Source organism: Ambystoma mexicanum, chromosome 3p, assembly GCF_040938575.1.
Source record: "Ambystoma mexicanum isolate Mex_15411 chromosome 3p, UKY_AmexF1_1, whole genome shotgun sequence".
Classification (NCBI taxonomy): Eukaryota; Metazoa; Chordata; class Amphibia; order Caudata; family Ambystomatidae; genus Ambystoma; species Ambystoma mexicanum.
Window position 1 is genome coordinate 1,093,949,786 of NC_090925.1, and position 72,089 is coordinate 1,094,021,874.

A 72,089-nucleotide genomic window follows, 5' to 3' on the forward strand; every position below is an offset into this window, starting at 1 on the left:
TGTGCGTGTATTTCGGGGGTGTGCGGGAAGTTTCACATGCGAGAGGCCCTGTGTGAGTGGGGTACTTGTATTACTGGGGTTCGCGGGAAGTTTTACACGCGAAAGGACCCTGTGCGAGTGGGGTAGGTGTATTACTGGGGTTCGCGGGAAGTTTCACATGCGATTGGCCCTGTGCGAGTGGGGTACGTGTATTACTGGGGTTCGCGGGAAGTTTCACTGCCTCTTCAGAGCAGTAACCCAGATGACATAGGGAGTCCAAGAAGCAGTTGTGATCTACTAAATCAAAAGCTGCAGACAAATCTAGGAAAATGAGCATTCCAGCTTTTCCCTCATCCATAGTTTTAAACATTTGGCACTGAAGATCTACAAGAGCTGTCTCTGTACTGTATCAAGGTATAAAGCCCAATTGCCTATCATGGAGAATGTCATTAAGTTCCACATAGGCATGACGTTGGGAGGTGGCAAATTCATCAACAGTCTTGAGAAGGCATTTAAAATTAGTAATAGGTCTAAGATTATTATCTTGGGGGATTTAGGCTTGGCTTTTTGAGGAGTGGGGTAACTGTGACTGCCTTGATTCAGGAATCAAACAATCTTTAAAGGAGGCATTTACAAATCTGGTCAAGAAAGAGGCAAATAGATCTTTTGTTTCAGGATTAGAGAATGTTTTCTGGACATGAAGTAGGAAACATGGAGGATACCTTTTTTTGCATATCTAATATAGATATTGGAGAAAGTGAAAAAGCAGATTGTTTGTGAGCCTGAAGATCTACGATCTGCTGGTCATTGGGTAACAGTGGTCAGGGTGTTTTTAATTGTATTTCTTGCTTTGCTGATTTTAGACACAAAAGCGGTCTGGGCTGTTAAGCAGTCTTGGCTTACAGGCAAAAAGGCAGTTTGAAGTGCCTTTGGTTTTTCTAATGATTTTAGGATCTCAAAAGGCCTTTCAATGCCGTTAGAAGATTGGCGGATCATGGTGTCGAAAACATACATTTTTGTAGATTTTGTCAACCTATTTCCAGGCAATTCTAATTTCCTCTGATTGATGTTTTAGCCATTGCAATTCAAGTTTACACTTTTATCTTTTTAGGACACTGTGCTGTTGGGTAAACCATTGTTGGTGTCCACTATTGCCCCTTACTAGTTTAGATCTAAAGGGGGGAGTTTTGTCTCGCATTCTCATGAAATTGCTGGAGAAGGACGTCACTATGCATTCAGTTGAGTCTGAACTTAGTGTGCTAGTCATAACTGAGTCTAAACAGGCATGAAGATCTTGAGAAAGCACCCTTTTGAAGTTGCACCTGATGACTGTTTTAGTGTGGTTGTTGGGTTTTGGAGGAGGATCTAAATGTTGGATGTGGAAGTCTATAATATAATGATACAACCACATGCATTGACTGGTCTGGTTAATATTGACTTTGAGAGTTCTAGCAACTACCCAATCCAGGATGTTATTATTCCCAGTAGTAGATTTGTTGTTCTGAACTTTGTAGTGAATATTACTTAAAGCATATTGCAAATGAATAGCTTCTTTATTGTGTGTGTTTCCCAGCCAGTGGTGTAGATTCCCCAAAAAGAGTGTGTTGCAATGTTTGGGCCATAGAAATTATTTCTTCATTAAAACCAAGCATTAGAACAAAATGTATGCAGCTATGGTTTGTCAGGGTCATTTTGACATGTAGGACCTCACAGTCTTGACAAGAATTAGGAGAGGTGAAAAATCCTAATTCAGTTTTAGCAATAATTGCCACCCCACCACCAAAAACTTGGGCTCGGTCTTTGCAGAAAACCGAGAACCCTGTTGCAACTGGTTGATCAATCATAGGACCACTGGTGTCCAGAATCCAAGTCTCAGTGAGACATAGTATATCTAAATTGCTGTCAATAATTAGGTCATGGATATCTTGCACATGGTTGTTGAGGGAACTTGTATTAAGAGGGGCCATTTTTAGGTTCCATCCCACCCCCTGGATGGAAGGATCTTTTTCGTCCAAAAACTTTCCCTGGTTTGGGAGGGTGGGGAGGTGTGTTTCCCCTTTAGATGTACTAAGAAGGGTAGGCCCCTGCATAAGGGGGCGTGTGGTCCACTGATCGAGGTCAACATCCATTGTTATTTTAACAAGCTCTATAAGAACCTCAGATTCTTTAATGGGAAGCTGCATATCTAAACTAGGCACCACAAGAGCCTGTGTTGTGGGCAGCTTAATTTGGTCACTAGTTCCGGCTGGCATCTCCTCTGCTATTGCCCCAAAGGAACCATGCAATTCAAGGATTTTAGGACACAAGTCACAAGCAAGATGACATCTGGGAGAAGGTGGAGGATGGTCATGCAGTGGCCGAGCATCACAATGTTCATTTGATATTTGTTGCTGTAAACAGATAATCAAATGTCCTTCCTGCCTTAAGAACTGGCAAGATAATGCATGCTCTGTTTTTTGTGCATACCCTTCATTTTATGGTTATATGATTTATTAGTAACTAGTGGAAAGGTCCGGATACACAGGATAATGTGCGTAAAGGAAAATATTTTCAGAGTGTAAATATATTTAACGTCATTTATGTTAATAGAAAAAGAAAAAAAGAATTGTAAATTATATTTCTCCTTTTACGTGGAGGAGTAGTAAACTCAAAATAAATCTCACAGTATCTTTTGAAAGTTCAACATAGTATGTACAACCAATTGTTGTATCCGCTCATTATTGTCTTGGATTTCATTTATGGCTTTTTTGGACTCAAATATGTAATGTTGAGGGATGTCCGAGTAATACAATTCACATGCATCATGATTCGAAGCAGACATGAGATAATAAAATAAAGTAAATTGAAGTCAAATAAAGTTTAAAATGTAGATAAAGAATAGTAATAATACAATAATGCATTCCAAGAAACATTACGATGAATAATTACATATTACATAAGTACTTTGAAAAATATAACCATGCACATTATTTTGTTAGAGAAATAGTACTTAATCAAATGAATTTCTGTTTATATGTGTTTTTTTAAATGTATATATTTTCCTAGTGTATGCAACTTGAAGTATGCTGTTAGAGTGTTATCCCTGTCTTGGGCTTATTCCACAATAATTGTATGTTATCACAGTTGAAATACACATTAGTTTGCTTAGAAGATGAACTTGAAGTCTTATTGTTCTGTGAGTAAGGCAATCTCTCCCTCTAGCGTGGACAACAGGTGAGGCTGGCAGGACGGGTTCAGACAAACATACATCTGGCCTTTTTTTATATAGTATGATTGTGAACCTATGCTAGAAATTGGGCCTCATTACGACCCAGGCGGTAAGGGGTTAACAGCGCCATAAAAGGTTGTGGCGCCGTTAACCCCTTACCGCCTAATTATGAGGTCCCTTTGCGGGTCCCGACCTTAACGGCTGGTCTTGACCAGCCGTTAAGGATTGGACCCGCAAAGGTACCTTGGAGGTATTTACGGTACCCCAATTTGCAGTACCGTAATTACCGCCTTCCCCATTCCCATTGAGCCCTATGGGGGCAAACATGGGAATGGGGAGGGGCCATGGTGAATGGGGAATTACCGCCCTGCCAACCTTGGAATGGGGCGGTAATTCTGCCATCCACCATGGCCCAATTGTTAAAATACCGGCATCAACCATGGCGCTAATAGCGCCATGGTTAACGCCTGGGTCCTAATGACCCCCATTGTCACCCAGGCCCAGGGGCTACGCTGACATTTCAACCACCAGCACTTACCAAGGCAAACATTCACATACCCAATTTTAGGTGCTCCAGAAGTGAGCACTGCATAACGTGAATACCACACTAGCCACCTGCTGGAAGTCAACTTTGCAAAAGTTAGAAAGTCTATGGTAGCAGCACATATCTATCATGGATTACAGAAACACTCACTGCAGAGCTGTAGATGGGACATTGTTGGCACAGTGTCATTGGAAATGTCTGTCTGCTACGTGCTTGAACCTTTCAAGTAGTCTAGCAAGTGCATTAGCAATCACAATGCATTCCTCAGTGAGTAAGGTGCTTCCTCTAGTGTACTGATCTCAAAACGGCTAAATCCATGAATGGGGAACACTGTCTTCCTACTTCATGGGCACTACCATTCAATCTACAAAAGGAAGGTGTATAATAAGTGTCTCCATTTCGGAGGGGGAAGGGAAGGAGACCTACACAAACTGGGATTTACTCCCAAAATGTCTTTGTTTACTTATAAAGGTACACATTGTATTAGTCATAAAACACATAATCATAAAATAGTCTCTTAACATTTAAAATAATATAAAACGCACAAGTTAATACACATATGCAAACAATAATTTTACAGTACAACAATGAATCCATGTGCAGACTTCACATTGGAATCCTTTCTGTAAAGTGTACTATTTGTGTTATTACTTTTTACACTTTTAAAGCCCTACTTGTACAAGTTTCTGTCCTACTCATGCACACATATGCCAGACATTCATCAGGGACAAGATTCACTTGTGTCTGTTATATATAGAACACGCTGATGTGTTCAGTGTTTCTTTCTAGTCTCTCTGTCACCCTGTTGGATAAAGATACTTTTAGTATAAAGTACTGATCTTATGATTAGATCTATGTAGTCCCCAAACCCTAGGGGCAAAGATATATTATTAAATAAATACCTTGAGGGAAACTTGGGCATGGGTACCAGTGCCTCCAGAAACCTTAAATTGTTGCTGTGGCTGGCTACCTTAATATAGGAATGTCAGTCTGCTTCCTCTTTTTACCCAGAAATAATAAATAGAACCTTCATTCAAACAAAGGTTCTAAATTGGCCTTGAAAAAGAATTATACACTCCCATCGTCCTCAGAGTCTTACCTGGGGTGGCTTTTTCATCAATTTGACTGTGCACTCCTGTAACAGGATAAAGAGTCCCAGTCTCTGTTTGTTTAAAGACGCAATCCACAGAAACCTGAGACATAATGTACCACCATCAGGCCCCCAGTTCAATAAATGAATGATTAGTTCTCTCTAGATGAATTTCTATCAACAACATGCTGTCAAAAGTAACATGCTATCACAAAAGGTATCACAAGGGACTCTGCGTATCACTTACTTCATGGTAGCTGGATACTTTGGGGGTCATTCTGAGGTTGGTGCTAAGGGAACAACGATGCCGGTAAAGGAATAACGGCGTCGATTACCGCTATGGGCTAATCTGACCAGCCCGACCGCTATTAGCGGCATCGTAAAGTACAGTGCAGTTAATAGCGGTCTCGGCACGGGCACGCGACCCACCATGCCGGCAATAGCTGCATGCCGTAAACTGGAGGAGATCACAAGGTAAGCGGACATGCAGATAACGGCTTCATGAAGGCGTTAAAAGTGGATAACGGCATGCCGTAAATACCGGCATCGCAGACCTACCGTGAAAAGCCATGTGTAGTGATCCCAACTGCCACATGTGCACACAATCAGCACAGGTGGAGGCAATGGAGTCTGGCCCACTACAAAAGGAGCACACCCACACACCACACCCCTTACCAGACCAATATCAATCCAATAGCAGCGTCAACACATCAGCAGGAGGACATGCATGCATTGCAACACCAGCAACAACACCAACAACAACAGCAGGCACCACAGAGGAGATGCAGCAGGAGAAGGAGGGTGAGACAGGCCCTGCATGCCCCACCAGTGCAGCCAGCGTAACCACGCTTGCACCCCCCAATCCCAAACATCAGAGCCAGTCCCTCCAACCCAACCCCACAGCACAACCACACCCTGTTCCGTCTGGACCGGGACACAATCAACACCATTGTGGACATGATACACGACTGTCAGCCAGATTGAAATACGCACCGCCATCCCCCCTCTAATGAAGGTAGTGTCGGTGCTCCACTACCTCTCAACAGCCACCTACCGGCACACAGTGAGGCACATGCATGGCATATCCCCACCCTCATTCACTTGCATCCTGAAGTAACAGAATGCATATATCTACCATGGACTCCCCAGGAGATACTAGAAACAAAAGGTGCCCTACATGGTATGGAGGTGGTTTACCGCAATCACAAACCATACCACTACAAACAGGTGCAGATGGAAGGTGACACAAGCAAGATCTTCACACATTGTTGTGCCCAATATCCTGGATCAACCACAGGAATGCTGCATGTCCCCATGGGAATAATAAGCGCAGAATTCCAAATAATGCAGAGCCTACTGGCAACGCTCACCATCAGATTATCCTACACAACCCAACAAATCACTAAATTCACACAAACACATCACTATGCGCACACAATGAATGACCTACAATATGGCAGAGCACACCGTCCATCATCTTGAAGATGCATCCCACACCATAATTCCATGGCACAGGACACATTGAGGGCCTAAAAATGGCTTGTATACAACCAGGGATATGTGCATGTGACCAGCGATAATCTGCCGGCAAGTGTGACTAGTACAGCTGTCCATCATCAAACGCATGACATTTACCTTTAATTGTCTCTCATGCAGGTGATAGTGGCTATCCCTTGAAGCCGTGGCTCCTCACTCCTGTCCGTAAGCCAGATAACAGGCATGAGGAGGACCACAATCGTTCCCATACCCGTACCCGTGTGGACATCAAGCAGACCTTTGGCCTGTTGAAGGCACGATTTTGCTGCCTCAGCCGGTCGGGTGGGGCACTCCTCTACAGGCATGAGAAGGTGGCCAAGATCATCATGGCATGTGTCAAGCTGCACAATATGTGCAACTGCCGGAACATGCCCCTGCCCCCTGACATTGAACTGCAACCACCTGGTAATGATGAAGGGGAAAAAGAAGATGTGGCTCGACATCATCACGGTGGCGATGCACAGGAGTGGCATACTGTGCGCAAGTCAGTGATTGCACAATAATAGTGACACACATGGAAACAGAGGGTGACATGATGGTTGGACAGAGGGCACTGGGTATCGGGTTACATCTACACTATGCACTGTAACTGAATGAATAACACGTGTGCAATGATGAATGTCGACTCAGGTCTTGTTTTTCACACAACCGGTGTATTAAATGTAACAATGTAAATGTAAGTGAAAAAACCCTCCACCACCCTCACCACCCTCCCCCTCCCCCTTTGCATGCGGGCAGCTCCCTTCTTCAAGGCCGTAGGCATAGTGGTCTTGGAGGTGGATGTCCCAGGGGTCCTGTGTGGTGAGGATGGCAATGGATTGTGTTTTTAAAGATGGCCGCCGTGCTCTTTCCCATTCCTGTGCGATGACACTACTTTCGGTTCCGTTTATTAGCGGTGACCGTAAATAGCGGTGACCGCTAATTACAGTCACCGCTATTTACGGTCACCGCTAATGACGCATTGAACAATGTCGGTAGTGTTATCTGCGCCTTGCTTGATGCCGCTAAGGGCATTTAGGGAGCCTTTTAGGGCATGGCGCTAAATACCTTACAGGCATGGCGTAAAGCTTGTGCCCGCGATGTCGTAATAGTTCTCTATTAGCGGACTGGTGACAACACGGACACGCTATTTGCACCATGGCGATAAGGGACGTTACTTACCTCTAAACTTGGAATGACCCCCTATGTATCCTCAGTATGGATAAAAAAGGTAATTATTGCTCTTTTAAATAACTCTGCTGGATCAGCTATGCCTGTATTAATGCTTGTAACCCGAATTGGTACAAGAAAGGGGGACATCTTAATCCCCATGGCCTTACCTCAGTATCTCTGAATGCCAGCATTCATCTGTGTCCTCATTTAGAAGAATTGCAGGGCTTGCTGCATTCAAAATGGCTGTTAGTTACATATCACACATCATTGCGACATGACACACAACACAATGACATCATCACGTGCCCGTCTGATACCGCGAGAGTGCTGGCGTTGGCCTTTCAGGGCTTCCCTGTGTCTTAATGCAATACATATTTGCAATATGGGAGAAAGGGTATGGGGATCTTATTGGATCTGCATTTCACTATAATGCAAGTCCACTTTTATGTGAGCTCTGGGTTCACTATACTACTGTAATCACTGCACTCTAGATAAACAAATTGCCACTTAATTTTTCCTACATATTTTATCCTATTTTATCCTACAAAACAATGGATGTGACCTTGAATCTTTTCCCATTTTTAGTTGGTTTTAGAGTTCCACCTGCCCTTACATAGTGGGTGTAACATTGCATAAGTAATTGAATTTAAAATTCAATGTACTGATTTGTAGTCATAATCCAATACAGTTATTTAAACCTTCGACATTAGAGTTAGCCACAAAACCCCTCATCATCTTCCTTACGACTATAATTTTTTTAGTATTGCATGTACAGTCACAATTCAGAACCCATTACAATGATTAACTCTAGACATTTTAGGTGCATCCCAAAGCCCTTTCTCATTGTGCATAAACCACAGTTATGGAACCAGGATGATCTGCAATGGAGATGTTATTAGGCATTATTCCATTCCACATTTTCATTGTGACCCTGATTATGACTCTTAATTAGGAAAATCAATTTTTGTTCTAACTTCAATAATTTCTTGTTGATTTGATCTTGTGAAATCCCCTTGATATGCTTAAGGATCACCCAATCGAAATCATTATGGGTATGTCCTTTATCAATGAAATGTTTTACCAGGGGCACTTGTTCCACCCAGTTCTTAATGCAGCTTGTGTGCCCAATCATCCTGGTTTTACATTTCCTGTTGTTTTTTTTTTTAATATTCATACAGGGACAGGGGACAGTGGCACCTAATATGATAATATACGTTACGTTGTCAGTATTACAATTGGTGTGTTCAGTGATAGCCCATGCTCTTTCTAAACCTAAATAAACAGTCATGTTTTATTTTTTTTGTAAGTGGACACATAACACATTTACCACATGGTTAACAATTACCTGTCACACGTGGCACAGTGCCTTATAGGGCTTCTCTTTTTCTACATAGAATGTTATTTCTCCTCACTAAGTTCCGAATGGTGTTACTTTTCTTGAAAGCCAATAATGGTTTTCCAAAATCTTTTTTCATTACTTTGTTCCAATTTCTGTTAATAATGCCTTTGATTTTGTAAGAAAAGTTGCTAAATGTATTAAAAAATACCAAGGGGCTTTCATTCTTGTCTATCCTCGCTTTGTCATTTTTGTTCCAATAATGCCTCTCTGTTATTGTTAAAGCCCCTTTTAGCCACTCTTTCCCAAAGGGTAAGGGCACCCTGACTAACCAGTTTGTCCAGTAATAGGTTAGCTACATTCTCATATGATTTGTTGGTAGTATTATTATGTTTAAGGTGTAAAAATTGCCCACAACAAAGGTTGTCTTCGACATGTTGGGCATGGTTACTCCCATAGTGTAGCAGTGCATTTTTGTCAGTACTTTTGGTATAAGGCTTGACGAAAAGGATTCCCTCTTGTTTGTACATCCTAATATCAAGGCAGTTGACTTGACTATTATTTACATGAACAGTAAACTTGAGGTATCTGTTCTGTTCATTAAGCCACTTGACAAACCTGTTGGCTTCTCCTTAATGCCTTTCCATATTACAAACACATCACCGATGTACCTGAGCCAACAAGATACATTCTCTTGGAAAGGATTGAGGGAGGAATAGACAATCGTTTCCTCGAACATATTTACCTATAAGTTGGCTAAATTCTGGGCAATCACGGCTCCCATGCCTGCACCCTTTACTTGCTTGTAGAATTGTCCCATATATTGGAAGACATTATTAGTCAGGGCAACCTCAGAACTTCAGTGCACCATCTAATGAATGAATTTGGCACGGGGTGATCTTTGCAACTCTTGAGTAGAGTATCTTATACCAGTTCAAGGGTAGCCTGTTGGGGTATGTTAGTGCATAAGGTCTTTATGTCAAGGCACATCATTAAGTTCTTACGTGGATCAAATCAGCAGCCCTCAATTTTATTGATGACATCTTTAGTATCCTTGATGTAGCTTTTCATTCTCTATATAAAGGGTCTGAGATAGTAGTCAGTGTATTTTGTGAGAGGTTCTAAGACCGAGTTGATTCCCGATACGTAGGTCTTCCAGGTGGATTCTCTAGGCAATTGTGGATCTTGGGAAGGATATACAAAACTGGAGCTCTTCCCTTCTCTTTGAACAGATATGCTTCTTCCTGTTTGCTAATAAAGCAGCATTTCCACTGCTCGTTCCACTTTGGTTTTAATAATGACAAATACACTTTCATTCGGATCACTATATATTTTCTGGTAGTTATTGGTATCCGATAAGAGTTTTAAATATTCTTCCACATAATCTTCCCTGTTCATGAACACTATAGCACCACCTTTATCCACTTGACGGATAATAATATCTTGATTGGCACCCAATGCTTTGAGAGTACTCTGTTCTTCTTTACTCAAATTAGAGTGCTTAGGGATGCCCTTGGACTCGAGAGTACACATTTCTTCCATAGCCTTTCTTTCAAACACCATGGATTCGGGTGAATGGGAATATTGAAGGATTTTGCAAACCACTGTAGTTCTCTGATTCTCCAAATGTCTGGTTCTTAAAGAACTCTCTCAGATGTACTTTTCTCATGAATTGATGGAACTCTATCCTAAATTCAAATGGATTGCGATATTTAGATATGACAAAATGAAGGCCCTTATTAAGAATGTTATTTTCTTTCTCAGTGAGGGGTATTCTAGACAGATTGACTACCAACCCCTCTAGCTTCGGTCTGCATCCATTCTGGGGCCCACTCTCACTGGTTGTTTCCTCTGTCTGTATAAGGTTGACGTTGTCCATTCCTGGTGGGATTGTTACCTCTCGACCCTCTTCCGCCTTTCGAACAATTGTCTCCCTCATTTCTAAAACTGCTGCTGCTTGGTCTATTATACTCATTATACTCATCATTGTCTTCAGACGCTCTTCCCTTGGTCGAACTGTAAGAACTGTACTCCCCGATTCTGTTTCTGTCCAGGCCTCACATTGCCAAACTTGAAATCTTTTCCAATATAAATAAAGGCCTTCTCATGTGTGAATTTTTTCACATATTTCTTCATTCTTTTTACTCTTTCTGCAATAGTTTCAGCTTTGAAATCTTGCATGTCTTTTAGATGTTTATCCAGACCGCATTTAAATGCTTCTATGTCAAATTCATTTTTAATTTTATTCCTCTAGTGTCTTAAGATCAATCTCTATCTTCTTTGCTGTCTCTTGTGCTGTCTCAATAATGAGAATCAGCCAGTCCCGGCCACATTTGCTTGAAATTTAGCTCCATTTCAATTTAAACTCACTGTTATCAAGGAATAACCTTGGTTCATTCAGTATGAATAAACCCTGTGGTAATGCTTGATTTTTTACATATTCTAACATGATGATAGCATGTAACTCGGTACGTATCAAACATTTCCTCATTTGTATTAGCTTATCCCACTGGTCATCTTTTCCTTGTATGTCCAAATCCTCATTGAGCCACACAATGGGGGCAGAGTCAATCAACTTTTGTACATACTCATCGTTGTATGCTAAGCATTTGTCAGAATGGGAGGCCATGGTTGTCCCTATCGAGAAGACAGGGATCCAACACTTGTATTAAATATGATTAAAGAGGGTGAATAATTGGCAAAAGCCACCAAGACTAAACCAGGCTCCAAAACACACTGATCTCAAAACGGCTAAATCCACGGATGGGGAACACTGTCTTCCTACTTCATGGGTACTACCATTCAATCTACAAAAGCAAGGTGTATTTTAAGTGTCTCTACTTTGGAGCGGCAAGGAGATCTACACAAACTAGAATTTATTCCCAAAATGTCTGTATTTACTTATAAAAGTACACATTTTTTTTGTCATAAAACACATAATCATAAAATAGTCTCACAAGATTTAAAATAATGTAAAACACACAAGTTAATAGAGATATGTAAACAATATGTTCACAGTACAACAATTAATCCATGTGCAGGCTTCAACCTGGATTCCTTTTTCTAAAGTGTACTATTTGTGTTATTACTCTTTACACCTTTAAACCGCTACGTGTACACATGCCTGTCCTACTCATGCACATAGATGCCAGACGTTCATCAGGGGCAAGATTCACGTGTGTCTGTTGTATATAGAGCCCACCGATATGTTCAGTGTTTCTTTCTAGTCTCTCTGTCACCCTGTTGGATCAAGACACTTTTAGTGTAAAGAACTGATCTTATGATTAGATCTATGTAGTGCCCGATCCATAGGAGCTAAGATATATTATTAAATAAATACCTTGAGGGCAATTTGGGCATGGGTACCAGTGCCTCTGGGCAACCTTAAATTGTTGCTGTGGCTGGCTTCCTTAATATAGGAATGTCAGTCTGCTTCCTCTTTTTACCTAGAAATAATAAATAGAACCTTCATTGAAACATAAGTTCTAAATTATGCTTGAAAAATAATAAAACACTCCCATTGTGCTTAGAGTCTTACCCAGGGTGGCTTTTTTCATCAATTTGACTGTGCACTCCTGTAACGGGGTGAAGAATTACAGTCTCTGTTTGTATAAAGTTGGAATCTACAGAAACTGGAGACATAATGGAGAAATAATGGAGAAACGCTCTATCAGATAAAATTTCCTCCCTTCAACGCAAAATGGAACAAAAAAAAGGCCTCGCCCAAAACCAGCACATCCCACCGCGAGCAGCAAAAACTGATAAATTCTCCTTTGCGCCACTAGCCATCCAAGATACTATTAACATCATAAACAGCCTAAAACCATCTAGATGCATAGGGGATATCTTCCCGGCTCCCATCATAAAAGAATGCGCGACAGAACTTGCTCCATTCATTACTCGACTTATCAACAGCTCCTTCGCTACAAATACTGTTCCTAGCGACCTAAAAACAGCTTGGGTCTTACCCCTCCTCAAAAAACCAACACTCGACTATAACATTCCCACCAACTACCACCCCATCCCCACTGTACCATTTTTACTAAAAATACTTGAACGTGCGGCTTAACTGCAGATACAAAAACACTTAGAAGAGAATAAACTACTAGGATTAAGGCAATCTGGATTCAGGCCTGGTCATGGCACAGAGACTGCTTTACTAGACTTGAAGACTCAAACAGGATTTACCAAGCCATCCAGGACTGGATGGCCATCAACGAACTGTGCCTAAATGACGATAAGACCGAGTTAATCATCATCGGCAATACAACTCAGTTTAACAATCTTCCTCAAGCTTACAAATCATTCAATATTGACGGTAACACCATTAAAGTGGCCAATGAAATAAAAACTCTGGGAGTATACATTGATTCATCTCTTACACTAAATAGACAGGTCAACGCTGTTGTGGATTCAGCAGCATACACCACCAAACTGATAAGAGCTAGCAGACCATTCATTTCCAATGATAACCTCATCACTCTGGCCAGAGCACTGATACTCTCGAGAATAGATTATTGTAACTCTCTATTTGCAGAAGCTAGCCTAAGAAACATCCAAAAATTACAGATTGTACAAAACAACGCCATTAGAGCTGCATTAAACATCCCTAAACCAAATCACATCTCTACCATGAGGAGGAACATCCATTGGTTACCAGTTCAGGACAGAATACATTTTAAAATACGAACACTTACCCATAAGTGTATCTCCAAAAAAGCACCTCTATAGCTCAGCAACCTCATTCGCAAAGCGTACTCTAACAGACCCACATGCTCCCAGTATTCAAACCTCTTAACCATCCCCAAATTCAGAAAACAGAAAGTAGGTGGAGCAAGCTTCCCTAACATAGCCCCTAAACTTTGGAATTCCCTCCCGACCTACCTCAGAAATGATACATCATTCTGGCTTTTCAGTAAAAGTCTACAAACATTCCTGTTTAACAAGGACCCTATTTTATTGGCAACCCTTCTCCCCGATGACAACCCGCAGTCGCGGAAAAGAATTTCAACAACCGAACTTTACATGTACTGACAGAGGCAGAAAGAACAGTCCTGGGGAAGGGTCTCTCTTTCGTACCCACTGCCAGATACGACCCGTTTCAAACAAGAATCGAGATAACACAATTGATCAGAAAAATAAGACTTAAACAATTTTTCCAAGATACGGTAGAAAAAGATAAGGGGAAGTTGACGGACCTCCGCCCAGCCACACAATTCTTCCCACCAACCGAAAGCAACACACCTGAGTGCAACACCTTTGAACAGGCACTATTAAAGAAATTGGAAGAAATGGAAAAAGAACACAGATTTGTACACAACTACAGTAAAATGGAAGCAGAGCCCATGAAAACACTGGCAAACAATGATAAGATAACAATCAAGCCAGCAGATAAGGGAGGAGCCATGGTCCTGATGGACCACCATGACTATCAGCAGATGGTCAACACCTTGGTCCAGGATCAGAAAAGCTGTAGAGCACTACCGGGCAACCCGACTCCCTCTCTGAGAAGACTCATTGCACCAATTGTGGAAGAAGCACAAAATGAGGAATACATCAATGACAAAGAAGCCGCCTTCCTCACATCGGCACACCCAAGGCTACCAGCCTTGTATGCACTACCCAAGGTCCATAAGGGGGTAACACCTATACCAGGTAGACCCATAGTGTCAGGTATCAACTCCATTCTGGAACCCCTCTCGCAATATGTGGATATATTCCTACGCGACAGAATTCCAAAGATGACATCCCATGTGAAGGATTCAACGGCCATATTGAACTTACTTACCACTCTAACCTTTGACCAAACCAACCAATGGCTGGTCACGATGGATACCGAGGCCCTTTACACCCATATCCCCCAGGTGGAAACAGTAGAAATGGTAAGAAGAATCCTGACCAATGATCCAAGTATAACACCAGGATATGCAGGCTTCATAACAGAACTTGCAGAAATAGCCTAACCAGAAACGTGTTCATTCTTGAGAACACATTCTTCCAGCAGATCTCCGAAACAGCAATGGGCACGACCTTTGCTCCCAGTCTAGCAAACCTTTATGTTGAACATTTTGAGAACGAGTTTATATATGCCAACACAAACCCCTTCAAGGACAAGATAAAGGTGTGGAAAAGATATATCGACGAGGTCCTGATGATATATCAGGGGACAAAAGAAGAGCTTACAGCATTCCACCAATGGTTGAATAACTGCAACGTCCACCTAAAATTCACCATTGATGCAAATAGGACAGAGACACATTTCCTAGATCTCCAGATCACCAGCCAAGAAGATGAACTACTGGCCCGTGTCTACAAAAAAGACACCGATAGAAATTCACTATTGCAATACAACAGCTGTCATCCAAAAGCCCTGGGGGATAACCTCCCCTTTGGTCAATTCCTTTGGTACCACAGGACATGCACGAGACTAGAAGACTTCAAAGAGAAATGTGGGGCACTCAAAAACAGCTGGGCTACCCAAAAAGAATCATCAATGACACATGCAAATGGGCAAGGAGTATACCAAGGGAAATTACGCTCCAGCAACATGCAAAAGAACAAAAAAGAGAAGAAATAACGGCTGCGTTGAGCTACTCCCCCATGTTCAATGCCATTAAAAGAGAAATCAAAAAACTTTGGCCAATTCTGAACACAGGTTCCAGCACCCTGGCCCAACCATCAAAAGACGTAGAAACTTACGAGATGGCCTGGTACACACCCGAAAGGAACAAAATGATAATGAGATGGAGAACACAATCTGGGGAGTAAATAAATCCATGGGGCATACACCATGTGGGGGATGCTCTGTGTGTGCACAAACCTCTAGGAGCAGAACCATCGAGATTGGATGGCACACACCCTGGCAACAAAGAAAACTAACCAATTGCAAGTCCAAAGGGGTGGTCTACCTCATCACATGCCCATGCACCCTCAGATATGTGGGCATGACAACAAGGGAGGTGAACAAGAGACTCATAGAGCATAAATCATGCATTTGAACCAAAAAACTAACGGCCCCCCCTCGTCAGCCACTTTGTCCAAAAGGGACATACACAGGATGACTTCACCTGGACAATCCTGGAGAATCTAATACCTCCTAGAAGAGGGGGGGACTTGGACAAATGCTCCTTAAACGAGAACAACTCTGGATTTTTAGACTGTACACTGTAAAGAATGGGCTAAATGAGGAAATGCAATGGAATAACCTGGCCCTAATGAAATGAACTGCAAGAGATGACAACAGACACCATATGAAGATGTACCACTTTAAAATCTGAATAGTGTGGATGTGCTTGAATAGTGTGGATACCGCAAACGTATTGAACCTTCTCCCCCATGCCTAACGTGCATTCCTATTACGCCCATCAGTCTGAAATTGGCGCACCCACAACATTGACATCAGCACAGCACCAATCATGAGGGGAGAATGATCATACAAGTGCATTTGAGTATGTGCTAAAGGTTGCAATATGACATTTTACCATTACGTCAATAGGTTTCAAATACTTTTGATGAGTGAATCTAAGATGTTTAAAAAAATCGGGTATTCACCCAATCATAAGTAGCGAGACGCACCATACAGTAACTCTGGATCTCCTGGAGCAACATGGTGCGGCACCCTTGCACGATTGTGTGCTATTAGTAAGCAACAACAATGTGCGTTTCAAAAAACCAACACCACCTAGGCGGTACACTAAGCAGTAAGTCCTAGTCACCATCACAACTGTGGCTCTCATTGAACCACACAGGCAACAGGAGACTCTAAAATGGCCGCCCTGAAAAAACCTACATCCAACAAAAACAACTGACTATTTAAAAGCATCCGTGTTGCCGGGCAACCGTTCCTGGACACACATAGCGAGAGCCATGGCGTCCCATGGTCAGACACGAGCGAAGACCGCCCGAGATACCCGGTGAGTGACAAGCTGCACTGTGAGTCAATTACGAGCCCTCCCTAGACACTCTAATTCCGTCCACGATCGCGAGCAACGGCAAGCCACCACCGGCTGACATGCTCGCAATCGATCGGCTGATACGCTCGCGATCGACAGCCAGTATGGCTCTGGGCGTCGGTGACTGTAACCCAGCACAGACTGCCCATGACCATGGCTGCTGCACCAGAGCTGCAGCACGAGCACAATGGAACGAGGCACTGACTTCTCCTACCCGCTCCATTGGGACATGCACATGATGCTAAAAAACTATTGTTAGAACTACAATTAAACGCATTATATGGATCTCAAGCAGCCAATGAAAGTTTTCTATAACGCCTTTTTCGATAGCTGTGCCACACAGCCGGCACGTATCTTGGGGTGTACACATACAATTATGGTGTGCTACAACAAGATACATATGAAACCACACCCCCTGGCCACACCAACATCTCCCGGCAACCACAGATGCCATATCACGAGCACCCCCAATGGAATACAATAGGATGCACTGTAATTGATGGCTGTTCAGCCACAACTGAGGGCTTGTCCTGACACAATCTAACACTGTGTCTTCTAGGATCGCCCAGATGCACCGTCCCAGCCGCACCCAACAGATTCCTGGCTGACAGCATCTGACCAACAGATCTGCAACAAGGTAAAACCACCTGGGTTTCTTAATGAGTCTCCATCTGCCAAAACTGACAAGACTGTCCAGATTTTATAATGTCTATCAAATTAAATTACAATAAAATCATAGAAAAAAAATACCTTTTTTATGCAAAATGACTAACGAGACCTCATGATCACAAAACCTACTTTGGTTTTCTTTCCTTAGGTAGGTGGGAGGACGGCTCCCCAGATCTATCCCTGATCTCATTGAGACAGGCACAAATCAAGGTCCTGAAGAAGAGGATGAATAACTAATCATAGAAACCGGTCGACCCCTTTTTAACCAAGGATATTCCAAGAAATCAACCAGGGATACCCCCCCGAACAAGATTATAGAACATATAGATGTGGAAGAAGCTCTTCCCCCATAAAAACCATTGTGTTATGGACTCCCATACCAGAATCGAATTGGAGTGGTAATATACATTGGATAATATACCACGAATAATATACTGGATAAAAAATCCAAGGAAGCCAGACCCAAACTATCAAAAAGAACACCTGAAGGGAGAAAATAACAACAGAAAGGTTTCTACTTAATCTTTTTTTAACTATCAGTAAGTGACTCATGACTTGGGGACCACACACTTCTCACGAAGGTTAATAAAAGAAAAAAAGGTCCCATGACCTATGAAAACAATTCCTCTCTGAAATGTGGCTCCAAGCTCCTCTGAAACGCAAAGTGCCAATTCTACCCCCCAACGGGCAGAAGATCCCACACCCCATGCCTAAGAACAGATGCCCACATATGATATGAGGGCTCCATTGTAAGAGATGTTCTCTGAGGTTAAACATTAAATGGCAACTGAACAAGAATCAGCCTCCACGCTGAAAAAGTGGATTCCACGAAGTGTTCATGTGTGTTAAAAGATTTCAAATTAACACTTCAGGCTAAACTATGAAGTAAAAATGAATTGGCTCCCTGAGTGTTTTCTGGTATAACAATGACCTTATGCAGTAACTGCTACTTCTTAAGATTGTCCTACGAATACTAACTGCATGATCTACATCCGCCAACTGCACAAATGATACTTTCTTGCATGCATTTATACTGTATTTCTTCTGCATTATATGTAACCTGTAACCATTAATCGGACTAAGTACCTGTAACCATATTCTAAGCTTTTCTGTAACAGCACCCAGCTGCCTCCGGGCTTGGAGCGCTTTATAAATGCATACAATAAATAAATAAATAAATAAATAAATAAATAAAAAAGGGACCATGTACATCAATTACTTGAGGCTAGATGCATACTTTGTAACCTCAGTATGGATAGAAAAGGGAATTCTTGCTTTTTTTCAGAAATGTGTTGGACCAGATATGCCTGTATTAATGCTTGTCACCAAAATTGGCAAAAGAAAAGGGGGACATCTTAACCCACATGTCCTTACCTCAGTTTCTCTGAATGCCAACCTTCATCAGTGTCCTCGTTTCGAAAAATTGCGGGACTCGCAGCATTCAAAATGGCCGCTATTAACATATCACACGTTGCCGTGATGATGTCACGCGTCTGTACCTCCCTCTAGTGTACCTGCTTGGACTGAACCTGACCAACATCGCAACGGTGGCAGGTGAGGATGATGCTGCACAGCTGGTGAGAGAAGTGTGTCCAAAATTGCCTGGTGATCAGTGATAGCTGGATAAAACATACCATTCAGTAACCGCTGGTTTTCTTTATGGATCCATTTTAAAAGGGAAAAGTGGAAAGTTTTCATGTGCAAGTATCATCCATAGGAGGACTAAGAGCAAAGATTACATGAAGCAGGCATTGTGCAAATATGCAGGATGCTTTGCTGCAATGCTTTGACAACAGTTGGAGAAACAATGAAAAAAAGCAGGCAGACCCGAAACCAGTCCAAATATTGGCAACTAAAAAGGATAATAGTTACTCATTACAGATATGCATTATATTAATCCAGGTTTAATTAGCACTATCTCTAATTCCTACTTCATTCTTGTGCAACTTCACACATCAAACTAATTCAATGTTTATATATCTTGGATACAGCTAATATCCTCCCATGTTAAAAACTGTTATATCTGTTTCATTTTGTATGGTTACCAGTTCTACTCAAAGTCTGTAATGTGCTAACACATGTAAGTATATCGTTATCTTGAACAATAAAAATTATTAAAATAAAACAAATAATTTAAAAAAGGAATCAGAAGCTCAAGAAGACTGTTGGCCTCACCATCAGTAATCATTGTCACTTGTTTAAAGCTTTGTGAACGTTGCAGGTGCAACCTATTTGCAGGAGATGGAATTGCAATACATCTTTAGTGCCTTTGACATATTGGATACAAATATGTACTTAACTGTGTGAAGGGAAGGCCAAGTACCCAGTATAATACTCCTACAACAAGTGAGACATTTGGCCAGCAGCACTTGTGCAAGTTCCTGTTGATTTACTAAGCTGCCTCCAGTCAGTTGGCAGTTTGAGAGAGCTTTTGCTGTGACTGATTACGTTGTCTGTATCCAGAGGAAAAGTCACATGTTGAGCAACCAACATTTATAAAAAGTGAACAATCGCTTCTTTGTAGGAGGCTGTAGAGTGTCATCTACCCATAACCAACACAATAGCTTGGACGATAAGAATTATGTTTGACCCTGCACACTTCAAACAAAGAAAAGATGATCAAGGTTGTTTCATGGTGCATGTGGCTGGGAAAAAGATGGTCGGAAATGTGACTTAAAGTCCCTTTACCAGTTGCTCCCCTCCTCAGTGCTATGAGTTGGCCATACTTTGGCAAGTTGTGCTATACAGCATGCAAACTTTGTTTACTTTACTTCTGTGGCCAGACATACCATATTTACGTTGTCTGCCCATCCCACTCCCTTGCTTTTTGTTACCAATAACATATGCCTTTCACATGTCCTACTCTAGAGGTAAGCATCCTTTTGAGTTGGCTTGGCAGCCCTTTAATTCATGTTCACAAATGTGGATGCTGTACCATAGAAGGTATTTTGACGCAACAAATCTACAAGGATTACCAATGCACCCACTTGAGCCCCCCATGTGCCAACCATTACTTGATCTCTATCTTACAATAAAAAAGTGCATGCCACCCCAGTGTGTATGATAGCTCATCACCTAATCTTTTGTGTCACCTCTCTATGGAAGCTACTCCATGTATAATGGACACACACACACATCCACACAATTTCAAGCATGTATCCCAGTCTAACTACCTCCAGGTGTCTTTAAACTCGTTTCCCACTTCCCCTCCATCTTACTTCATTCTTGCTCAAGTTATTCATCCAGGCAGAATAAGGACTGGTTACCCCAGGCAGAGGAGAAGCTTGCCTCTGGTAAGGATTCAATGCTTTGAAATTACTACAGCAGTGATTTGGCACAGTACAAGAGTATAGTAACATAATACATCGTAACATAACATTGTTTATTGTTCACATAATGTTTTTTAATAGTAATATTTCCTCGTGATTATCACTTGACAAATGTTTTTGGGTTCTCACAAAGGGCACAATAGCCCAGGAAAGTTGTCATGCTGTCTCCCGGGCCGCAACCAGGCTCTAAAATGTGTAGGCTCTCTTCCAGTGTACATCCACCCAGTTCTTGTCTCAAGCTCTCTGCGAGGGTATAGTGTCCACTACATTTATCTGGCTCTCTCTAGGACTCAACTATGTACAAAAGGTCTCAGGCTCTCTCCCATAGTGCATCTGTCCACTAAAGCTGTTGGACTTTCTGCAAGGATGCTGCCACCTGATAAAAGTATTAGATTCTCTTCCAGGGTGCAGCCACACGCTAAAGTTGTTAGACTCTTCCCCATGCTGCGGCCACCGTAAAGCTCTCAGGCTTCCTCGCAAGGCACAGCCGAACACTAAAGTGATCAGACTCTCTCACAAGTGGAAGCCATCCCTAAATGGTCTCTAGTCCTCTGACATAGCACTGTCAGTGCCGCCCCCCCCCCCAGCTCAGCAACAAGTCATGGATCACGCAGGCCTTGATTACCACGCTTGCACAATACACATGAATGTGCTGCTGCAGGGGTACGCCGCACAATGCACTAGGAGAAGGATATATATATATATATATATATATATATATATATATATATATATATATATATATATATGTATGTTTTAATGCATTATACAGCACACTTTCTGAGAAAACTTGGCTAAGAAGCCAGACTGTTTGCAATTGTTTTGTAGGCTAACACCAATCCAAAAATACAATGCATACAAGTCACCAACAGCGTACAGGAACCTTTATTTAAGTTGGCAATTTAATGAGTACAGCAGATAGCTTATGTTGTCTCATAGATATTAGATATACACATCAGTAATGGCAACATAAACAGTGTACAACACATGTATCATTCAGCAATTTAGTTCCATGACAAGTCAGCTATAGGTCACTGCAGTAGTACATTCCCTAGCTCATTTCCTCCCGGGCAAGGTATGCGCGGAAGTCTATCCAGCTGTCTCTGGGTGTGGCAACAGCAGGTAGGGTTTGAGCATATTGCTCCTCATTCTCTTCTGCCCAAGTCTATGCTGTTAGCCATTCCATAATTTTCATAAGAATGGTTATTTTTGCTATCATACTCCCTATATTAACACATGCTTTATGACATTACTCAGCATTTTAGTCCACAATCCAAAAAGTGCTCCGAGGGGATGCTTCTCCAGTGGGGTACCCACCACGTCACACATGACGTCTAGGTTACCATTCCAAAAAACTGTCAGTTGAGGGCACTCCCAAAGCATGTGTAAGTGATCTGCTGATGCAGAGTGGCATCTGGGGCAGTGTTGCTCGGTATGTGGGGGCATTTTGGAAAGCCTAGCGGGTGTGTAATATAGTCTGTGTAGTATTTTAAACTGCATGAATTTAAACCTGAAATTAAAAGAGACCCTCCTAGTATAGGCACACATATGTGACCATTGGCCATCAGAGAGTTCCATTTCCATTTCTTAGGACCAACGGGTCCGTGCACATGGGGAAGGGGCGGTCATATTTCCTAATATCATCTAGTATAGGGTAGATAGTATGTGTCTAAAGTCCCCGGAATTTGCAATGTACGCTAGTATAGGTGTTTCGGCAGGCTTGTTGGGGGTAATCTGGCCATCTGGATTGCACCGCAGAGCGGATTCTGTATTATTGAAACCTTTCTTCACCTCTACCCTCGTGTCCAGGTCGCCAGGTCTCTGGTCTGATGAATATTCCACTCGGGAATAAGTCTGCCAGCGCCCTATATCGCAATCCCTCCCACTTTGCTTGGAATGCCTTTTCCCGCAGAGGTTTAAGCTCAGGGATATTCCAGTGTGGAGGCCATCGGTAAAACTGGTGTTTGACCCCTAAAACGGTAAAGACAGAGTGCCATGCTTGCAGTGTGGAGGAGACCGTATCCAATGGGGAGTCATCCCTATAACACCTGTCTAGTACTAGGGTTTTAAGGTTGGTGCGTCCAGCGGCCAGCGCCTCCAGCTTGACATGCGGAGGGGGTTTCTCCATAACGTACCAGTATGAGGTGAATTGTGCTTGGGAGGCCAACCAGTAGAGTTCCAGATGAGGTGCCAAAAACCCACCCTTCTCATATGGGAGTGTTAGTTCGACCCATTCCTTTCGAACCACACCAGAGTGCCATAAGAATAGAGCAAAGAGGGAATGTAGTTTGGTGAAGTACTGTTTTCCGGACCAGATAGGGACGTTAGAGAAAATGTATAGTAACTTGGGCAGTAGTGTCATTTTAATTAGGGAAATTCGAGCAATGGTAGAGATAGGTAGAGATTGCCATTTTTAAATATTGTGTTCGAAAATTGTAGTGGCGGCATCATAGTTGTCCTTTAATAGTTTAGCACGTGTCCTTGATACCAACACTCCCAGCTATTTGATATGTTCTGTTGCCCACTGCAAGTGGAAAGGTCCCTGATATTTGTGTGTGTTATCCATGAACGGAAACATTTCAGATTCTGAGAGATTAATGGTAAAACCAGAAAATTCCCCAATTTGTTCTATGTCTTGTAGTATGGGGTCGAATTTTGAGTGGGGATCTTGGCCATATAGTACACATGTCATCAGAATTTTTAGACATTATTTTGGGGGTCCCATTAGGCATATCCTAGCGTTGTCTGTGGCATTCTCTGATAAAGTCTGCAGTGGGTTCAATGGCCAGAGCAAACAGAATGGGGGAAAGCGGACAGCCCAGCATCTGCCCAGCTGAAATTGTTCGGATGGACAGGAGTGAACAAGTACTCTAGCTACTGGTTGTGTATAAAGTAATTTGATATACCATATCATGTTCAGACATATTCCCATCTTTTCCAGAGCTACCCACAAGAATTGCCATGAAACCGTATCGAAGGCTTTCTCTGCATCGATAGTTATCGCCACTGCCCATGGTCAGCGGTCTAATCTGGCTTTAACATTGAATAGTCTTATAATATTTAGCTGTGTGGATCTTCTGGGAATGAACCTGGCTTGTCGGGTGGACCAAAGTTGGCATCAGGGGCAGAAGGCACTTTGTCAATACTTTGGCGAATATTTTGGTATCGCAATTCATAAGTGATAAGGGCCTTTAGGGGCCACATTGGTTACCAGGCTTGTTTTGTTTGAGGAGAACCGTGATCACAGCCTCCCGTAGTGAGGCAGGGAGCAGTGACTCTTCCAGGGACTCTTCCCATATGTCTAGGAGAATAGGGGCAGTAATCGCTGCATATTCTTGGTAAAACTCTGCTGTTAGGCCGTCTGGGCCAGGAGCCTTCCCTTTGGGCAAATTAGAAATCACGCTCGTGATTTCAAGTGTAATGCAGTTGTTGAGCACTGCCCTAGCTTGGGAGTTGAGGCGTGACAGTGGGATGCCCTCCAGAAGTGCATGTGTGGCCTTGCTGCCTCATGGTGGCCTTGCGGTATATAGCTAGTTGTAAAAATCTCAGAACACCCCCACCACCTCAGCGTCCGTCCAATTAACATTGCCCTACCCATCAAGAATACAGTCAACCTGGAAAAACCCCTCCTCCACCTGCACCAGTCTCAACAGTGTTTTCCCTGGTCTGTCTTCCTCCCCATATTTCTTGGCCACTACTGGACGGGTGAAGTAATGCACTTCCCTCAACGTGTGTGCCTCAAATCCTTCGAGTTCCAACCGTATTCTCAGTCGTGTTTGGGGGCTTGCGGATTGTGAGTGTTCCCGAGCAGCGTATCACTGGATTTCGTCGCCTTCTCCAAACAGTTGTTTGTGCCATTAAGCAGAGCGCTCAGGCTAAGCAGTCATTCCTCCAAGATGCTCAACAGCGCCCCACAATGCACAGGAACATTAATGCTTTAATAAATGTCATAAAAAATGCCACGCCACAATGAAAACATGTCCAATTGGATGCACAATATAGACCACTCTAGACATGTAATAACATATTACAGTAAAGCATGCCAGGCAACATTTATACATACGTAGACTGGTTCCACGAAAATGCCAGTTGAAGCAAAAACACTTATCGTGGTGTTTTATCACAGATGCCCAGAAAAATATATAATGCCAGTCTAGCCAGGTAATTACATGAAGTAGGACTGCTTTATCAGAGATACCCAGTTAAATAAGAGTCTAGACGCACTAACAAATTACCTCACTGGCTGCACCAAAAGGGCTCTCTAGCCACTAATACCATATATCATTGCTGCTTAGCCTGGGCATGGATGACCATTACGTTTTAATGCACAATCCCACCACACCCATACACATACTCTCTCCCTCCTACTCCCAAACCCTAAAATCAGCTCCTTGGCCCAGAATTACCTACACGTCCCTCTTCCTTGTCCCAATGCTTATGTATGAGGCACCTTGTCTCATAGGTAAATACTGGAATGAGGACGAGTGGGACTAAGAGTAAAGAAGATTACAGGTAACTAAGCCACGCATTACCTCCATGTCCCACTACCTCATCCCAGTACTTGCGTATGAAGCATAGTGCTGGGACGAGGAAGTGTAGTGTTCAGAGTAATGACGATTACCATTAAGTAATCATGGCATTAAACACAAGCAGTGGTGAAACACCATTGATCCAAGTGAGCTTCCGACCCCCTTGCCCCCTGACATTTTGGGCTTTATTGACTCGACCTGGCTGACCTTCAGAGCTGTTGCTGGACAGAACAGGACACAGATGTTAAACAGCACCTGGATTTCACTGTTAACAAAAGCCCGGCAATTACTAACACAAAGCATTTCAGTGTTAGTGCCTGCATTCAAATACCGAATTTTTTGGGCAATTGAAATCTTGATTTGGGTTTAGTACCTGCATGCCAGGTGAGTGATTGGTTGGGTAGAGAGGGACAGGAGACCTCTCATTCTCACAGCAGTCCTTCAGTGGGTACTCTCAGACTTAAAGGAGAGAGATAACTGCTTGTAACATTGAAGCTGCACTAGAATAGTCTCATTAGAATGCATAACGAAGTTAGATGCCCCCACACAAATGCGTTTGATCCTCCCCACCGCCCGTGAAGTTAGAGCCTCTCCCAACATTTGAAGGGTTACCACCCCTGAAATGTAGGTTTCATTGTGCCACTGAACACAAGCACACACACACCATTCACCATACACACACACGCACACCCAGCCACCCATACATTTAAGTGTGTACACTTTCACCATAAAGGCACACAGAAGAAGCCACCCATACATTTGAGTGTCCATCCTTTCTCCATACAGGTACACCCAGGCAGCCACACATACATTAAAGTGTGCATAGTTTCACCATACAGGTACACCCAGGCAGCCACACATACATTTAAGTGTGCACCCTTTCACCATAACTCAGGCACTCACACACTCACACCTACCCACCCATATATTTAAGTGTGCACCCTTTCACCATAACTCACGCACTCACACACTCACACCTACCCACCCATATATTTAAGTGTGCACCCTTTCACCATAGAAGAGTTTTGTCTGGGTTGAATGACCAAAATCTCTTGTAGGACCTGTGTGAAAGGATCACTTAAAGTGTACATATATGCATTCCATATATTTCATTTTTCCATATTTGCAAAAATGAATTCCTTTACACAAAAACATGAACGTAAATAGAAAATTAGAAGCATTTATTTCACAGAGACGTAGGCATTCTTAGAGTGTCCAATGTATTTTGGTTATAATGACCATCTTCAGGGACACATTTCTAGAAAATACTAAATAAGCATAATGTAAGCATTTCGTCTTGGACAATTTTACATATCACATCTATCCATGTAATTATTGACATATTTACCAGCCTATTTTGCGACTTCTGTAGAGAAAGAGGTTATATGTGCCTGTCAATCAATGGAAGATTTCGCTTCATTGTGATCAGGGACCCTATTGTGGCATCTGCAATGTAAGTGGTTTGGACATGATTACTATTCTGTCCCGTCAGTATATTGGTTAAACTTTCTAAAATGTAACATAGTCATACCTTATCTTGATGGGGTATCAGGGGTTCCTATTGGGTTCCTATCCTGGTGGCCTGTTTTTAGAAAATATTTATTGTTAGGCTTGTTTATCTTAATCCTGCTTGATAAAGCTATTTCCAGTGTCTGGGGGCATTTTACCTTGATTTTGCTTGAAAAACTCCAGACATGGGACACCAAAACCTCTGCAAAGTGGCTTCATGTGTGTCCCATTGCGTTTTTTATGTTCGAAAATGGCACCGGCAATTGGTACGTGACAACGTCATCGATGTGATGACATCATTGCGTGCCACGGCTTTTTTGATTTTTTGTAAATAGATGCTGAGAGGTCTTAGCTTTTCCGTGATGCAGCCGTGGTCTATACAGTTTGGCTTCTAGTCTTTCAATCCATGAAACTTATCAAGAATTTATAATGAATACATTGCAAAAATGATATATTGGACATTACTGAAATTACAGGGTTTAACATTGTGCAATAGCGTGGTAGTGGCATATGCTGATATATGCTGTGTACATACTGATAATGTTGATTAATACAGGTTGTCATATGGTCACAGGTGGTTATTTGCCATTTATACATATTTTGTACATTGGTCAGATCAATTACTACATGACTATTTTTTTTTCCTTTTTTATCTATTTTTAGGTTTCTTTTAAATGTATGTGCATATTGATTTTGTTGTAAACATTTTTGAACGGTTGACATTTTCAGCCGACCAAAATAAAAATAAAAATAAAAATGAAAAGCAATATGACATTATTATTCCATAGTATTCAAAGTGCTGCTTTGGATTCTTGATCTAGCCGTATACAGGCTTTTCTTGGGTATTCTACTGTAAGACACGTGGAGAACATACCTTCTTTTCAACATCATTCCCATTTTTCCATTTACATTATAGATGTAACATGCTACTTTTAGCTAACCATTTGGGTACATACATTCCCTGTAAAAAGTGTATTGAAGTTTCCACTAGTGGACCTGTCATTAAAGTAATGCTGTAAGGAGATATGCAATCACTTCTACATGCTCAACATGGTTCAGTTATATTTTTCTTCAGCACCATTTACATGTCCAATCATTTCTTTTTAAGGCAAATATTCACCATGTGACCAAATCATGTTGAAAGTGTAGAGGAGACTACATATCACCAGCATGGCCTTAATAATAGGTCCACTAACTTCTACACAGAGCTATATAGGATAAGACTTATGAGACAGAAGATGGCCAACTAATAATGTATTTGGAGTCAGAGTTGCAATTGAAGCATGTAGAGATAGTTGTGACATGTCTTCTTATTATGACAGTCTTATGTTCTGACCAGAGAGAATCTGACTGGATGAACGTGCAAGGCCACCATGCTGTCTTGGGACGGTCTTATATGCCGACCAGAGAGAATCTGACTGGATGAACGTGCATGGCCACCATGCTGTCTTGGGACGGTCTTATATGCGGACCAGAGAGAATCTGACTGGATGAACGTGCATGGCCACCATGCTGTCTTGGGACGGTCTTATATGCCGACCCGAGAGAATCTGACTGGATCAACGTGCATGGCCACCATGCTGTCTTGGGACGGTCTTATATGCCGACCCGAGAGAATCTGACTGGATAAACGTGTATGGCCACCATGCTTTCTTAGGACGGTTTTATATGCCAACCAGAGAGAATCTGACTGGATGAACGTGCATGGCCACCATCCTGTCTTGGGACGGTCTTATATGCCGACCAGAGAGAATCTGACTGGATGAACGTGCATGGCCACCATGCTGTTTTGGGACGGTCTTATATGCCGACCCGAGAGAATCTCACTGGATGAACGTGCATGGCCACCATGCTGTCTTGGGACGGTCTTATATGCGGACCAGAGAGAATCTGACTGGATGAACGTGCATGGCCACCATGCTGTCTTGGGACGGTCTTATATGCCGACCAGAGAGAATCTGACTGGATGAACGTGCATGGCCACCATGCTGTCTTGGGACGGTCTTATATGCCGACCAGAGAGAATCTGACTGGATGAACGTGTATGGCCACCATGCTTTCTTAGGATGGTTAGCTCACTAACACCTGCAGAGGAATCGATGCTTCAGATTATTACAGACAGCAGGCCAGTTCAGAAACCACACCAAGCTGGCAAAATGCAATGCAGCCCAAGCGCCAGGTAACACACCAACCCTGCAAATGAGATCAAACACTGCACATGTGAAGAGGAATAGCCAGAATTTCTAGCAGAGCATTGGCTCCTGAAGTCCGTCTTCCTCATTTCTAAAGATAATGTTTCCTCTCCCCAAAAAACAGCAACATGGTAACGGGCAATTGTCTTTACATCTGGGGCTGTACTCATACCCAGGCCACGCACACCCTACGAGAAATGTGAATTCCTCGTCTTATATCTGTGAATGAATATATATGTATATTTGAGGCTGTCTGTGGATTAGGGCCTGCACCTGTGGGAGTGCCATATGCATCTACACCCTCACCCTTCTTTTTGGGGAGCGTTCTTCAGCCCTCTGAGATGTATATATTCATAATGATATGGTGTTGATAATGTGCTTTAATCAGTAAATTTAAAGTTCTTATTATAACTAATATATATATATATATATACATATATATATATATATATATATATATATATATATATATATATATATATATATATATATATATATATATATACTGGAAGTGAGCATTACAAATTATCATTGTACGATTATTCTAAAAAGAGTCAGTTTAAAATGCAGGCACAAACAGGAAAACATACAATGCTGTCTTTAAATCCTCCTGTCTTCTTGGAAAGTGCAGTGAGCACCTAGTCAATGTTTAATTCTTACAGAGTCTGCAAGCTGGCAGATCAATTATGAAAAGCAAATGCAAGCATACTGTTTTGCAGAACAATGGATGTGCTTAAATGCTGCCAAGTTGCTGCTTCTCTGGAAAACATGCAGCTGTAGATGGCGGAGAGGGGAACTCGGAAAAGAGTTAAGCATTTTGTAGGGTCAGAGTTCATCGACTGGAATAAAAGAGTTTGTGGGCTTGTGGAGCGGTTGGCAAAATGTAGGTACAGAGGGAACTCCCCAGAAGGCATAAGATGAAACATGGTAACATCTGTAGCAAAGTGGGCTGTCAGCGTGTTGTTGTCTTACAGAGTACTGCAGAATTGAGAATGCGTGTCTGATGGAGTTTGCATCGAGGGATGCCGGTATTGTTCCATCTCGAATTTAAAAATCTTTTTTTTTTTTAAGTCATGCTAGCCACTGATTGATTGGTAGTGATGCTGTAGTAATGCATATGTTATATTATGCAAATAGACTAGCAAACTATAACCCTGCGCCTAGCCTTCTGCTCCCTTACAAATTCACTCATAACGCAGACACATCCTCACCCCCAAACTCAGCTGACATCTTTCGGTCACTTCTATTCTGATTCTATTTTTTAATTTACAGAGAATAAACTTTAATAACATTTATAATTGTTGATATATGTGCATTGTAATGTCATTTGGTCCATCAATGTCACAAATTATTCCCAGTACTGGCCACAGAGTCAGCACTGGGACGCCATGTGCTAGCCATGCTAGGTGGTGTTGGTCTGCTGCTGCTCAAGAGTGCCATGGCCAAGTGAGAACGTGAAGCCAGACCTTCCCGGTTACTAGGACACAACGGTGGTTCACCTCCTCACTCAAAGTGGATTGCAACCAAGCAAACCATATTTCCGTACAAAAAGTCGTTCCACCACTCGAAACATGTGAAACCCAGAGCACCTTAAGAAAACATCATACACTTAAAGGTTCTGAAGCATTTCATCATGGTCTAGAATGTCAGCTGCCATTTTGGTCCGGGAAGTCATGTAGTCAGAGTTATAGGAGCATGCCTCCACTGATACATGGCTGTCAAAGTGCCTTTGACGTAGGAAGTCTGTGCTGTGGGAAGAGGATGCAGCGTGCTCATTATAGTACACTTAGACAGGGTTGAATTCTTGAAAGTACACTGTGAAGAATACCTACCAATTGCTGATAGCATTCATCCGACATCGGTTCAAGAACTTTGTGTTGACCTCTGTCCAGACACTGGTGAAAAAGAAGAGGGTATCCACTGGGTGCTTCTTTAAGACAATATTGACTTGCGCAGTAACCTCGGTTTTGATACTGATTCAGGCAATCTTCACGTCAGCATAACGTTTCTCCTACTCTTCCACCATGGATTTCACTCCAGCAAGACATCCATCTGGTTAACTCGCTGAGCATCATATGGACGATAGATGAAAAGGAACGTTAACAGTGCATTGTCGCGGGTGTCCAATGCATTCATTGCAAACACATAGTCCAAATCATTGACATTGAGTGGCAAGATCACCTGGACACGGGTGGCTTCCGTGACATAAGGCATGGGTATGATCTCCATCTTACTTAGGGGTTGCAGCAAGCTAACACGCTTTGTCATGATCTGCCGATGTCCCTTCTGAGTCACTGCATCCAGGAGTAGGTCCAATGTATACTCCATTCCCCGAGTTGGGTGGAATCGGCGATAGCCATTCAGCAACTGTTTCTTATAGAAACGAAGCAGTGGTTGGTAGTGGCGGTTCAGGCACTCTAGCGCTGTTTCCAGAGCATCGCTCACATCTGCCTTGTTGACGCCGGTGAGCTCACAGTTGGGTGATCCATCAATACACGAGTAAGGGTGCTCCTCTGTGAAATACTACCAGTTGATCACGTCAAACCGTGTTTTTGGGGTAAAGGGTGAATTTATATCAATGGGTCAAGGAACTCCAGCATCACCTTCATGTGTCAAAAAAGACAAGTATCTGATTTTTCCCTCCAGCTGCTGGATCTCCTGGTAAGTGCTCTCCAGGTCAATCTCGCTGAAACGCTTGTGCAGCTGGTACACAAGAGTGAATCCGGTCACAGGATGCATAGTGAAGGCCTTGTGGAACTCCACGCTCTCCTCTTTGTCTGGATCAGCATTCTTGCCCAGCTCAAAGAAATGGTACTGCAGGCCCCGGTGATTGCTGCTGCAACTGATCCCGAGAAAGTCTATGAGGCAGCGACCCAACCACTCGTCCGGCCGTACACTCAGGATCTCGTTCTGACAGCTGTGCAGGTGCTGCTGCAGCTTAAGCAGGAGACTCTGCGAGATCAGATATCCTAGCCTCCATGGCAGTAGTTGGCATGTTCATCTCCACCGATGAACTCTTCTGCACGGCTATGGTATAGGTCCTGGTTGATGCCAAGGTGATTCGCCAGAGTTTTGATGTGTTCAGCATGGGCATAGGTGTCATCCTGCATGCAATAGAACCAGTCATAGTCGGCTTCAAAGTAGTTGTGGATGTAGCGGACAGTCTAGTACATGAGCCACACTTGCCAATCATTGCTGTGGGCCACCACCTGCATGACATGGGATACCTTGGCACTTCGGATCCCTGTGAAGTAAAGTAGATGGTTGAAGTGGTGTGCCAATGTACGGTTCAATGCCACTACCAGCGTGTTTAGAGGGTTCTTCAAAGTCAGACTGCAATGAAGAGACACTCGTGGAATTCAAGCTCAGTTTCGATATACAGTGTCCTTAGTAATTTCTTGTAGGGTTTGCTTGGGTCCCTCTATTAAGGCACAATTTGTGGCCTAAAGTCCTGAAGTTTTAATCCTGGCCTTGCTGCTTCTGCGCCCTGAAGGTGTTTTCCTCTAAAAAGTTGGCCACTTCGCCCAGAGGCGTCCAGGCAGGTGTCCTCACCATTGCCCTGTACCCAAGACACTCTAGCAGGTTCAGGCTGCAACTGAAAGTCCCAACAACAGGGGCAGTAGGGGCTGCAGAAGGGCAAGCACAGCAGAGAGGCGCAGGGCAAGGCAACAATGAGACTTGTTGAGGCCTCATAAAGAAACTATGAGATGATAGCCACCAAATCACAAATTCCACAACTGAAGGGACTCGAGCATTGTTGGGCTTGAATTTAAAGGATTGACGGTGTATCCGTAGACATTATGCATCAACCCTAGGAGTAGATTTGGCAGATGCAGCGATGAACAAATGCTAATATCCTAAGGGTACAAGGGAGGAGGACTGGTGTATGGCAAGATACCAGTATCACACTACCTGCCAGAAGAGAAGGTCTGCTGCCTGGAGGAAAAGACTTCAAAAACACAGGCAACAGGAGGGGACCAGTGGCTCCACTTCTAGTTAATAAGAGGGTCCAGAAGAAGAGTTGACGAAAAGTCGCATAAGTTCAGCACTCGAGGGGCAGACTTCCTCTTTCAGTTGAGAAAAAGGTCCAGAAGCTCAACACTTATAGAAGGAGATGGCAAAGCTAAGCTCTGAATACATGGTCTCGGGAGTTCGGCTCTCAGTCCACTGAAAGATTACCAATGAGCTCATTCGGCTCCAGTCAAGAGAAAGAGAACGCCCTAGAGCTCAGCACTGGCGATTTTGGGCAACGCTGCCCGGTACCAAGCGGGGCCAGGTAACTTGTGCCCCATGGCAGCCAGGCTGGGGAGAGGGGCGAGCAGCAGCCCTACAAACAGGGCTGGGCTCCCCCTCTCCCCCACCACGTCCACAAGGCGACACGCAGTCGCCGACCGGGATGATAGAAGGGAAGGGCAAGGTGTTAAAGCAACACTTTGTCCTTCCCCCCAAAGGGAGAAGAAACACCAGTGCTCTGAGAAGCAGGGGAACATTCTTGTCAGGCACCATAAGGTGCAGATTGCCATCAGTATCTGCCGGCCAGGGGGCTGGCACCACTGCCCCCACACAGACACAACAACGACCCAGAAGACAGCCCCTGGGTCCTATATAAGGAGCTGCTTTTGGCAGCAGAAAACAGAATCAGTTTGGGTCACTACATGGGGACCCAAGCAAACCAGTTTGTGGTCCCTGCACGGGGACCCAAACAAAACAGTACTTTGTGTCACAGATTCTCTTCTTTTTCCAAGAACCCTCCCACCCTGGCAAAAGGGTGAGAAGAAAGAGAAAGAAGACAGGTCACTGTACGGTGACCACACTGTCGTGGGACAAGAATGGCAGTACGGGCCAGTGGGAGTAACCTCAGGACCTGATGCCCAAAAGTACAGCATATTATGGTTACTGTAATTATGATTATGTTTTGTTATGACCATAATTGTGCAATAAAATCCCACAGCCCTTTATTGCCAACACTAACCCAATGTCTCTCGTGTACTACCTAGGGGGAAAGGGTTTTGGTCACCACCCTAGGACGTGTTATCAGTCTGCCTGCACATGAGTCCACTGGTTAACATTGCAAGCATTGAATCACGAGCAGTGTCTGCTCCGTCAGGGTAAATACAGCCAGAAGAGGATTTGGCAGGAACATGCTAGAGGCCGGTTGCTCACTCCTTACTAGATGTGGGGCCCCCAGGAATAGGACATCGTAGGATGAGAGCTCTACCTTCGGTAGGGAGTTTAACAAGAATTATGAGAAAGAAACACAGCCTCTGGCGTTCAAGCAGAGAAACAATCTGCTGGACCGCTGTGGGGAACAAACAGAACGGAACAAAAGAAGGGAGAATTGGGACGGAAAACGAGAAGGTAAAATAGAGATAAGGCATACGGCAGGCAAGAGATGAGAGGGTTGGGACGAAAAAGGGGTGAGAGAGAACACAGGGCTACAAAGGGAGACCGGAAGAGACGAGGGCTAGGGAAGAAAAGGGGTACTAGGCAACAGATAGGAGAAAAGATAGGAGAAAAGGGATACACAGAGTAAAAAGAGTTGATAATGTAAAATACTAGAGGGAAGGGAGTATCGTACAGAAACATGGGATAGGAAAGAGAAGATATTATCAATGGGGGTGTGCCAGGGGCTATAAGGACACAATTGTTTTATTGAACAGTTGTCTAATCCTGCGTAACAGCAGATAACTATGCAGGCACACCTCGTGGCGATTGCCAATACACTCTGTATGTGTTCTGTCCTTAGTAAATGGCCGACTGTCCCTCTCATGTCAGTGGCCTGCGGTGGATGATATGCCTAGATGTCCTTGGAGATTCTGAGATTATGCAGGTTCTGTGGTACACATCACATTACACGCTTCCGTCGGTGGGTGTCTGCGTTTGACCTGCAATTGCCGGTGATGCCGCCGCACAACCACAATTTAAATAGAACCCCCCATGCAACCAGCTGGCTATCTGCACTACCTTCCACGCACCTTAGAAACGCTTCTGGTTCCATTTTAAGCATAAAAAACACAGCTCTCCATCTCTCTTTCAAGATATCAGTTCTTTTTTCTCTCGCCATGCTGCTGTAAGCAACAGCTGGAGTGGCTCCAGCAAAAAAGGCAGGGTACAGGGACCTGCAAAACCCCCCACCCCCATATTGCCTTGATAAGAACGCCCACTCTGTTATGTGTTTCTCTTTGTCTGCACATCTCCGCAAAGTACAGGGCACAAGAATCATGCACTGCACATTTTAAATTCAATGCAATGAAATAACACTTTAATGTCAGGACTTGCAGTTGGGCAAATAGATGTTCAAGTTAATATGACCTCGTTTAGCATTCCAAGCCATGCGATCACTGCCAAAGTTATCATACTTCAAACTGGAGAATATTTTATGACTGTCCCTGACCTCTCACACTAATGAACTGCTGTCCTACTTTTTGGTTGGCAACCACTCTCACACTGTAGTCATACCTTTATGCGGGAGGCCCGCCTCAAATTTTTATTTGGAAAATCTGGTCACCTTACATATAGAGCACCGGCTCAGTCAGGCCATTCGAAAAGTCAGCAAAGCTACTTACCCCGCAACCCACACATCAAATTATTTATAAAACACAATTTTGGGTGGGAGTACAGGTATAACGCTTCTTCCTGGCACGTCCACTCCATTCCTTGCTTCCCAGTACGCCTTGAGGCAGGGTAGGGATAGGGGGTTGCAGCTAGGCTCTTGCACAAAAGCACTCAGAAGAGTGTGTGAGACAGAGAGGAGCAGAGCAAGAGAAGGGTTTAGTGAATCGGCCTTTGGTACACCGGGTACATGTATCTTAAGATAAAACAAACATATATGAAACCGGGGATGTATTTACAAACACATGTATTCTGACGCTTCTATGGCCATGACTAGTGGTCTGGTAGTGTTTTAAAATGGTCAGTTCTCATAGCCTGCCATGTTTTATACCTAACAATATCAGTGTGTGAATGATGAACATCTTTGAGCGATAGGTTGCAAGTGTTTTAAAATGTCTCGCATTGAAAGTCAAAAACAAAGTAGAGAGACGCTAACAATGTTTCAAGGACAAGCCACATTCTGGCACTGTTCAAAGGTCAAATCAACAAACCTGGTCTTTACCTTCAAGTTGCATGGTTTGCTGGGTTTGCAAACCATCTTTACTTTAATACAATGGTCAGATCCTCCATGGCCAGAATGTCCCAGGTCTTGAAAACCACAGAATAACTCTTCCAGGAGGCTGAGCTGGTGGTTGTAACCCTTTGGCTTGGGACAGTGTTCCTGTGTTTCAAAGTTGGGCTCCTTGTCCTCTGGTCAGCTCCATGCTCCAGGGCTCTGGTCCGAGGCCCAACCCCCTCATACCCTAATCCCCAGTGAGATCTCACAAATCCTCCCATAGCTTTAGATTCATCATTGGACTGGCCTAGCCTGCCTGAACCTTATTGATCTTTCTCTCTAAGTGTGCTTGCTCTCTTCGCACCTCCTCATGTACAGTAGTTGTACGTCCCCTTTTAACTAGTCTCTCTCTGCCACTGATGCTAATGTATCACAACTCCTCCCTCTCCCTCATCTGTTAGTGTGTTTATGGTTCTTCTAGTTCAACCTCCCCACACTCTTTCTAAATTGTATCAATGTTCCTCCTGCTTCTACAAGTCCCTTATACGCCTGATGACAACTCTTCTTTGTCTTGATGCAAGCTTCTCTAGCCAACCTTCTTGATTTATCTCCTGCAATGCCTCACAACTCTCTCTGCTTGATTGATCCGCCATTTCCACTCCCAAACTGCACTACTCCATCAATCCGTAACAAAGTTCTCTTTCTACAACCCTCTTACAACGCCCTCACCCTCTTTGATAGTCTGCCTCCACCAAAGCTCCATCCCTCTCCTCCTGCTATTCTTTCCTTCACCACTCTCTGTCAAACTCCTTCCTTCCACTACTAGGCACATTCTAGGCTCTTTTCAGACAGATCTCTATAGAGCCAAAGATTCATTCACCAACCTCTGCTAGGCTGTGTTATTATGGACAGAGCCAAGTGTACAGAGATGCGTGCATGAATGCCGAGCCCAGAAAGGTTAATCTCGCAATCAAACATCAATAACTAAGAACAAGATGAAGAGAGAACGTAATCTAGAACATGCGATGTGCATGCAGCTGATATGAGTATACAGCCTCTCCATAAGGTGTTGAAATCAACAAGGTTTGCACAGTACATGGTGTTGGAGCAAATCTGCTAATATCCCCTATGCCTTTGGCTGCATGTCTGGATTTCCAGAGCTGTTAATCACTTGCTCACATGCCAGGCTCAATTTGATCCTGACTCCTTTACAAGTGAATGCCGAGAGGAGAAAAGCCTGCCCCAGGATCCTTTATGAGAAGGGAAAGAAACCAATAAAATTGCATTAGCTCTATTATACATTTTGGCTAGTATGGTTCTGTCCTCCCTATCTTGAAATATTTTATTATTATTATTTTTAACATATTCTACAGTAAGGATATATGGAATAGAATAGCTACACCACATTTCTTCAACCAGAGCCCCTTTGAAGTTTCACAGTCTTCTACCTACCCCGAAAATGGTGTTTCTTGTTTGAATTCCATATCTGTACTCTTGTAGTGAATATTAATAAATTCGTTATTTGCATACAAAGGCATGATTGCTTTTGGTGTAACCATGCAGAGTACTCCACTACATAAGTGAAACACTAAACTCCTCATCATCGTAATTTTGATTTGCCAGCAACAATTATTTCATTGAGAGTAGCCGACTCTATGTGCTAGCATAGTGTACCCTCAGGCATCCAGAACAAATCTATCCATGGGGAAAAAGAGTAACAATCACCAGCAAGCATTGGGTTATGCAGCCAACAATCTCTTCAGTACTTGTCAGACTTGCTGTTTTCAAAGGGAGGGGGATTTGCCTCAAACATGTTACTCTTTGTCGTGGATGAGATGGTGGTGCCTGTCTGCCTCACTGCTGCTTGGAGTGCTTTAGACTATTTCAGCGTTGCATATTTCTCTGCAGGACCAGATTACCCTATGCCTATTTGATCCAGTGAGTGCGCGAGAATGCAGATCTTTGAGCTTCCGGAGCTCTGTGGTTTAACCATGATATGATATGATATGATAATTTATTTATATAGTTCCTATACACACTGGGCCTCATTACGAGAATGGAGGTAGCCATAGAGCTATTAGCTCCATGGCTGTCTCCGTTCCGGGCTCCATTACCGGGTTCCTGCAATGTGGACTTACCGGGTTACTCCGACATAGGAGGACCCGGTAATTCCTCCTTGCAGGAACCCATCCCCATTCCCATTTGCGCCTCCGTTCCGGGCTCCATTACCGGGTTCCTGCAATGGGGACTTACCGGGTTACTCTGACATAGGAGGACCCGGTAATTCCTCCTTGCAGGAACCCATTCCCATTTGAGCCCCCATAGGGCTCAATGGGAATGGGGAGGGAGGTAATAACGGGCAGATTACAACTGGCCCATTATTGCCTCTCTCTTCCCCTCGCGAGACCCGTAAAGCACTCCTGGTTTCACCAGGCGTGCGATCCGGGTCCCGCGATAGTAAGCTTGTAATCGGCACTGCCGGAATGAAGGGGGCCTGTGCTGTACCAGCCCCCTTCATTCCGGGAGCGCCAGCCTTATAATGAGGCCCAATGTGTTTAAAAGCACTTCAAGGCAAGGGAGGGAACAAGGGAAAATACAATTACATTCTTACAGGCCATTAACAGTAAGGATGTGAAATTATCTATTGTACTCGGCCTGACGCCATTTCAGATAGATGAGGAAGGGAGGTGGAGAGTTGGAAGGAAATGGAAACAGGCGACCACCGTACTAGGACTGACAACATTTCTGGTAGAGCAGAGAAAAACAAAAGGTGAGGGAGAGAGGTGCAGAAAGGGAGGGGAGGAACAAATGAAGCGACTATCGTACTAGGACTGACGACAGTTCAGATAGCGCTGAAGGGGTAAGGTGGGGGGGCACATGTAAGGGGAGGGGGAAGGGGAGGGGTGAGGAGATAGGCGAGGTTGCTATCATACTAGGTCAGGGACAATTTTGATGGAGTAAGTTCATAGAAGAAAGTAAGGGGAGGAGGGCAGGAGATAGGAAAAGGGAGAAAAGGAGAGGAGGAGAGAACAAAGAGTAAGCTGCCAAAAAGAGTGGAGAAGCAAGAGGGGAGAGCAAATACAATTGAAGAAGTCGGTAGTAACACATAATGTTGCAATCCAGGATACAAGATGAAGATGGGAACAGCATGATTCAGGGCCACAATAAGTACAAGATGCAAAGGAAGTCCAGCATGAGAGTTGAGAAAGGGTGACACACCGTGAATCAATGAAGTCCATACAAGTCAAATCCAGCATTGGCCACTAGACGGTGATGGTGAAACCAGAATGTATCAGGACAGACTCCTGCAAAAGTCGGCTGGAGGGTGGGGTGGGGAGCAGGGTAGAAGAATCAAGCAAAACAGGCAACACCTGTGTGCGATAAGGTGGAGGAAGCACAAGGGAACATCACAGGGGAACCAGATGGGTGAGGATGGCCTGTGGGGAGAGAGGGAGTAACACATGTTGGTGCATGCTTACCTGCTGTCTGAGTAGGGGTTTGGGCCCTGGATCCTCCCGGTCTGAACAATTCCAAACAGGAATTGCCCTTTTCTTTGTCTGCCCTTCGTTTTGGACACCCGGGCGAGAGACGCCCTTGATCTAAGTGTTAAGAGCAGGAAGGAAGAGGCATGGTTAAGAAGGTGGGCTTGGGCCAGGAGACCTAGATCCACCTGCACCTGCTCCCCATCTGCAAAGGAAAAGAGGCTGGAGGGCTCCTTAAGTAGGGAAAAAGAGCGGCAACCAGGAAGGCACCAGTTGGGTGGGGCTTGCTAAGGGGGGAAAAAAAGCGACAACCTGGAAGGCACCAGGTGGGTGAGGCTTAGGCCAGGTGACCTAGATCCACCTGCACCTGCTCCCCATCCGCAAAGGTAAAGAGGCTGGAGGGCGCCTTAAATAGGGAAAAAGAGCAGCAACCAGGAATGCATCAGGTGAGTTGGGCTTGCTAAGTGTGGAAAAAGAGCGGCAACCAGGAAGGCACCAGGTGGGTGGGGCTTGCTAAGTGGGGAAAAAGAGCAGAAACCTGAAAGGCACCTGGTGGGTGGGGTTTAGGCCAGGTGACCTATATCCACCAGCACCTGCTCCCCATGAGCATCCTTTGTCACAATGTTGTTTGAATACTCTGATGGGCTTTACATGATTTCCCCTAGTTTATGTATAGATATAGAGTGAAGGTACAAAACCACTTCCTTTTCTCCATAGTGGGCTTGGAGTGGCGTTCGAAAAAAGTAGATTGTTCAATTCTTGTATCGAAAGGATGTGTTCTTGACAAAAACTAATATCTATTGAGCATGTTTCTGCCTCAAGAGGCAAAAGATGAATGAAGCATGCCTGGTATCCAAAACGGGGCTATGGAACGATATTGCGCAAGCTCGCTGAATCTCCAGTGGCAGATCAAAAGTAATATTGAGAAGTGTTGCTAGTCATTTCTCCATAAAGGCCACTGCGTCTATCCCTTCAAGGCCAAGAGACATTCCAATAAGATGAATGCCAACACGCCTGTGTGTGGTCCTCTATGTCGATGTTAGCCAGTTGCAGTTCAAGCTTGTTCCAGATCCTGCACCCTGTTTTCCACTGTGGTAATTTGCTCTTCAACCTCAGTCAACAGTCCCGTGTATAGCATGAATTCTTCAGTCAAAACCTTAGGTTCTGTGTGCCTCTCCGTGGCTCAGTTATCTATAGTACACATAATGGAGAAATGCTGACTTCTGCTGGAGAAATAATGGCTGTGTAGATTGGCCATCTGTTGCAAGAGCCTTAGTGCATTCTCCCCCACCATCAGTGGAGAAGCTTTTGCGAGTAGGGATTTTGAACTTGCTCCAGAATTGAGGTTTGACATGGTGGTTTTACATGACCACAGGACTTTCATATAAGAACCAATGGGGAGGGGGCTGTTCTCCTTACACATTATAAATGACTAGCATTAGCCAGCATGTATGAAGTCTCCATCTGAGGCACACTATCCTTACAGGTTTCCGGGTGACATAATATGCAAGTTATGATGTGGAAAAAGGAACACGCCGTAAATTTGACAATGACAGAAAGTACAGTGAGAAATTCCTGTCTGTGATGACAATTATCGTTTGCAGCTGAGCATCAGGTGAGGGTTCTCCAAGGGGTAGGGGGTAACATTGCATTAGTGATGTCCTGCTAAACCAGAACAGGGCTATCTATACTATACTATCATACTAGGCAATAAAAGGCTAGATGTATGTTTGTCTGAAGCCCTCCTGCCCACTTCACCTGTTATCACCAATATAGGAGAGCCGTTGCCTTACAAGTACAACAAAAAGACTTCAAGTTCATCTTCCAGGCAAACAAAATGTGTATTTCAACAATGATGATATACAATTAGCTGCAGAAAAGGCCCAAGACAGTGATGCCGCTTAAACAGCATACAACAACTGGCCGATTGTACTATGCTGAACTTGCAATGGATTTTGTGAGATTTTGTTTGAGGTTACAACTTCTCTTCATAAAAGGAGCAAGATCCTTCACAATTATTTTTTCTGTTAATATAAATTACTTTACAATACACCACATAGTATATTGAAACCCTTCCTTTACACACATTAGTCCGTGCACACACACTTTTCTACTAGTAATACCTATTTGAATGATTTGGAAAGGACTGTGAGGCCAGTGCAGAGGCCACATAATAATAGTTTAAAAAGTGTCAGCCACATTGAATGATTTAGAAAAAAGGCATCGTTCAAATATGGCCCATGTGGCTTGATTTGTGAGAATGCAGAATTTTCTTTATTGGTTCATAATTAACAGTCAGTAATTATTACAAAGATACAGAAGAGCATGTCCCCAGTGGATAACAATGGTGCTCCCTCTGGTCTTAACATGAGTGTAATCCCTTGCACCACCATCAGCAAGTGCTCATTTACCTTTGCTTTGGCACCTCACTGGAGTCCACTAGCATGCTATTGCTGCTCCTCGTGCTTACCAATAATCAGGGACTGATTACTAATCAGGGGTCATTTAGCAGCTAAGATGCTGTATCATTATGTTTGATATACATTGTTCGGGTCTCCCTTCACACTGGCCAGCACTGTTGAGTCACTAGAGTCCAACGTCTCTTGTAGCAGTCTCATGTCTGAACACATATATCCATGCACCGCTCTGCCTGGTGGGGAACCTTTCCCCAATGACATTAGAGTGAAAGCCTACTAATAAGGTTTGTTAAGCACCCCTGATTGGAGTTCTGCTAGAGAGCTTCAGTGAACTTCATATCATGCCCCACACCCCATACAATTCTATTAAAAAGAAGAGTAAGTGTGACAACGAGGCAATGCTGATCTTAGCTATACTGGGATATTAATGAACAGGACTCCAACTATTTTTGAGAATGTGTGTCTAGGGAAATGGTGTTAATATAGAGATTATAAGCCATTGTAGTGTTTAGAAACGCATGAGCCAAGCATGATGAGGGGCTGTTTAATAGGACATCCCTGTGTGCTGGGAGAAAGAACGATACACAGGACCCCTTATAGAATCTTCTATTGATTTTCAGGACCATGTCACGGAGAAATATTAGCACACACATTCAAGCAGAATACAACTAAATGTGCATCTTTGCTATAACCATTATTAACAGTGTATTGTTTGAGTTGTTCCATTCCCTGCTCATGGAAGGGAAGTATTATATTTCTGATACACAAGCAGAATGCTCCATTCAAATTCTAGGATAATTGCTCTAATAGCATGAAGGAAATTGTTCACCCATCATATGCCTATTATCTGACAGTATTTGTCATTGATATTTGTAATATCGTCCGACATGCAATTTGCCCTTTTCAGTGATACAATACTGTGTGCCTCAGCAAACTACCTCCCACAAATGTATTTCCTCTATCCCTCATCATTATCTCTTGCTGGGTTTGCACTTAATGCCTTCTCCGAGATGGTGTGGATCACATAGTGACTTACAATGTTGGACTTCAGATTATATACATCCTTCAAAACTGCAGCATTGACAGTGTAGAGAATCAGATAATCAACTTTGAACAAATGCAGCATCCCTGTGAACTGACTTTGAGCCTCTCTGTCAATACTTTTTTCTAGGTGGACTTTTAGGATTTCAAATGGCTATCAATGGCCTGAAATCAACATATAGTAATGTTAATATGAACAGTTGGACAAAATATCACTTTGAAGTCAAATGATGTTTGGTTATTTGGAGGTCAATATGGATCTATGTAGAGAGTTAAAGGCAAATAACAGAAAAGATTGAGTTTGAGCATGAGGAAGGGGGGTGGAAAGACTTAGTCAGAGGGAAGCATAGAATGGCTGATGGGTGGAGAGTGAGGAGGTTGTGAGGAGCGACATTAGAAGACTGTTACTGGAGGGAGAGAATAATTAGGAGAGGTAGTGGGGAAGGTGTATATCGGAGGTTGGAGGTGACATCAAGAGAGAAGAGGAGGAGCCATGTATTTAGAAGGCTTTTGGAGGTGACAAAGAGAGAGGTGAGATGGCTCTCCAGAGGAGGTAGCAGGAGACATCATAAGAGAAACAGAGTGTGTATTCAGAGGGAGATCATCGGTAACATTAGGACATGTGAGGCAGAAAGCAATAAGGAATAGATTGGAAGAAACATCTGATGGAAGGATTTAGGAAGAACAGAAGAGGCAGTAGGGGGGAACACTGGGTGGAAGGAGGAGAGGAGTATTAAGGAGGAGGTTGGAGTAGAGGAAAGGAGAGAAAAGAAGTGTTGTGAGCAGAGAAGGTTAAAGTAAAGGAGACAAAGGAAGAGAGAAGGACACGCAGACAAGATTCTGAAGGAGTAGAGGAAAAGGAACAAGAATGCTGCATATTTGTTAGGGTTGATTTGAGAATGGTTGGAGTCAAGGGCATGTAGCAGACCATCAAAGAAGTAATGCAAAGAAGTAAAGTGGAGGTAAAAAGGGATGGAAGGAGCAGAAAAAAGATTACTTAGGTAGTAGACCATTGTGACTCATCAAGGAGGTAAACGGGAACAGTGTGTGGCAAAATAGAGCAATGTCTGTTCGATAGTGTGGTGGCAAAAATCGGCCAATCAAGACTTTGAATAAACTACAGTTACCTGCTTCTTGGCAGCCACTATGGGGTTTCTTCAATCTCTGCCTGAACCTGGGGCTGCTTTATCTGTCTGTGTTTTATGTGCATAAAGAACCCAATACCGTGCAAGGTGTCTCCCCAGAAATCGTGGTTGAGAAGAAGATGGGCCTGAATCTACAGAACAAATAACCAAGAATGAAGTGAAAGGAAACGCAAACCCCCAACACTGTGAGTGACTGAGTAGTGTTGATTTATCTTGGGAATGGACCACTGGTTTGAGGCTAATTAGAGCCAGACACATGCTAGGTAAACCTAAGGAAAGTTCCTCCCGATTTCCGGTTCACCAATGTTAGCTACTTAGGTAAACCTGTTAGGGATGTGAACACGAATTGTGTGGCAATATATATGTTTTGGCCTATTGTTCAACTTCCCTTTATAAACCTTTATATAATCTATCTCCATGTCCTGGTGATTATCCCACTCTGCTGCATGGCAATTGGTGCCAGCGGTGGTATCAACTGACAACAAACTCGTAGACCTGTGCAGAATGGCCCATTAGCTCAGTCGTCCTAAGTTTCAGTTCGGGTAACATATATCTAACCTAAAGGACATCTTACCCTGGTAGATGTTGATCTCTACCCTTGCTTCCTGTTCTATTAGGTTACTTATGTTCGTTAGTCAAATGTGGCTTCATATCTAGTAATATGACTAGAGTTCCACAGCAATCAGCACCAGTTAAGAAAGTGATAACACCCAGCCATTGGACATTCTGTTGCCACAAAAGTGGAACTATCTACTTTCCCCCACTACATCCGTGAACAGGAGACCAGCCAGTCAACAACTGAGCCTTTGACATACAGGTAAGGAAGACCAAACCTAAAGGGTTCTCCAAATGTCTGCCCTGGTAGGTTAAGCCCCCACTACCATAAACATTCTTGGTATTGCATCCCCAGAAGACCCAGCGGACAACCAATCAAAATTGAGGTGGTTGAAGCAGTCCTGTATTGATGTCGCAGTTCCCAAAAAAATCTTTCTTCTGGCTGAGGAACCAGGTCTCACTGTTTGATGGAACCAACTGAGTGCAGAATGGAGACTAGACAACCTCAAAGGGACACTTTATGGAAGACCTGGACAGATTTGTGACTGAGAGCTGGTGTTACTGGGACATGTGAAGGATATCACAAACCAAACTGCCTGAGCCCCAGTTCCCCCAGAGTCCAGCTGCAGAGGTGTGTGCCCAGAGATGATCATGCAAAACATAAAGGTTATCGCTAGAACGTTTTCAATTAATCTTAACCTCTGGCATTGCACTGAGTAACCCTTATGGTCCCTGTTTTCTTTTTTTTTACAGCCTCCCACGCCACTGGAGAAGAGGAACGACAATATGCAAATCAGACTGGGCCAGGATGTCACAGCCGCTGGCGACTGGCGTTTGTGGCGAAGGTGGAAACAGGGACAACATTAAAGTGTTCCATTACGTTTTTCTCCTTCTACTAGCCACGGTCTAGTTGTTTCCAAGATGGCCGCCGCCGTTTGTATATCTCACTCGGCTGCCGGCGGCTCTGCGCGTTGCAACTGAGTTCATTCTCGCCCCCGTTGCTTGCGCTAGTGCCCTTTGACATTGTGTCCTATGTTTTTGCGCCATTTTGGCATCTGTTATTCCTTCTCCTCCCGTTCCCGCTGCTCTCCCTCTCACTTTGTTCCTCTTCCTTCCCTCCATTGCTTCCCGTGCTGCTCCCCCCGCTGCTCTTTCTCGCTCCCTTGGGTTCCCTTGGACATCTCTGTTTTCTCCCGTTCTCGCTTGTCCTCCACGCTGTGGGGTACTCTCCTGTATCCAGCAACCTTCTACAGTCGCTCAGCACTGTCACGCTGGCCTCACGGTCCCTGGGTTATCGGCGGAGGACCAAACCAACTTGCTACGGATCTGGCGACTTCCATTGCCCTTACGACCACTCCGGATCCAGGGGTTTTTTGCCATTCAACGGCTTTTTCCCCTCTGGCTGTCGCGAAGGGGAGTCACCGAGGGTTTTCTCTGTCTTGGAGTCACGGTGGCTTCCTTCCGAGGTAGACCCTATCTTCAAAAAAAGAAGAAACCATACATTGGACTTACCCGCAGAAAGAAACTGGACTATTCAGGTGAGGAGGAGGTGATCGGGGAACGTAGTAATTCTAGTGAAGACGAAGACATTGCTGACCTCCTAGCTGATCCTGTAGCCCATAGTGCCAGTTTTGATAGCTTTCAACTCCAGGAAGAAGTTATGGCTACGCCACAACAACTGCAAGAGCTAGTGACAGCTATCCAAACCCTCAACGCAGAAGTCCAAACACTCAAGGCTGACAACGCGGAGCTCCAGCAGAGAGTGGCTGCTAGAGAACAACAGACATCTGATTTGCCCCCACTACCCCTGGTGTCGGGTAAATTGGACAGCTCGGAAAGAAAGGTAAAGGAATTTTTGGAAGCCTGTAATATCCACTTCACCTTACGCAGGAATGCATTTTCCACCGTTCATTCCAAGGTAGGATTCATGATCACACATATGACGGGAAACGCCTTGGCATGGGCTACTCCATTGGTATCCCTATCTGACCCGGTTCTGCAGGACTATGCTGCCTTTAAGGAACTACTGATACACACTTTTTTGCGAACCGAATGCTCGCACGTGGCTAGCGAAGACCTGCTGGATGTGCGTCAAGGGAGTACCGACTTACTGTCCTATATTTCCACCTTCAAGAAGCTCACTGCAGAGGCCGGTTGGCAAGAGCAGGCCCAGTACGCCATATTCCGCAGAGGCTTGCGAGAAGAGCTTAAAGATGAACTTGCCCGGATCCCTTGACCAGAAACCTTTTCGGATCTTCAGACTGCTTTTCTAAGAATCGATTTTCGCCTGACGGAACGAAAGAACGAAAAGAAGAAGGCTCGAGGCCCGTATCCTTTCTTGGATACGCTCCCGTCAGCCTCCTCACCTGCATCGTGTCCTGTCAGAGATGAACCCATGCAGGTCGGAACCACCAGATCTCCGTTGACTGCCGAAGAAAAGAAGAGGAGGCGCGAAGAGAATCTTTGTTTGTATTGTGGCGCTGCCAACCATCTGTTGAGAGATTGCCCTGATGTGCCCCCAAGGAAATTTGGAAACGACCGCCCTCCATAGTCAGTGGAACAGACTATCGAGGGGCTGTGCCTTGTTCCTACACTACTCTTTCTGTGGCTTCATCTCAGATGAGCGAAGATTTGCGTCTCATGGTTATAGCCATCAAACTCCGCTTCCGGAAGAGGGAAGTAGAGACGCAGGCTCTACTGGATTATGGGGCAGCGGGAAACTTCCTTGACACCTTTTGGGCTGATAAGGTGGGTCTACTTAGGATTGAGAAAAAAGAGGACCAAAAGGTTGAAGGAGTGGATGGTACACCTCTATGTTCGGGACTCATTACTCACACCACCGAGGAGATTCAAGTATCCATTCACCAGCATTCTGAAACCATAAAATTTGACATCATACGTGCAGCCCATTTTCCGGTCATATTAGGGATCGGCTGGCTCCGGAAACACAATCCAACAGTGGATTGGACTAAGAATCTACTAAGTTTTCATTCCGCTTTCTGTCTACGAGAATGCCTTCCGGAACCGACGTTAGAAACTGTAAAGACCATGTCCGCCGTCAAAAGTAGTTCCATCCATTGCATACCGGAGCTTCTTTCGGAATACGCGGAAGTCTTTCAGGAACAGACCCCCATCAAACTTCTTCCACATCGTCCAGAGGATTGTGGTATCGACCTTGTACCTCAGGCATTGGTCCCCTTTGGGAGGATGTATCCTCTCTCGGTATCCGAGAAGGCTGTGCTCCGATGCAACCTTGATGATAATTTAGCAAATGGACTCATAAGGCCTTCCAAAGCCCCTGCGGGGGCTCTCTGTTTTTCATACCCAAATGGGATACAAAGGAGTTGCGGCCCTGTATCGACTATCGGGGGCTAAACAGAGTGACTATTAAAGATTGTTACCCTATGCCCATCATCTCGGAGATTCTAGAGGCTGTTCAAGGCTCCGTTGTGTTTACTAAACTAGATCTATGCAATGCTTATCATCTACTCCGCATAAGAACTGGGGCTGAGTGGAAGATGGCGTTTCGCACTCCCTATGGTTTGTTTGAATACCAAGTCATGCCGTTTGGCCTAGTCAATGCACCTTCGATTTCCCAGAGATTCATGGACCGATTATTTTCTGACGTTTTGAATCTTAACACAGTGGTTTACCTGCATGACATTTTAGTCTTCTCACGGAGCCAGGAGGAGCATACTCTGCATGTCAAGGAGGTTTTGCGCAGACTACAGCATCACAGTCTTCTTGTTAAACCAGAGAAGTGTGCATTCGCCCAATCCTCGTTGTTATACCTGGGATTCATCCTATCCGATAAAGGGGTTACCATGGACCCAAGGAAGATGGATGCAATCTTGTCATGGCCGTCGCCTTCTTCAGTTAAGGATATCCAACGTTTTTTGGGGCTGGCAAATTTCGATCGGAAATTCATTCCGAGGTTTTCCTTACTCACTCTTCCCATCACCTCCCTTCTCAAGAAGTCCACAGGTCCTTTCATCTGGTCCAATGAGGCTGAAGAAAGCTTCCTCAGTTTGAAACACAAGTTCTGTACAGCTCCTATCTTGAAACAACCAATTCAACTACTACCCTTTATTCTGGAGACCGATGCTTCTGCAGCTGCCGTGGGTGCCGTTCTTCTTCAGAAAGTCAAGGACCTCGAGCATCCGGTGGCTTACGTCTCCAAGACTTTGAATCCTAGCCAACGCAACTACTCTGTCATAGAAAAGGCACTACTTGCTATGAAGTTGGCTTGTTTGGAGTGGAGGCATTTGCTCCAAGGGAGCCTACACCTGTTCCAGATACGAACAGATCATAAAAATCTGCAAATACTCAAGCAGCAAGAGTGTTATAACAGCAGGGGGCTCAAGTTTCCCCGTCTTAGCTTCCAAGTTATGGAACTCCCTCCCTGTTTCAATTAGAGCGGAAGACTCTTTCAATACCTTCAAAGCCAATACTAGATCTTGGCTTTTCAACCAGCTTTAAGGCCGGCTTCGCGTTTCTTCCTGACCTACCCTGACTTGCCGACCGCTACTATCACCTATCGGCACTGAAACTACTGTACATATGTATATAAGATCCTCTTGTAAATGTATATAATGATTCTTTGTTATACCTGCATATCGGATCCCATGTGTAAATGTTTATGATTCTCTGTTATACCTGCATATCTGTAACCTTTTACAAATTGCGCCCTGATGCCTCCGGGCCTGCTGGTTTGCGCGTTATAAATAAATAAATACAAATACCCGTCAGGCCAGATGGGCTCATTTTTTCACCCAGTTCGATTTTGTCATCACATTCATTCCTGGCTCCCAAAATCTTGTCGCTGATGCTCTCTCTCGCAGAGATGATGTTAACTTTCCCTACAGCAAGGAGCTTATGTTCCCTCGTACTCGGATCATATCTGCAGTGACTAGCTTTTTGGAAGAAGTAAGAGGAGCCTACCTCCACGAACCAACACTCAATGTGGATAATCAACCAGTCACCACTAAGGACGGTTTGCACTTCATCCACGGAAGACTGTTTATTCCATCCAAAAGTCTCAGACGATGGGTCACTCAGTGGTGCCACAATTCCAAGACAGCAGGTCATCGAGGAGTGTGAGGCACTCTGGAGCTTCTACAAAGAGCTTTCATTTGGCCCAACATGAAGGCCGACACTCAAGCCTATGTTCAATCCTGTATGGTGTGCTTACAAAGCAAATATTCCACCTCGAAACCTTTGGGGTTGTTACAACAGGAACCGGTCCCACATGGTCCCTGGAAATGCATTTCTACGGATTTTATTGTGGAGTTACCGGTTTCCCGAGGCTGTACCTGCATAATGGTAACCGTGGACACTTTCTCAAAATTTGCTCATTTTTCTCCTTTGGCCAAGATCCCGTCAGCCTCGGTTATGGCCGACGTCTTCCTCAAGGACATTTTCAGGCTACATGGGCTTCCCCAAAAGATCATTTCCGATAGGGGCAGCCAATATACCTCCAGATTCTGGGCAGCATTGTGTAACTCATTGGGCATTGAGAGAGCTCTTTCGTCGGGGTTTCACTCCCAGACGAATTGACAGACCGAAAGGTTAAATGGACCCCTAGAACATTACTTGAGGTTTTTCATAAATCAGCAGCAAGACAATTGGGTAGACCTGCTCCCCACAGCAGAGTTTGCATACAATAACGCTGTTCACACTGCTACAGGGGTTAGCCCCTTCTTCTGTACCTACGGTTTCAACCCACAGTCCATCATTCCTGGATTCTGGGAGGAGACTAACATCCCTTCATTGGAGACCACCCTCGTGCAGATCAAGGAGGCCCACAACACGGCCCGTCAGAGCTTCTTTAAGGCTTGCAGACACTACAAGGAGCAATCCGACAAACACCGGAAACAAGTTCCTGCCTGGGATAAGGGCTCTAAGGTCATGCTGTCCACCAAGTTCCTTCCTCGATGGGTTCGGCCTTCTAAGCTTTCACCCCGCTACATCGGACCTTTCGAAATAACTTCAAGGATCAATCCTGTGGCTTACCGTCTCAAGTTGCCTAGAGGACTCGGGCGGATTCACCCTGTGTTTCACTCATCTCTCTTATGTCCCTTTGTGTCAGATACCCGGAAACAAGCACCCCCCAAGTTATGGACTTTGCCTGTTCCAGCCTTTGAGGAGTACGAAGTTTCTCAGATACGTGACTCCCGATTTCATGGGGGACGTCTTGAATATCTCGTACATTGGAAGGGGTATCCCTCCTCGGAAGATACTTGGGATCCCCATTTTCACATTCATTCTCCTCGTTTGTTACACAAGTTCCACCGTCTCCATCCTGAAAGGCCGGGAGGAAGAAGCCTTCGGAGGGGGCATTCTGTCACAGCCGCTGGCGACTGGCGTTTGTGGCTAAGGTGGAAACAGGGACGCCATTAAAGTGTTCCGTTACGTTTTTCTCCTTCTACTAGCCACGGTCTAGTTGTTTCTAAGATGGCCGCCGCCGTTTGTATATCTCACTCGGCTGCCGGCGGCTCTGCGCGTTGCAACTGAGTTCATTCTCACCCCCGTTGCTTGCGCTAGTGCCCTTTGACATTGTGTCCTACGTTTTTGCGCCATTTTGGCGTCTGTTGTTCCTTCTCCTCCCGTTCCCGCTGCTCTCCCTCTCACTTTGTTCCTCTTCCTTCCCCCCATTGCTTCCCGTGCTGCTCCCCCCGCTGCTCTTTCTCGCTCCCTTGGGTTCCCTCGGACATCTCTGTTTTCTCCCGTTCTCGCTTTCCTCCACGCTGTGGGGTACTCTACTGTATCCAGCAACCTTCTACAGTCGGTCAGCACTGTCACACTGGCCTCACTGTCCCTGAGTTATCGGCGGAGGACCAATCCAACTTGCTACGGATCCGGCGACTTCCATTGCCCTTACAACCACTCCGGATCCAGGGTTCTTTTGCCATCCAACGGCTTTTTCCCCTCTGGCTGTCGCGGAGGGGAGTCACCGAGGGTTTTCTCTGTCTTGGAGTCACGGTGGCTTCCTTCCGAGGTAGACCCTATCTTCAAGAAAAGAAGAAACCATACATTGGACTTACCCGCAGAAAGAAACTGGACTATTCAGGTGAGGAGGAGGTGATCGGGGAACGTAGTAATTCTAGTGAAGACAAAGACATTGCTGACCTCCTAGCTGATTCCGTAGCCCATAGTGCCAGTTTTGATACAGGACCAATGCCAGTGGCTATGATAAATTCATTATGTTAGAGCCAACACAGTTTTGGGATATGATTTGCCTCCCAAAGTGGGAGAGGGAATGCCCAGACTTGTTTTTTCTGCACCGTAGGGAACTAAGCTGCACCCCAAAAATGAGGCCCAGCAAGGTCAAAACATGTCTGGGGTTGCTTGTGGTCTCTGCAGATGGGATGTGACCAAGCAGTTTGGGCTGCACTGCTCCCATTGGTGACAGGGCCAAGACTGATTTGGATAAGGTTGGACCCCTTATGCAATGGTGCAGATGGGCTAAAAAAAAACAATGGTGCAGTAGGTTGCGCTGAGTCATGCCAGTGACTAAGATTCATTCATAAGCTCCCACCCATCACATTTATTGTTTACTGAGATGATCCTTTGGCTTTCTTTAAACACAATTAACAATTAGCAGAAATGGAATGTGGGACAAGGATTATTGCCACGAATATATCACACCACACTTAACAAGATCGACTTATCTTTAACACTGATGGGTATAAACCCTAGGGAATCCTAAGGGATGTAAATGAAAAATAATAATATTGGCAACAGTTGCATTACATATGGTTTCTGCCCAAAGGATTTCTACAGAAAATGATACAGGGGGTCAGTATACATTGACAGATAGCTCAGTAAACTGACATTGGAAAATGTAAGGCAACCACTCGCTGTAGAGTAATTGCTGAATTATTTGCCTTCAAGTATCCTACGACCCAGTCAGCAACTCCACCTGTCAGCTCTGGAGGCGGTGATTCAAACTTCTATAGGCCATATATTTTCCCAATAATGGAGGTTAATAGAACCCAGAATGGCAACCAGGTGACAACAAGGGCTGCTTTTATTGTGGCTTCCAGTGTAGACAGTGCCACTTCTGAGGCCTGCTCAGGAGCCGTCTAATAGTCCTGAACGGCATCTCCTTGATCTGCCCGCCTGACAATCTAACTCAAAGAAACTGATACCTTTGCCACTAGAGCATCCAACTTGTTAATGTTACTCATGCAAGATATTAGGATACATTACCAAGAGGTGTCCTAACAGCATAACTCCAGAACCAGAAGATACACGTTCTGTTGGAGGAGCTATTGGTAGGTAGATGCAGAGTTCATGGCGGACCGAAAAGAACCAGGCAGAAAGGACATGTTTTCACAGAGCTTGGGTGAGGTCAAATACCATCTTGCCATGGAGGTGGAATGCAAACCAATCATGTGCCTTTTAAGCTCAGGGAGCTGGTGGAAGTCTGACCAAGCAGACATTGTCTGCATGGAGCAATTGTGTGAAGTGTTCATGAGGGCACAGAAGTCTATCCTCAGGCCCAGCTCAACTTCCATACTAGCATATATGAGTTCAATGTGAAGATAGCTAACATGGCAGGTCTTCCAGAAGAAATAATTCTAGGGGCTGACATTCTCCAATTTGATGAGTTTCTGCAAGAGTCAAGAGAGGACCATGGAACTCATAAGAGGAAAAAGATCCACAAGAAACACCAGCCCAAGTGAACTGCCGTGTAAGGAAGTATGTAGTGACATGGAAGTGGGCAAATGATGTTGGGTGATTGATATCACCACCTACAACCCCACTTATAAAATATCCTGAAGTAGATTTACACTCATAGCTCTCAAGAAAAGGGGCAATATGTCACAAAGTCACCTGGCAAACCTTTGAGGTAGATGGTGCGGTAGCTAGCTTTAAGGTCTGGACATCACCACCTGCTAAGTGACACTGAGAATGGGGGTATGCAGAGAGGAGCACTTGACCTGTCCTACCGTGCCCCACAGCTGTGTGGGAAGCTAACTACATTAAGCGGAGGCATGCAAATCTCCTTTCAAGGGGACCGCCACAACTGGTTAAAAAATAAAAACCCCAACAATCCCTGTGGCACAACCATGCCCAAAGGTTGTTAAGTATAGCGTTGCAAGACCCCATCTCCAGCAAGGTATTTTTGTATGCAATCCTAAACTCTGACAGACTAGCAGTTGGGCACTAATTATGGCCCAAGAAGATGCAACTGTATCAGAACCAGAATAATCTGTAAAATAGTGGGGGGGGGTCCAACGAATCTACTGAATAACAGTAAATAATCACTTCAGTGAATAATCATTCCAAATCTGTGCCTGAAATAAATAGAAACCTGAACGCGGTTAAGCTATGGCAGTAATTCTATTACATAAGCTGTAGGTTTAATGACAGCAGTATGTTGTTTTCCGAGTCAGAAATAGAAAGAGATTGAGGTAGACCATGAAAAAAGAGGCTGGTGATAAGAGACCAGTGGGTAGGAAAGGAAGAGGGGATTGTTGAAAAGCAAGGAGTTGGTAAGGAGGAACATCAGAAGGAGTGAATTTGCTGGAGTGAGAGCTAACAGAGCAGAGGACTTTTGCTGTAGTATAGGTGTGGTTCGAGGTGACCTACATGGGCAAGAGGAGGAGGAGAGTATTCTGGAGGAGGCCTTCCAGCCATCACCTCTTATATTTTGATGCACTCACCCTGAGTGGGATGGGTATGCCCAGACCTGGGTCCTGTGCCTGATGGGCCCAGAGACCCAATCTTCTCCTCACTGATGAGGCCCAACACAGCCAAAACATGTCTGGTGATGCTTGTGGTCTCATGAAGAAGGGATGTGACCTAGCAGTTTGGGATGGACTGCCCCTTTTGGGATTGGACCAAGCTTGATTTGGATATGGTCTTTCCCCTTCTATAATGCTTGGCAGGTGACGCATGGTGGTCTGTGGGTTGCCCAGAGCAATGCTAGGGGTTAAGATTCATTCTAAACCTTCCAGTCATCATCTCTTGTGTTTTGCTGGGGGCTTGAAGGGGCATTGAATGAGAGGTTGAGGAGCATGTTCAGGAAGGGATTGAGGAGTGGTTGGTTGACATTTCAGGACATACTGGCAAGATTGCGGAAATATTATTAGCTGGGGAGAATTGCTGAAAGATGTGAAATTGTCTAGCAGACATTATCATTTTTTGAAAGAACAATGCACTAGCCTCATTAAAATGCTAATTCTGGAGTTGTTGTGGTATGAGTAGTAAGAGAAAATATGTATATTCAGACAATTGCTAGAAGAAGCAGGCAGAAGAGGTTGAGAGCAGTAAGAAGGGGGTTGAAGAAACAATCTGGAGGAAGGATTTAGGGAGTACAGAGGAAGCAGTTGTAGGAGACACCAACAGGACGGAATAGAGGAGTATGTAGGAGGAGAGTAATGAAGATAAAGGCAGACGGAAGGAGAGGGAAGATGAAACATGTATTAAAGGGAATATTGGACCAGAGGAAGGTGGAGCGCAGAAACAAAAGAGTAGTCTTAAGGAGGAGGTTGCAGAAAAGTAAGGTTGAGAGAAGGTGTAGATGGAGGAGAGGAGAAGTTAGGAAGAGGTTGAAGATTAGGAAGGTGAAGAGAATGAGGATAGTAGGAGGAATTTCAGAGAGAAGGCTAAAGGAATCATGGAGAAATAAGAGGTATGCTACATTCCTGAGAGGAGAGATTTGAGGAAAAGGAACAAGTGTGCTACAAGCTTGGCAATAGCATGTGGCAGAACTTTGAGGAGGTACAGGAAGAGATGAAGTAAAGTACAATTGAGAGTAGAGTACAAGTGGTGCAGGATTTGGTCCCTTAGGCTCGAGACCATTGTGACTTATCGTGGTAATAGATGAGAATGTTTTGTGGGTGAATTGAGCCAGGACATAGAGACCAAGATATGATCAGATATTGCTCATCAAGCCTCTGGTTTCCTGCTTCTGAAAGCCGCCTAAGCGTGTCTTCGGTCACTGTTTCAACCTGAGGCCACTTTGCCCAGCCTAGCGTGCAAGCTCACATTTGTTTAATTTATCTTTGTGTCTGTCTTGTGTTGATCCTGCGCATCTTTTTGACAGTTCCAGTTGCATGACATGAACACACTTAACATTTCCTGTGTCTAACTAACGAGTGAGGAGAACATGTAGGCAGGCAGGAGATTACTTTGAGTGGCTGTAAATGAGTTAGACATCTTTTTGTGGCAAATAAATATATAAAATGAAAATAATACAATTATTTGAAAGCAGGGTGGGATTTTATATTCAGCTGGTGTAAATGAGTTGGCATCTATTTGAGGGCGGAACAACAACATATTTGTTGCATGCAAAATGTGTTGTTATTTTTTCTATGCAAGAGGAGAACCCATTCAGCTTCAGTAACTGATTGTGCAATCTTCTTGCAATAACACAACTTGCAAGTTGTGAAGGATATGTATTGGGTTACTTTGGAGGCAGATGTAGATTATTAGTTAGTAACAGTAATACAGTGCAGCATATTTTTCTGAAGTGCAAGAGAAAATAATATCAACATCATTACCACTAGAATTTAAGGTGACACTGTAACAGTAGCCTGATTTGGTAAAGAGGGGATGAGGTTACTTCTCAGGCTGGGGTGGAAGGCCTACAAGGGTTGAAGCCAGAGACAGTGTGATCCCAGAAGGGGAAGGTGGCAGTTGGGAGGGCCCCAGTCCCTGTCCCTTTTTGTGTGTTTGTGTGAGTAATAATAGTACCACTCTTAATCACCCCATAAATCTTTTAGAAGATGCTTGCAAGTTTTTCTCTGTTGATTTGAGAGATCTACAAATACCTGCAGACCCAGCAGTTGACCAAGAAAGAAAAGAGCTCACAGTGCTGCACAGGCAATGACAATACGTGTCAGAACGTCCACAGAACTGTTCCATTCAGCAACATCATTCAACTGCAGCAGGTCCACAGAACATATCTCAGCCATAGACTGCAATCTATTCCAGAATTAACCAATGCTTACATGTAATGGAGGTGTAGAGTGGCTTCTCAACAAAGAATGCCATCCCCTGGTCTGTTGAAATGCTCACATGAACTGAAACTGTTGCATTCACAAGCATAGCTCCCCGCTTATGTTAATTATGCTGGTCTTAAAGCTTCTCAGGAGGGGAAGAAATGGAATATTTTTACCTGATAAGCAGAAGGGAACAACTAATTATAGAAGGTGGGTGTTAAAAGCCAAAGGGTGATTCACAGCCTAGTCCATGGGGATCCCATAATCAGTTGGCCAGGGAAAGGCCATTGTTTTTGGAACCCATCCCTGTCTGGGGGTTGGACAAGCGAGGTAGGATAATCTGGGTAGGGGGTCCTCATGGAGTGGGGAGAAGCACCTGATGGTGAAACATGGTATCCCCCTATTTCCACAACCCATCTAAACCCTATCCCTGCTTGTTGTATAGAAACTACAGCTCCCATAATTCTTCCCCACGTTAAATTGGCTGCACTACTGAGCCAAGGAAGATGGAGAATATGGTCAGGCAGATTACCTCCACTGATTTGCACTGGCTCTGTCCCTGTGATGAGACCTGGTAGAGTCAGGCATGTGATCCTAACTATATATACCTGTCACTTGTTAACAAGGTTGAAGATTGAGAGAGAGTCAGGCAAGAATCCACCACTTTCCGGAAGCCGGAAGCGTTCCAAGACTAAAACCGAGTGAACAGAAGAAAGAAACCTTCAAGATCATTGAAAGCAGCCCACGACCCTCCCGGGTGAATGACAGAGATGGGGGTGAGCAGAGGAGGTGTTGGAAACGGCCTTGACTGCTGCATGAAGTGCATTGATGAAAGAAGGCTGAGTAACACAGCCAGTGATGATACCTATTTGCAGATTCAGGCAACATAAGTCTGGTTTGTTTTAAAAGCAAAAGTAACAGTAACTGTAACTCAAAAGTTGAAATTTGCACCTATGAATCTTAAAAGGAATGGATACAAAGTAACAGAGTGGTCCTGCAAGGCAAAATCACACATTTGAATGTCTCTGTGAAATGTTCTGATTTGATTGGGAATCAAAGGCAAGAAAGCAATCGCAATCCCGGAAGAAAGTTGAATGAATCAAAAGCAAATATGTGAACACTGAATATGGCAAGAGGGCAAAACATATGCATTTTGGAAAAGGCCATAAAGGCAAACATAGAATAGGAAACTACAAGTACCAAGAGGCATTGGTGTTGTAAGAGGAGGAAGATTGTGGTTTGTAGAATTACTGAAAGAGAGGTTAAAGTGGTCATACAGAGATCCATGTAAAAACCTTGCAGTTTAGAAAGTCTTTGACAGTGAAAAGGCACCGGAGACAAAATGTGGAGAAGGGAAGCCTGTGCAGAACTGTGGGATAAAGTGAAAAATGAAAGACAAGTGAAAGTGCCCGTCAGAGGGAAGCCTGTCATGAACTGTGTGCTAAAGTGAAAGGTGAAAGACAGGCTCGAGCCCGGCAGAAGGAAGCCTGTACAGTAAAGGACAAAAGTGGAACTGTATGTTTGTTACAGAAGCTTGAAGCCCAAGCGTGAATGGGTAAATTGTTCCACTAAGCCAAAATGTGCAAGAATGCAAGAACTCTGCCAGCCACCTACACTTTTTAGGAAACTATCTGGACCCTGTAGCTGCTGAATGTGAGGAAGGGAGTTGTTATTTAAATCCATTCTGACATTTCTTTTGAGACACTATTTTTTTTTTACTTTTGAATTTCCTTGACACATTTGTCATTTTGAGAAGAAGGGCAAGGATAGGTTTTCTTAATTTAGGCCTTTTTATGTTGACTCAACTGACTGGGACTGTTTTGTTATTTATTTAATGGAAGATATTACTCCCATTTTAGAGTTGGGGCCAGTTAGGAATTCTACCAACCCAACCAAATTTCCAAATAAAAGTTTTCAAAGCTTGTATCCATTGTTTCTGTGTCTACCATTGATACCATGCCTTCCTTACACGGGGGAGGAAAAAAGAAACAGCAAAGTGTTGGGCTGTTCTGGGTGCGGTCTGAGGAGGCTGGGGTGGACCCAGAGACCAGAAACTAGTAGGAATGTGCAGAAGAGTGTGGAAGCAGTTTACAGAAGAAGGGAGGTGTTGACTGATTATTGAAAGTGAAACTGTGGTGTAAGAGTTTGTATAAGGTGTGTGAGTTAAATTGCTAGTGGAGAGTGAGCAAGAGGGCTACTGAAGGAGTTAAAGGAGGGTGACTGAAGAAAAGTTAGGGAAGAGTCACACTGGAAGTGTGGAGGTGGAACTGCAGTGGTGTGGAATGGGAGTAGAAGTGGTGTAGAGAAGGGAGAGTATGGATGTTGCAGTGAGGAGAGAGTAGATGTGCTGCAAGGAGGGAGAATAGTAATGGTGTGTAGAGAGCAGAGCAGTTGGGGTGCAGGAGAGAAGAGCAGTAGGTAGGTGGGAAAGAAAAATACGAATGAAAGGAGAGCTATAGTGAGAGAGAGAGAGGAAAAGCATGAGATGAAAGGGAGGAAGGAAAGGGAGCAGAGAAGAGAAGCAGGGGAGAGAGTGTAAAACATCAGGGAAAGGAGTGGAAGAGTGTGGAAGATGGCCAGGTGTGTGTCCAGATCGACTGAAAGGCACTATCCACCCAGGATCCCTGAAGGATGTTACATCGATTGTTCTCAGAGGAAGTCCTGACAGATACGTTGTTTAGGCCACCACATGTAGACAGATAGTAGGGGTTGCCAATCACTATTACCGGGCAGAGGTTGAGGGTGGGATGGGCATTCCTATGAGAAAGAGACAGGGATGGACATTAGACCATTCATTGCTGATTTAAATAGAAAAAAAGAAACATTCAACTGGGAGTTGGTGTGTTCTTGAGGCCATCTGCGACACAGTGATTTGACTGGCTGCTCACCCACACATCCATTGTGTAATTGACATGTATACTCTTTCACCTGTCCAAAGTATTTCTCATGGCACAAACTACTGCGTTGTAGGTAGAGCCTTTTATGCAAAGACATTCTGGCTGGGAATCTGCAAATAGGTATCATCACTTGCCATGAGGTCTCCAAAACGTTTATTTTCCACAAATGCATATGGGAAAAGGTCTAATGATAGCATTATTGACAGTTTTGATAGTTATCTGGCTGCATTCAAATGACTCACTGAGACTGGCATGGTGTATGCTTCTTGCTCTTCTGCTATGACTGTATCATTGCTTGCTTCTGGGAGTACATTGGTACAGGCTTAACACACCTCTCAATGACAGGATAAGGCAGTACCAGTATGCTGAGTGATACCTATGGGCTGCTGCTAGATATGTTAGCCCCATTCCTGTGCCTGATGTCCCTGCATATGCCATGGACCAATACAGTACCCACATTGTTTTATGACTTCCCAGCTTTTGGCACAGAGTGGAGGTGGCAAGATGAATCAATTGAGGCTGAAAAAGAAACATAATCCAAACACAAGTTGTGCGTTGTGGGTCTAAAATAGGAGACACAGGTCCTGTTTGCTGTTGGACAAAGGCAGGAAGATATGACAAATCATGTTTTTCAAGGTAAACTGGTGACATAGGTGTTATATAATCAGATGCTTGGAGCCACATCTAAGTCATCTATATGTTCTCTTTATTACATCCGTAAGTCAAGTATTTACAGGAGAGGATCCATCAGTGACCACCACCCAGGTAACACACTTCTAAACCTGACCCAGAACACCAGGGGAAGAACTTTCTCTCATGCATACACACATTCCACACATGACATACATCACTTTTTCATCATTCACATAGAGCATTCAGCCATACAGACATAGCTGTGTTGGCTGATGTAAAATGTCCCTTAGTACCAAGCCTCTCCCTCTTGTGCGGTGCTCTGGGCACATTGGCACTCAAAATGATCACTTCTCCATAGCCAATAAACCTTGGTGAGTATGTTTGGCCAAACTCTTAATCAAACTGATTTACATTGTATTTTCAGATTAACCAAACTTCTTGAAATGTTAAGTGATATGGGTAATTGAATTTGGACAGCTAGATATAGCTGTCTCTATACGAACATTTCTTCTGGACCGCTTCAATATTTACTGCAAATCATTCAGAGAGGAATGAGTGTGGCACTGGTTGTTGTTTGTGAGCTGGAGCCTTTTAGTTTAAGCGGAGACTTCACGCTTTGATTTTAGGGCACATTTCGGCAATGGTGAACAGAATATTTGAAAGGAATTATATATATTTCATAGAGAAGGTAGGTTAGGAAGGCCTTGTTAGGGTTTTGCGGGTTTATTTGGCATAGATTGTGCATTGGCTGGCAGGCCTATGAACAGCTTTCTTGCATATTTTGAGCAGGCGTGATTTCATTGAGCGCTAGTTCACAAGAAACTTGGTTTAGTGCAGTAACTACCATGATATTTTCCATTGTTTACAATAAATTGATTTACAGGGAAAAGAATGTGAGGGTATGCTCCCTTTTTTCACCTTAACTCAGAACCTCAATGTCTCCAGAGCTCTGGTCCTCTGCAACAGCCTCACCCTTTTTCTGCCTAATTCCTCCCTTCAGCCCCATCACCTAATCCAGTATACGACCTTGGTTTCAAGCTCAGAGGCCACATCTCTCCAGCCCTAAAATCTCTCTGCAGGTGCAGTAAATATTGAAGCGGTCCAGAAGAAATGTTCGTATAGAGACAGCTATATCTAGCTGTCCAAATTCAATTTCCCACATCACTTAACATTTCAAGAAGTTTGGTTAATCTGAAAATACAATGTAAATCAGTTTGATTAAGAGTTTGGCCAAACATACTCACCAAGGTTTATTGGCTATGGAGAAGTGATCATTTTGAGTGGCAATGTGCCCAGAGCACCGCACAAAAGGGAGAGGGTAACTACTAAGGGACATTTTACATCAGCCAACACAGCTCTGTGTGTTGAGCATTCCAGAAAAGCATACAATAAGTTGAAGATTCCAAATTCACTTTCTGAAGTAGCACCTTCCTCAACGTAGCCCGCTTGTGCACAAGATAAAGTAGTACATACTCAGGTTTTGCAGCTGGAGAAGGAGGAGCTAGCGACCACTCTCTATGGCCAGAATGCGGAAAGGAGTTGCACATTGTATGTAGTGATGAGCTGGGAGGAACAACGCATAGTGTATAGGTGCAGGAAATGAGAAGTTGTTAGTATCCATCTCCATCCTCACCCACATCCACTTATGTGTTTGTGGGAATAATTCTGAAGATTATTAGCAAGATCAGGAGTCTTCAACCTTTGGCTGTCCGGATGTTTTGGACCTCAAATCCCATCAAACCTGGGCAGCATGGTCAATGGCGAGGGATTCTGGGAGTTGGTTGCTGACTCCTAAGCCAGACAAAGGTGAACCAGCTAAGTCCAGTCTGCAAAATATAATTTTAAAAATGAGCGATACAAGGAAGGAGAAGGAGGAAGGGAATGCTACAGAAACAAACGGGAAAGAGAAAGGGCCTGAACACGAGTTGGGCGGTAACGCCGGCGCTAATAGCGCTGGCTCTATCTGCCCTACCACCAAACCCACCGGCACTATGAGCGCCAGATCACGGGTTTGGTGGATTTGGAAATCCCCATTCCCCATTGAGCCCATTTGGGAATGCCCCATTACCCATTGGGCTCAATGGGGAAATGTTGCGCTCATACTGCCGGCGGATTTCACGCCGGCGGTAAGAGCGCACATTTTCGGCGGATTTCACCCCAGCTCAGAGCTGGGGAGAAATCCGCCGAAGCCCTGATTCGGCAGACCCTTAAATCCAGCGGTAACAGCGCTACCCCCCGATTTAAGGGTTACCGCCAAACTCGTGATGAGGCCCAAAGTATCTTTTCCTTGGCACCGTTGTGCTCAGTCTTTCAAACACAGCTTCACAGATCTGAAAGTGCAACACATCAACAGGCAGCATCACATCACCAACAACACCACCTTCTTGAATGGATGAGCATTGAAGTGAATGTTTTTATACTATTTTTTTATGGAGAACCAGGGATAGCAGAATATTCACAATTGCACCTCTGTGCAAGAAAAATGTATCTTAGGAAAAGGTTGGGATCAAGTTACGTGCCACATCATTGCAGTGCCACATTCCGTAACTCAGCGCAGAAGTCTGGGAGAAAACTATAATGCCTACACTGCAGCTCATTCATCACTAGCCAGTTAATGTATCACCCACAAGCCTGCATTGTCTCCACAAAAGAAATGGTGCTTTGCCACAGATCTAATGGCCAACTGACGTGATGATTGTCTTTAATGGTATGAGGGGTGTCATAGAGGCAAAGTGGGAGGCATAAACAAGCAGACAACTAAGTTATACCCAAAGGGCATCTTTGAACTTTGGCGGTGTGGCCAAAACGGTGGTAATGCATTGGTAACTGATATACCGCTGCATTACTGCCACATTACTGCACCGCCAAACTGCCACTAACAAACAGCCATATCGGTGGAATTACCACCAGTGGTAATTCCACCAAAATACACTGGGAGTCATATGGACTTCAATATATTAGGGGGCTTACACCACCTACCACCACTTGTAATCCGGTGGTAATTCCACCAGAACATGTGGCGGTAACAGTAAATCCGTTTGGTGCTGTGTCAGCAGATATCCTGTTGCGATATCACCAAACTGGTATAGGCCCTTAGTCTTTTATTGAAATATATAGGGCATTCGTCACGAGTTTGGCTGTTATTTGGCTGTAAATCTACCCAAATTAAGACAAAAAAAAAACAGTTAGCATTTCCGCCACTTGGTCCCGTGGATTTATCCCAGTATTACAAGTTGTGGTAGGGTGGCGTAATTCCACCGATATTTGGCAGTAAAGTGGTGGATTTACCTCCAGCATGAAGCTAGAGGTAAATCCTCTACTTGAACACCAAACTTCGGTTGTGGCGGTGCTTTGATAATGGCAGTGATTCCATTACCACCCAAAAAAGGGGCAGTGACAGAAATTGAACAGCATGAAATATGTCTTCGATTGCAGGATTTTTAGGGGAAAAGCCCGTCTTTCTCAAAAGTGAGATTGCCCGTATATCACAACATTTTCGCACATTTTTTCTCAAAATCCTAAACGCTAAAGAGTAGAGATTTTTTAATTGACAAACTTAAAGATACATGTCTTCTGCATTTTTGTTTGCAGTTTGGAAATCACTGATAACTGGTCTGTAGCCGTGTGTAATGCAAAACGGGAAATAAAGCATGAGTTTTTCTAATTTGCATTAGAGTGGATGTTTTCCACCCGTGTTTAAATCATCAGCGCATAGAAATGGTTTGACACCAGTCCTACAGCGGCTCTCTACAGCACACTGACAACGCAGAAACAGGCAAAGAAGGATGAATGTTGAAGCACGTTGGGATATGGTGTTTGGCTGATAAAGTTGTGTTTGAAATGACACAGCCTTTACATTCTGGCCCTTTTCTGATATATTGTGGACCTCATTAAGCACACCAACAAAGCCTACTCAGATCACATGATATAACCATTGAGGATGTTTTGAATGGGTGTACTCAATAGAAATTGGCATACTGTACCAAGTGGCATGGTGTCTAGATGACCATTGGATTGTTTGGATACTGTAACCCACCCATATTAAAGGTGGCTGTCATAGTAGGAGCATAACTGACTCCATTCTTTATTCTTTTCTACACCATGGCCCTCAGTACGGGTTTGCCGGTATCCCGCCAGTAGCTACCGGCAACCCTTCCTTGTCGTCTCCAAAGCCTGATAGCCGGGTATTGCCAGGATATTAGGGTTGGCGGAGTAACAGTAAACTCCCATGGCATCCCATAGGACGCCATGGGATGAGAACTACTGAATCAGCGGCACCGGCATTACCAGTGCCGGTGATTCAGTCATTTATCTAGGTGGTGGGGGCCTGATATATATCGGCAGGTCAAGCCTTCCGAGTGATCTCTGTACCCCACCGGAAGACATGTACTTTGCTGGTTTGGAAACAATGGCGGTGCTGTAATTACCGGCATTTTTTCCAGTCCGGTAAAGTTGTAATGAGTGCCGATGCCCTAGTTACATCTACATGTTTCTATAGAGAGCGCATGCCCTGTCTGGATTGTAATGTATGCTCCCTCTCAAATCACGGACAGAATTGGTTCCCAGATCACCTGGTATCAGCCCACCCAGATGTCAATCTTCCAATCTTTCCCTGTTCTAAACGGTGAAACTGTCAACGTGGAGTACTCTTAGGCTCCTGCAAAACCACTTAAAGAAACGCTGCGGGTAATTCATCCAACATCAGGCATCACTGTCATTGCTCCTTGAAAGAGATCATCAGAGATGCAGCCCTGAGACATGCTTGGCTTTTGATGCCATCCACAAGCCAGGCGCGGTGGCATGTTTTTGTTCCCATTGTCTTTCACGATACTTGCAAACTGGTGTTTACTTCGCCCAGCCATGCTGTACAGACCTTATTCGGGGAATGCTTCTTTTCATTCCGCCTTGGCTGCCAAGCCTTCTCCCTTTGTTCCAAGTCCCAGTGGATGAGCCTCGCAGCTGTTAAACATTCTGTGATGGACGGGATGCCATTGTTGCCACACACAATACCCTTTGAAGTGCACTGATTAATGGAACAGGAAGGCAACTTATTGACTAATGGTGGGGAAAACACGAAGCAGAAATAGCACTTGGCTTGTGCATGCTAACACTGTGCGATGCGTGTGCATGGCAGATGATGAAAGTCACATTTACCACCAATAAGCAGTGCTGCCATTATTGGGTAAGCCCAGGAGAACTTATTCGATAATACCCTGATCCCCGGACTATCCCCTTGTTTCGGCCGAACCGAATATTCTCCAGTTTAAGGGTTCTGGGTCAGTTGTTTGGGAGGAGTTCAACCTAATAGGCGATATAACACAATCACACTTGGAATTTCTGATCAGTCTTGTTTGTAGCCAGAGGCAGCGGTAATTGGTACTTTTCATTGACAAATGGGATATTGGCTAATACACCATGAACATGTTTGCCTTGATATGCCTTGATATGCAATTTCCAATGTGTAGCCCAATATACAGGATTCCCAAATCTGATCATATCCACCTATAACTGCCTTTATATTGTAAACCCGGATTTATTCGAAACCTAGGCCGCTCTCCCACAGTACAGGAGAGTGACCTTTGGGTAATTCATTTTTTCTCCATCAGCAATAGGCCTAAAGAGAAACTCACTGCACTTCTTCAATACCTTTACTGTTTGGCACTAGAGAGAAGTCACACTACCCCTGTGGAAAATATAACTGAACCAGGCACATTGTGATGGTTAAGAATTCTTTAGCCTCATCGACACTTCCACAAAGCGCATGTGTGTCGCATTGGTGCGAAGTGGTTTGGACACTGGCATCCAAATGAAAAGAAGTCATGAGAGCTGAGTAAACATCTACCTCCGCCAATCCCTTTTTGAATTGGCTATGTGTTTTCTTTATTCATTTTATCATCGTGCTTTTGTTTGCCTGTCCACAAAGGAAACAGACACGTGAATGGCCTAGCATGGGCTTGAAGCTTACATATGCTTGACTATGACTTTTACTAATGGCTTGCTTGCAGAAGGAAAGTGCTGCAGCCTGTGCAATCATGTGAGCTATCTGTCCAGTAATCAAAGGGTTCCGAACCCCCAGACATCTGACACTGCTTTTCATTCCCTTTCCACATATAAAGAATTAAAACTACTGCACTGCTTTTTGGGGTCCATTTTTCACATTTGGCAGACGTACTAACCTAGTGTACTCAGGTTGCCCAAGCCATATTGGTCTTCGGGAGAATCTCCTGCCATGTGACTGGCTCTTTTTAAGCCCAATTACCCTCATGGCATAGCAGAGTATTTACTGTAATTACAACCAGGGCTGCAACAATCCCAGGAGCAGCAACAATCTCAGGAGCAACAACAGCTTATGGTGTAGCTTTTCTGTGACTTTTGGGTTGAGTTGCTTTGGGGTCATCTCCCTGATAATTGATTACCTTGGTGTGCCAAGTCTCAAGTATATGCGAAGAGCACTGAATATTCGCTTTATTAACAATTATTTCATTCTCTTGGATAAACTGAATTGAAACCAAAGGTCTATTCCAAATCCCAATAGACAATATAGTATTGGGTCAAAACATATGTGTGCTTACGCAGCTATTTGCCCAATGGCTTGGTTGGCCGAGGGGATTCTGTGCGCTCACTTGCTACCTGCAGTTGGTCCATTCCTCAATTAAGCTGACTTGGAAGGGTCCAAATAGGGCCATGCATGAATCAAATAACAAATAACATTGTTTCAGAACTGCTTGACAACCAATGAGATGTTTATATATTATTACTATCTGACAAGGGACAATCGGATTGTTACAAATTATCTGATTGGCCCCTGCTTGGTCCTTACCAGCCCAACAAAACACCGTCACAGCCGAACCTCTCTGTGTTCCTTTCCAGACTAGGCACCATGGAAAGGGAGTCCCTTCTCCATATTCCCTGGCGGCATGCATGAATCAAATAACAAATTACATTGTTTCAGAACTACTTGACAACCAATGAGATGTTTTATATATTATAAGTACCTAAACCAGGATACAGACCCCACTAACCCAACCTTCAATCTTCTGCATACTTAAACCCACGCAAAACCACACAACCATATCTCTCCCAGCAATCCGCACGCACTTTATCACACCGCACAAACAACACATAAAACTGCACCCACAGCACTCGAGGCCTTCATCCGTTCCGATACTAGCACCTAAACCCAGCACTCGGTGTATACCGAGCTGAAGCTGCCAACAGCACACCACTTCTGCCTCTCTCCTTCTCCCCTCCTCCCAACTAACTCTACCCGCCCTTCCTGTTTCAGATCCGTCAGAGCGCCTGGGGACCAATTCCGTTGGTGACGGTGCGCTATACAAGTACCGCTAACATAACATTATCAGTATCTGACAAGGGACAATCGGATTGTTACAAATGATCTGATTGGCTCTTGCTTGGTCCTTACCAGCCCAACAAAGCACCGGTCACAGCCGAGTCAATCTGTGTTCCTTTCCAGACTGGGCACCATGGAAAGGGAGTCCCTTCTCCATGTTCCCTGGCGGCAGACTTTCTTTTTATTAACTCACATTTAAATGGCCGCCATGGAAAGTGAGAAGTGACTATGTGCAGTCCCTTCCCACCTTGCCATGACGGCCATCTGGTTTGTTTTCTTTTTTTTTCGTTTTTGCATGGCCGCCGGGAAAAATTCCTACGTATAGTGCCTTCATCCTGTTCCATGGCGGCCATCTTTTTTTTTCAATTGCAAAACGGCGCAGTTTCACAACTAAAATAAAGACACTAGTCTTGGTCTAACGGGCAGGGATACTAATAGCAACAAGCCCTCGCTGGATGCGGCATTACCGCATCATGTAATGCCAGAGGGCCTTGTAACTATGACCCCCGGGGCATTTCCTGGGGCGGTAATGCCCAACTGGCTCAGTGGCTTATTGCTTAAATCATTATCTTAAGAGAAAGACATGCAGCCAGGCCATTCCATCTCTGCAAATAGTTTGCCCTTTGTCTCTTTTTTCAGATGTGTGATATTTTTGGGCCACTTTTGTTATTTCGTTCCTAGAATTTTGAGATTGCTGGTGAGTGGGAGTGCATCACTGTTATTCAGATTTTATCACACATTTTAACAGGGTTGATTTCTGTCTACTGTGGTTGAGAAATGTGACAAGGCGCTGCTGTTTAAGGTGCCAGACCTTGATGGATGTACTTAATATCGCTTCATATGAATAACTTAACCCGCAAACATTTGCACACCTTTGTCCTACTCCTTCGTTCATCCTACCCATTTAAAGGACCCTGTTTTGAAGACTGTATAGTTATTCATTGTACCTTGAAAATGAGCTTCTTAATCTGCTTTATCTGGCGTAGCTGCTATGTTAAAAGTCATCAGCACAAGATGAGCACCATACCGAGGGGGACATTTTGTGCCTTGTATTTTAATACTGCAATTCACAAGTGGCTCATCATTTTCAAAAATTCCATTACTGGATTTGCCATGTACTACCACACCAGTGGCAAAGCTCACTCTGGGAAGAGGATAAATAGACATTAGTATGAATGAGCATTGTACTGTATACTGCAGAAGATGGGGCTGCTGCGGAGCGCGGCCATCCTGAAAGAAACAACTGCAAACAAAATGAATAAAAAAACAGGATACACATCCAAGCCTGTATGAATATCAGTGCTCACATTAATGCTCATTCAGGACTCGTTAGTAAAATAGGACAGTAACAGGGAACTGAACATTTGGAGAAGAATTACAGGATCTATGAGACTCTATGCGACAATAACCCTTTTCGATGGCATACTGACATGGGAATGAAGCATATATGCTGAAATGTTAAGTAAACAAAACATACTAACTATAGTAAGAAATACAATATAATTTGTGGACAAGCAATAAAATGTAAAGAAATCACAGAGTTGGAAACACTTTTGGACTCGAATCTATTGTGAATGAATAACAACATGATGTGTAGATAATAGGGAATGTTGAAAACACAATTAAATAAATACATACATAAATATACTGACCAATATTACAATGAGTGTGAATAAGAACATATAACACTTGTAAATACTTCTGAATCATATCCTAATGTTAAGGGACAACAATAGGACATTCTGATAAAGTATATGTATGAGAAATATGCTATTTCATTGATTGATCATTCATTGACTGTGGAGGAACCAAATCAATTTCATCAATTGGGTGGGAACTACTGTGGCTTGAGAAAGCTCAGGTATAGGAGAAACCTATGCACGTGCCTCCAATTGGTGTATGTTGGCACCAATATAAAACACACAACATACTAACCTCTTGTGGAATTAAACCAAAAAGGCAATTTAAAGCTTTAAAATGATGTATTTATTCTTATAGAAACAGGTGGGTGAATTGCAAAATAATCACTTTCTCACAGATACTGAAAACAAAATGTGTGTGCATGCTTAAAACAAAACGTGTGTGCATGATTCCGAACACTACAAGTCCACTTTATTGTTACACTTATCATGGATGGTGACAAGTGTGTGGGAGCGAGGGGCCATCAGGCCCCTCGCGTCCTCTACTTCTCAGTACAAAACTCAGATCAAGTGCCTCCAGTAGTGGGTTCGCCCCTTGCCCTTATGCGATGTTAACTTTGGTTGACTTTCGCGTAGATGGGATCACTGAGCAGGACACGGGTCATCCATTTTTGTACCCCCTTTCGACTCCATCTTGGTGACTAGGCCTCACTGCGATAGTACAAAATGCTTCTCTTCACTTTTCTCACAGCAGCCCGGCCAGGCGTGCAGGGCACAGGTCCCCCACCCCCGTTCTCACTCTGACTGGAAAACTTTGCGGGTCCCTTCTCACGCTGAAGCCAGAGATGCTTGCAACACAATAATAAATGTAACACATCGCTCTTCCTCTGAGATCACTGTCCTGCATGTGAACCAGCAAGAGCTAAGCACATAGCTCGTCCATCTCCACAAACGTGTTGTTGCCCCTCCCGCACCTTCGCCAGTGGAAACTTACTGCCATTGTGACCCTGTGTCCCTGCAAGATGTTCCTTTCAGTGCCAGTCCACTGACCATGCCGTGATGCCCACCCAGCAGATCCCCAACTAACATTAGACCCCTGCTGCAATATATTGTTGCCTCCCACTAACAAACGCCACATACCAGAGATTCTTATGTGTACGGAACTTAACTTCAACCAGTGTATTATAGCGGTCAAAACCCTTAACCTAAGACTTGTATAATCCTATGTTATTGATAGCATAGATATATGTGTGACTTTTATAGAGACATGATTAACTACTGAAGGTCTTTTGAACAATTATTATTTAGTGCATGCATTGTTTGAGAATATATTATGTTAGCTTAGATAGTGACCACCCCGCCTCCCAGCGACCTGACCTTCACCCATGCGGAGCACAGATGACTGACGTCAATCCTCCAGCAAACCAAGCGACCAACCCGGATGAAGAGATGCCACCCCACCTGAGACATCGAGTGAACTGACCAATCCGGGACCAACGTAGTATCCTATGTTAGTTGCGTCATTTACCCTATAAAATGTAATGTTATGATAACTTGTGCAGAACGCTCTCAGATATCTCTTGAATATTATTCATCAGATAAAACCTTTTCTTGAACTCTCGTAGCCTTCTCTCTTTGCCTTATTCCCCGTTAGGGGTGTGTTTGTTTTATTCTTTTGCACGTCAAAGATGGGGAGGGCGCAAACATTTGGTGACCCCGACGTGATTTGGAGAGGTGCCTCAAGGCCCACCCAGGGACGCCCCCCAGCAAAACCATTGCCTCCACGGCCGACCAGCCTGTGCGCACTACAAGAAAGGGTCAAGGGTTCCCGGTTGACGAATACCCGACTGAAAAGCTGCTCGACAAGGCGGGCCACGGCTTGGTTGGGGTGCGGACCTGACTGGGGTCAGACCGAGAATGGTGACCCTCGGATTACCTGACCGAACACGTGAGTGCCGGTTGCGAAGGTTTCCAAGGAAAGGTAAGGGGGAAAGTACGGGAACAAGGGAACAGGTGATAGTGGGTTAAAACCGAGAGCAGGGACTGTGTGAGTGAGGTTGAGGCTTTCATGATCTGTCCTTTATATGGTCATTAGGTTTTGTGAAAAGTGAGAAGAAGAGGAGAAGAGGTATCCTAGCCCGAACAGGGTAGAGTGCGGCGCAGCGTAGCATTGTCTCATCCAGTGCAGATAAATAAGTGAAGATAAAGAGAAAATTGTAGGGTCTCCTATATTGAGTAGACTCGGAGTAGTTATTTAGAATATTCTTTTTCCGTGTAAGCAGGAATTCTTTGGGAACAAGTAAGAGGGTGTAAGAGGTGGGGAGTGAATGAGAAGAGTAGGTAAAACAGGGTAGGGGAGAGGTGTTCAGTAACAGGAACAAAGGAGAAATAAAAGCGCACAGGTAGTGCATGTGATGTATTAGATGTTTTTGTTTTTTGTCCATTTTGTGTCGCATATGGTGAAATATTGTAAGTGATTTGTTGGTAAAAAGTCATATATGCTAAAAGTGAACTATTGAAGATAGAAATGCAATAGGTACAAAGGTAACATTGAATATTGGTACACAATAATTGCCAATAATTGAGAAACACTTGACATTGCTGATCTGTATAAGGGGACAAGTGGTTGGAGGAGGTGATTAGAAGGGAGGCTCAGGTGCAAGTGCACGTACAAGTGAAGGGAGAAATATCGTCATGGGAGGAATAACACCACTAGCACATATTTGCCAACACCTCCCGCTATATAGTGATAGAATACAAAAATACCACGATCAGTGGGTAACAGAGATAAAAGGGGACAGCGTGACAATAATTTGGCCAGAGGGCGGGTCGTTCGACAAA

General features: G+C 44.1%; 1 pseudogene; it reads right to left on the reverse strand.

The window, feature by feature from the left end:
- Window positions 1-30,427: 30,427 nt before the first annotated feature.
- Window positions 30,428-45,797, reverse strand: LOC138580029 (chondroitin sulfate glucuronyltransferase pseudogene; annotated as a pseudogene).
- Between the last annotated feature and the right edge of the window lie 26,292 nt (window positions 45,798-72,089).